The following is a 72,089-nucleotide window of genomic DNA, read 5'->3' as shown; positions in this document are numbered from 1 at the left end:
TGTCCAGGGGGCACTTCTAGCTCTTGCTCACGATTTGACAAAACCCAGATTGAAAACCCAGATACTCATTACAAAGAAATAATTAACTGAGATTAAGCATTTAGAAATAATAAAAGCTTTAGAAATAATATTTATATATGTACAGTGTGCCATACATGGCAAATGACATATGTGTACATAACATTCTACATCGTCTAAAATTTCCGGGTCGGCCCTGACTCTTATCCGGGTCAGCCTCGACTTTGATGCGGGTCCCTTGGGTTCTGACCCATTTGGAAACTGTTTCAAAGTGACAAAGAATAGGATCAACATGCACTGAATCCGAGTTAAAATACAATTTGTTTTACCACTTTCCGGATCAGCCTTTTCAGAAAGAAGCACAGAGGCCTACAGGCTGTCTGGTAATAGGAATTTTTGTAAATTTAGTCCTGGAAATAGCTCTTTTAGTGTCTTTTTAGGCATCCCCGTAAGAAATGTGGCTAAAAATGAAAGCAAATTACCTAGGGATGCCAACATTTTACCCTGTACTAAATAGGCGTATTACCGGTAGTTAAAACACCATGCATGATTATTTTGCATAGTTGTAGCAGTTGAATAGCAACATTGTCTGCCGAACAGCACCATGAAATGGTACCATTGATGGGAAGCCAAGATAAACATTTTATGAACATTGTTAATAGCCATGAAATTGCACCATAAATATACCGATAGCCTTGCTTTTAGTGCATTTAGAGATCTACAACATTGTGCAACAGATCCTTAAATTTATATGAAGGCAATTAATTAAATTGCAAGGTTAAAAAACAAAAACAGGTCAACAGGGAGAGAAAGGTAATGTATTTCATGGTTAGAGACACGCTAGCCATAGTGGAGTCTTGTGGTTGTGTTTGTCTTTGTATTTCAGAACAGTCTCTGGCCTACATGTGTTTGAAAAAGTACATAGGCCTACAGCATTGTTGTTTTTTGCTGACGGCATGCACACGGTGTGGTAATTGGCGAGCTTTCCTTGATTTGTGTACATGTAGATGCATACTTGTCAACTTTTTATTACACACATGTAGTGCTTACTTGTTGGGAAACAGCAAAACTGTGTCACAGTATTTCCATAAAGAACGTTGAATCCATCCACATTTAGCAAGTACACTGTAACAACAGCATTGAGTTGAGGGCAATATTCTTCAGGACACCATGGAAATTTAAAAAATTCACCTGCAGCTGACTTTTGAGATTTTTGTTTGTGGAGATATACTTTAAACTTTTTTTTTTTTAATAATGTGGAGCACTTCCGACGTACGAGTTTTGCAGGATGCTTACCATTGCCATCTTTATAATTAATAAGTAGGCTTTCGGATAAAAATTGCAATTGCATTAAAATTACCAAATTTGTTGTGTGGGGTCATTACCGAAGAATGACCTCGCCTTTAAGTCCTTAAATTGTTTGCCGTCAATTCCTTTAATTAAAAGATTGATCTCCACTTTGGGGAAATTAAGCCTCCAATCTCAGGCTGCCCTTTTGGGGTTAAATAGACCATGACAGTCTGGTGTGTGTGTCCAGTCCATGTAATAACACTATACAACCAATACCTTGGTGTCTCACTAAGGAATGCAGAAAATTAGAAAATGGTTTTCAAGTTACAAGCAGGGTATACTCTAGTAATTGATAAACGACCCCGCTGTACTGTCCTCATACCAAGATGTGCGATGCAAATGAAAACTGTTGTCTCAGGTTTTTTTCCTCCGTCAGTAATTTGATAACGTTTGGCTTTTCGCTGAGCGCCAAACTTGGGAGCTCTCTTCCACATCTGACCTCTTAGCAGGAGCCTAGGGGGCTTTGACTTTAATTCAATTTGGGAGATGGGCAAGATTACAGAAATATAATTTGAGGGGAAAACTGTTGCTGTGTGGGAGCTCATCTTCAATCAGTATTCTACAAACATGTTGATTAAATTGTGTTGTGTGAATGATTGGTGATAGAAAGTATGTTGGGGGAAAAGAGCCATCTGGCTTTGACCAATTAAGCCACAACCAGTAAAGCCACAGCCCACACTTGGTTTACTGTATGTGTACACATAGTGGCTGAAACACTTCTAAATGGTATAAAATGGTAATGATTAACCTACATTCACATTCCTTGTACAGTTTTGTAAGATAGACAAAATACATTAGTAATAAAATGTTCTTTGTTAGAATGGGTATTCAGTCTGGCAACCTGATCAAATTTGCCAGCATATCAATTGTGATATGTGTTGTTTTAATTCACTTGTGATCATTGCATGCAGTGAAAGACTGCAACGGTATGCACTCCATGTTATTTAAACCATTCTCTTATATTTCATTTTTTTCCCCTAAAAGTTAGTGCCTGGCATGGTCAGATGGCATTTTTCCGAGTTGGCTCTGAATAAAAATAGGAATCAAATCATGTTCTCTCTTCACCATTTGATACCTTCCATTGAGATTGAACCCTGAATACGAGGCAGGGTTTCAAAAGAGATCCCGGTCATATTACGCCAACCTCTGCCAGCCTACCCTCATTCCATTCTGGTCAACCCTTCTCCCACAGATGATGATCCAAAAACGCTTTTGTTTATTTCATTTTGTGGAGCAATCAAATTTAGCAGAATGCATCATCCAACGGACAGTTGCCCGGATCCAATTTCACCAGGTTTTTGTCTCCCTAGTTTCCCACATCCCCCAGTTTTCCTCTTCGCCAATCAGCATCCATTACTTCTCCTCAAAGCAGGTGGTTTGACCACAGGCGTTTTCACCCCCCCCCCCTCACCCTCTCTCCGCTGTTCATGCAAAATAAAACTAGCCACAACTTCAAGATTTGAAACCATCGTCCATACACTGGCTCTAATTCCATCGCCAATCCTGTGAAATAATGACCCTATTGTAGAATATAAGATTGATGGCAGTTCTTTGTTGACTCAGACGTTTTGATCCTGATTAGGTATCCTGCGCAGAAATAAATCTCAACGAAAAAAAGAGAGTATCAGATGGCCCCGAGCTTAACAGTGCTCGTGCGTTATATCAAATTTATCAGACGCAGTAGCGGTGATAACGCAGGTATCTTTTTTTCTTGTTTGTTTGGGATTTTTTTTTTGCTGAGGGAAATTAATCAGGGCATTCTGATTCATGAGATCACATTACACTTCTCCTTTTGTTATTCAGAATTTTGTGTGTGCAGATGATCATAATCTCGCAGGCTATGTGTTGAGCCATGTTTAAACTATTGTTTTCACCTTTGGCCAGGGTCCGTAATCATTGGATTTACTCTGTACAAATGTAGCCCTCCGACTAGAATATATTATTGCCCCATGAATTTCGTTGCATAGTCTGTTAAAAACTAAGTAAAATAAATCGATAATGAAGAAAGGAAATAACTATTATCGCAATATTGAAATAAAAAGTTGAGTTGGATTGTATTTATTATTTGTTTAAAGACAGTCACTGCCACAAAACTTGACATATATATTTTCAAACGTTTTTTATGTTGAATGATAAAACCAAATTATTGTTATCAACATTTTTCCGGAAAAGAGACAAAAATAAACATAATTTGCCAGGTCTAGATTGAGATAGATTCCTTATTATTTCCATGAAGAACGCTTGAATCTTCCTGGGATTTATGGACTCTAAGGTCCTTAAACACTACCGATTCCTGACTCCCTCTGCCTCATTTGTATTAGAAATTACCCGTCACACTCTATTCCCATCAAAGACTGTCGACCTTAATATAATCGTATTTCTTTCTAATATTGTAAGGACAATGAACATGAAGGAGCTGCATGGTTTGCAAATTAGATTCTAAAAAGTTCAAGTGTACAATAATGAGGGTTAAGCGCACGTTGTTTAATTTTAAAACCTGCACGGATCGGATTCTCGCTTGACTTGAGGTAGGCTCTAGTGCTGTCATGTGTCATTATTAAATTCAAATTAAGGAACGACATGGTGGCATTGCTAAACAGAATATGGCTATACTTACTTCAATTGAAGACCTTTAAAACCCTGTTTAAAATGTAGAAAACAATTATAGCTGCCATCATGTTTGTCTTGTTCCTTTTGCTCAATAGCAATTATGGATTTGGGTTTCTGTTATATCAAAAAGGGACCAGACTCTTTTACAGTGGACCCTTGGGCTGCTGATGAAACCATGTCTATATTGGTGGCTATTGCTGCAGCTTAATCAACAATATCAATAATATAATAATAATAATAATAATAATAATAAAGTCTAATAATAGTGCACGTATCTACCAACAAGGTGCTCAAGGCGCTTAGTTTATACATTTATACAGAAAGAGAGGTGATTGAAAGTTATTATGTAATTTATTAAGTAGCACCATATAAGGGTTTACAAGGTGCTACGGCGCATTTAGCAGCCACGGCCAGGAACACCGGGGCGATCTTTTTGAATAAGTGCACTGGGTTCTTTTACATGCGTTACACAACACATGGGACCTGCGGCTTTACATCCAATCCAAAGGATGAAGCAATGGTTAAGTTACTTGCTTAAGGACACAAGTGCCACGGCTGGGGATTCGAACCCACACTCTGCTGATCAGAAACACCAGAGTTTGAATTCGGTGCTCCGAATCGCTCTGCCACGACACATGAGCAAGTACATGTATTGAAGCACAGGAGGCCTATTATAGCAACAGCCATAGTCACAAAAAAAAAAAACATACGAAAACTGCACCAGAATCCAGGTCATGAACTTCCCTCATGCAGCAATTTTCCTCTGCTGAGAGGCACTTCTATACGAGGAAACTGTAAATTTGTATCGTATTGAAACCTTGCAAAGGGCACCACTGCAATTTCAGTGGGTGCCAGGGGTTAATTCAAGGCCTGAGAGGTGACAGCAAACAACAGTAGCAAGGATAAGTAGCTGTTCCGACCTACCGTCGGAACAGGTATTTTGTTTTTGGTTTTTTCCCTTGTGTTAAACATCAGTGAATTCTCCCCCGGCCCCCTTTTTTTTTTGGGGGGGGGGTGGGGGGGGGCAGTTAGGAAAGGAGCAAACTCAGAACATTGATTGATATATATTTTCAGTAAACATAAACTAATATGTAAAGAGAGAATGCAAAATCATGCTCACATGGACTTGCTCTTTTAAAGTATGAATTCATTACAGCAAAGAAAACAGTGCTGCACGTGTACTTTATCTTTCATTTAAAGTACGTGCATGATGTGAAGCGTGGTACAAGATGTTGACCTTCCTTTTAGTATGACTCAAGTTTGTCTCGGAACGGGGAGTAGTGAGGGGCTGAACGAGAGAGATGTAACCAACAGCATGCATCAGTGGCGACCGCCCATCCCTCGTGACTGAATCCTCGCATCCAGCAGGCAACAAAAAAACAAACGAGAAAAAGCAGTAGATAAAGAAACTCCTAAATAACCACTTGCATCCCGGTAACACAATAATCGAAAACGGTATTTGATCCCTCAATGCCATCATCCCAGCAGAAGAATACGAGCATCGCCACCGCCGCCGCGACCCCCTCCTCCACAAGAAAGTAATGAATTCGGAGGTGGCACAAATTTGCGGCTTTCTTTTGGGACACGTTTCCTCAGGGCACGCTGACTCACTTCTAGGGGAGTGTTGTTTTTAAAAATCTTAAGAGTTCCCGTTGCATTTTTACTCACAGGGGGATGGTCAAGATGATGAGAATTTGTTCAAGTTGCTCGCGAGATGTCTTCATATAAACCCAATCTCCTTATTGATGTTTGTGAGGCACATAAGCCCCACCTCTTATGAGACATCTTAAATTTGTTTCTCGAGCCGCGCTTCCCGGTAATTTGCCTCGTAGCGCTGATCTTTATCACTGAACATTGTTGCGCGGTTTCTCAGTCGCAACAGCCAATCCCAATGCTGTTGTTGGGTGCAATGCGTATGCCACAATTTGTTACCTTTGTTAATCAAATCATGTGTTTATCAAATATACCACTGTATATCATTCATTTAACAGATTGAGCTCTGGAATTTCAAGTTTGCAGAAGACATTTGCCTTAAATGTAAAATAATTAAGCTTTCTCGTTGAGAGCTGTAAAAGAAGTGACCATGTTTTCATTTAACCCATCACAGTTTGTCTTCAGGCTATTACACATTCAACACATGCCGCACTATTCATTACAATGGAAATAACATGTGTTCATAACATGTAATTTTATTGTTGAGTCTCACCCTGGAAATTGAAACAAAATTACTGTATCAATAGTTTTTCCACGTGTCCATGTACTTATACATGCAAGATACAGATGTATAAATTACCGTATTAGGCTTCTGCATGCAATTTCATAAGCAGATTGTCTAACAAATTTATATCCTTTAAAGCATGAATCATCATGGAACCCGAGGCTGATTTCATACAGCTGCTTAATAGCAAAGGCTGCTTAGTAGCAAAGGTTAAGCAAAAGTAAGCTGGATGCCAGTTGTAAGAGTATACCATGTATGACACTGACAGAGTTGTTGTTTTTGCCCAGTAAGCACAAATTGTTTTTAATTGTGCAAATTTGTGCTTACAGCACCTCTAAGAAATAGGTTAAACCATGGAGCGTAAAACTATACATGTAGACCTATACAATCGGTGCTATAAATGATCTCTGTTCATGCATCTGCAGCAAGTTTTTCTGCAATTATTCATAAACTTATCTTTGAATGTTCTGATGAATTTGTTTTTGAAATCTCCTTGATTATGGAAGCGTTTTGCCTATTATTGGATGTAATTCAACATATAAAAATCTCCCTGGCTTACACAATGCAAATGTTGTGTCAGACTACTGAGGCTCGTTTTTCTGTCACAGCATTTTTTTTAGTAAGGGTTTTAAAAATAGGTCTGCTCGACTGTTTGCTGAGGACTTTGTCTGCTACTATAAAGCAAAAACAGGGTTTGCCATTTTTGACTGAGTAACGAGCCAGGAATGGCATGTTTTTGTATTGTGTGAAAGAGTGCTTAGCTCTTTGAGCCAACAATACACAAATAAGTGTGGTTGGAAGGCCACAAGTCTTGGCCCGGTTCTTTAAGAAAGCAATCCACAACAAGGGACCCTGCGTACCTAAATGTGTCTCAAGTAGGGCAGCACACAAACGCAATTTTCAGGGTCGATGATGTATTTATTTGCAGTCAAGTGCTTTCTGTCTTGTACAAGATGAAGCCACACCCCTATTTCATTACAACAAGTGAAGAGAAGAATATTGAAGAGAGCATGGCCCAATTTCATGGAGTTGCTCCAGCACAATGAGGCATGCATGTGATTTCTCAGGATTGTTTTCTCTTTTCAGGATTTTCTTAAAAACTCTTTGAGACTTAAAATTTTCTTGAAAGAAATAAAATGTCACCAAAGGGAGAATAAATACATTTAATATTGTGCCGGAACCTGTAGTTGTGTAGCCCAACATGTATTTCTGGTTTGGCACAATTATAAAGAAAGATACAATAATAAGTCTTATATGAAAGTTTCACTTTAGCAGAGTATAATTTACTTGTCGAGAAAACAGCACAAACCTGTAACATTATTTTCATAAGATTGCCAAACCCATCCACACTTCATGAGGCAACAACGAATACCAACGGCATCTCTTTTCTGGCCGCAGCATTTGTGAACAGACACCAACCCTCAGAAGTCCGAGAAAGGATTCACCATGAATCTTTCTTAGTTCCAAATGTTTTGGGGTGAATAATTATCCAAACCATAATTACTTCGAAGGAAATCCTTTTCTCAAAATAGGTTATACTCACAACAGCTGTAGTGCCTCTCCCCAAGTAACTTTTCATGGTTGGTAATTTTTGGAAATTTACCAATCTGTGATCCTGCGTTTAAAGACACTGGACACTATTGGTCATTGTCAAATACCAGTCTGCTCTCTGGCGTATCTCAACATATCTCTGGGCATTGGCTCCCAGTTAAGTTTCGAACAGTTTACAAAATTCTTCTGTTAACTTTCAAGGCTCAAACATGTCAATCTCCTGCTTATTTATCTGAACTTGTTCATCATTATTCCCCTACTCGGACTTTACGATCATCTCAACAGTCATTGCTTTCTGCTACTAGAGCTTCTTCCATTTTTTATGGCCACAGATCTTTTTCTTATGCCGCACCGTTTCTTTGGAATAGTCTTCCTGTGCATATTCGCCAAGCTAATACTTTACAATGTTTTAAGACCTTGTTGAAAACTCATTTGTTTAAAGCTTCTTTTTTGTAATTTGCCTATTTGTATCTTGTATCTTTCTCTAATTGTTTATTTTATTGTTTCTTTAATGCGCTTAGAGGCTTTTGCATTAGGCGCTTTACAAATGTCTTATTATTATTATTATTAACATACAGTGTACATGTATGCATAAAATAACAAACCTGTGAAAATTTGAGCTCAATTGGTCGTTGAAGTTGCGAGAGAATAATGGAAGAAAAATTGCTCTTGTTGCACAAGTTGTGTGCTTTCAGATGCTTGATTTCGAGACCTCAAATTCTAATTCTGAGGTCTCGCAATTAAATTCAAATATTTTAGTGAGAAATTGCTTCTTTTTTAAAAACTACATTACTTAAGAGGGAGCTGTTTCTCACAATGTTTTATACTATCAACAGTTCTCCATTACTCGTTACCAAGTAAGGTTTTATGGTAATAATTATTTGAGTAATAACCAATAGTGTTCAGTGCCTTTAAGTTACAAATGAAGTCCAAGTTTTCTTGAAATAAATGACCTGTCCATAATTTGACAGGGATTGAGGACTGCTCCTTTGTGGGTGGATAGTCAGGAGGAGTCAAAGGGAACGGACAAACAAGATTTCACTGACAGACGGACAGATAAATGGTTGTCTCAGGAGACACATTATTTTCAACATTCTGCATGAAAAAATTTCCCAAGATGAAGGGGTGGGGGTTGTTAAACTCCCAAGATGCCATGGATACACATCACTGTGGTTTTTAGATGCTGACTGAAATACTAGATTATATTAATGTCAGTTTTTGTTCTCAGTTCTCAATTTGTTATCAGTTCTGAATTTAATCTGTGAAATAATTTTCTGTCGTTTCTTTTCTACTTTTGCTCCAGCTTCATTGTTCAACTCTTGGATCAATTTTATAGATCTAGGGTGGATTTCACTCTTATCTCGGGTTAGGACGAGTTACTCATCCGAGGATTAGGCTTATGTTTTGAACAGCTCTAGTTAGGACCATCTTTGTGAACTTGACCCTGCTAAGCTTAAAGAGTTTTGAATTGGCATAAACAGGTTCTGTATGATGTATCTTGTGAAGTTGTGATATGTCCCTATCTATTTGTTTACTTAGTACAAACAAATTAAATTATCATTAAGGAACACGTTGCCTTGGATCGGTCGAGTTGGTCTTTGAAAAGCGCTTGAAACCGTTTGTTGTTACAAAATGCATATGGTTAGAAAGATAACTTAAAAGTAGAACATAATGATCCACACAAACATGCCTTGGAATTTCTCAGTTTTCCTTTTACGTCGCGAAAAAAACACGGTCGGCCATTTATGGGAGTCAAAAATTTTGACTCCCGTAAATGGCCAACCGTGTTAGGCGATGAGGTAAAAGGAAAACCATGCAATTTTGAGGCATATTTGTGTAGATCATTGTATTCTACTTTTACAACATCTTTCTAACCATATGCATTTTATAACAAACGGTTACAAACGCTTTTTATATACCAACTCGTCCGATCCAAGGCAATGTGTTCCTTTAAAGCTCTGTGGTATCAAGTTAAATAGAAAAGAAACATAATCTAACTTTGAACTTTGATCTTGAATAAATCAATTTTAATATTTCATTTGATGTACATGTACATACTTACGTGTGAAGTTGTGACACATACATGACATACCTGTCTAATTTGTCAACTTAGTGTGAATAAAATACCTTATCAGTAACGAAGCTCCAGGAAATTAAGTTTAGTAGAAACTAAACTCTTGAAGTAAAACAAATTCAACTAAAACTAACTTCGAACTTTGATCTTAAAAAAAGACAACCTTTAAACAAAACCATGCCTGAGACGCCTCACTAGACTTGGACTATGATCAGGCCAGTCATGATTTCTAAGTCTATTAATAATCTCGGGGGCCAAAAGGAAATCAAAGCCAGTTTGTAAAACGCTTCCACCCAAGAAGAATGTGAACTCCATAGCCATCAGCCAATTCCCCTAAGAGTCAAAAGTGTAATATCACATATGGATAACCGATCAACGCCGGTAATGAAACCAAGTCTACCGTGGAACTCTCTCGTTCTCTCTCTCCATTTTCAGCCGAACCTGGGAGAAGAAGACCAGACCAGACCGTGTGGTGTACAGACTTTAATTTGATCATGTTATTTAGCAGGGGGAAAATATTTTTTTAATGGTGTGGATAATCAATTGGACTGAAGGAAATGTGGCCTACTGAATAGTATCTTTGAATTCCCCTGTGAGATAAACGGTTGAAGGAATTGGAATAGTATGTTTCAACATCTGTAATTAGGAACGAGAGTCTGGTGTTAGATGATTGAGATTGTTTATTTAAGAATTAGATTACGATGTTTTTGTTTCCATGGACCATTAAATATCACGATTTTAAGAAAGGTATTCCCATCAGATGTTTTTGGATCGGAGAACGTAAACAGACTTGCTGTAGCCACAACTGAAATTTGGTTAAAGTTTACAACTGCCAATTAAATGCAACCAAGCATTAAAGTAGTCTTACATTTTACTTCTTTTGTCAGGTACGAAAAGTCTGGTTTCCTTGCTGGGAACCACTGATATCCTCATTACAAATAGAGCAATCCAGTCTAATTATTTTTTTTAATTTGGGTGTCAGTTCATCTGATGGGCCCTTTTTCATGAAAGTGTTAAAACAAGAGGAAAAAGTTTCCCCAAAGCAGAGATAGCAGTAGTTAGGAACCACGTACAAACCATGCATGGTGAGAAACAGAGTACACTGTATACAGTACATGTACCGTACATTTACATGGGCGTACAGTATGCAGGCATGTAACTTTTTAGCTGATCAGGGGTGGATTTCACAAAGAGTTAAGACAAGTCTTATCTTAAGTTAGGACAAGTTACTAGCCACACGTTTTGTATATCTCCTAAACTAGGACTAGTCCTAACTCTTTGTGAAATCGACCCCAGCTTATTTCCTCTTTTTTTTCTTCAAAATAGTGCCATAGAAAACTTAAAAACACTACAGTTCAAAAGTTACGTGTGATGCTCTTTTAATAGCGGATCAGACATTTCCTTATCTTTTTGTGCTATTAATTTGAAAGTTGCGCATCTGAGTATGGGTACAGAATACCTTTGGTTCCTGTTTATTAAAATTTGTTATGGTAAGCAAATCTATTTGGCTCCCAGCATTGACATTTCCAGTGAGGTTTTATAAGGCAAGCATGTAGGGCATTATTGATGTGTGTAATCATTGAGGAAGGGTGTAATCAATGTGCTGTGGTGTGACTGATTGACACATGGATGATAAAAACCAAATAAAACATGCTGGGTGGTATTTCACTATTACTCCCACATCACTTGAATACCTGTAAGTAGGACTCACATAGGCCTGAGGTCATCTATACTAAGGTGACTGGAATACACTGTTGTCTTGATCAGGACCCCTTAAAAAGGCACTGGACACTATTGGTAATTTCTCAGAATACTTGTTGGCATAAAACCATACTTGGTAACAAGCAATGGAGAGCTACATGTATTGATAGTATAACACATTGTGAGAAGCGGCTCCCTCTGAAGTTACGTAGTTTTTGAGAAGAAGTAATATCTCACTTAAGTATTTGAATTGAACTTGAGATCTCAGCTGAGGTCGCAAATTCGAGGCATCTGAAAGCATACAACTTTTGCGACACTATTCTCTCGCAACTTCGATGACCATTTGAGTCAAACTTTTCACAGGTTTGTTATTTTGTGCATATGTTGAGATACACCAAGTGAGAAGACTGGTCTTTGACGATTACCAATAGTGTCCAGTGCCTTTGAAGTTATCCATATTATCCTGATTGGAATAATATATTGTTGTCTCAATCTGGACCCCTTCTCTCCCAAATAAGGATGGTGTTGGTTTGTCCCCACCGGGTTACCAGTTGTTATGCATCTTGCAGCTTTGAAAAATCGAATCCCGAGAGACAACTTAACCCTGTGCAGATTTTTCCATTTAAAACTAGATCAGATTGTGAGTGTGTAGACCTACATGAGCGGACATTAATGTGTTTCCCATAGGCCTGAGGTCATCTATACTAGGCTGGGTGTGATGGCCGAGTGGTTAAGAGCATTGAGTTCAAGTTCTGATGGTTAAGCCATCAAAGTGTGGGTTCAGGTCCTGGTCCTGACACATGTGTCCTTGAGCAAGATACTTTCCTATAATTGCTTCTCTTCACCCAGGGGTATAAATGGGTACCTGCAAGGGTAGAGGTTGATATTGTGTATGAAAAAGCCTTTGGAGACAAAAGGTTGCCCTGGTTGTCTACTCTCCAGGGAGCTGAGAAAGATTTAAAACCAGGGCACTAATGTGAAGCACATTGAGCTGGATATTGTGAAATGCTCTATATAAGAACTTGTTAGTATTATTATTATTATGCTGAAGAATAATAACAAACGTTTCTATGGCGCTCTACAATTAACACAGCGCCTTACAAGAAAAAAAAAATAACATAAGTAGAAAACAAAAGAAAAGAAAAATACTAGAGGCTCTCAGTGGAATAGATTGTCTCCAGCTTTTTTATAGGAGCGAGGAACAACCAAGCGTGTGACGTCAGAAGCAGAGCGGAGCCTTCTACGGTCTTCAGATTGACCAGTATTGTAGTATGACCAGTATTGGGATATAGACCAGTATTGGGATATAGAGCATACTGAGTGTTACCTCGATTGAACCTCTCTCTCAATAAGGATGCTGTTGGTTGGTACCCATTTTGGTAACCAGTTGATGGATACAGACATTCTTGTTCAGCCCCTTGCAGCTTTTCAAATCTAATCCCAAAAGACAACTTAACCTTTCTTAGATTTTCTTTCCATTTAAACTAGATCAGAAACGGGACATGAGGGAGCATTAATGTTTTTCCCATGCTGTCACCTTGTGATTCCAATCTAATCGGTCTGATTTTAATCCGTACAAATGCAGAGGTCTTCAACTTTAGGAAGTTATTCCAGATGGGTCGGGTCGAAAAACATATTTGATAATATTCCGGCGGCCACTAACCTTCAACAATAAAATCAAAAAAAATAATGTCGATCAAGACAAGCAAGGCCAAGGGTATGGCAAGTGGATGGTATTTTACATGGAACAGAAAAAGTAATACGTGCATGTAGTTGTCCCTGTCTGAAAAACCATTAAAGTCACCTGGAAGTGGTTTTTTGTCAAAATAAAGCTTTTGTCACTTAAATATGTGTTTTGATGAGTGGAAAAAATCAGTTTCCATGTTATTTACAAATTTGAAAATAAGCCCGCCCCGAGAAGGCGCTGTTCGTTCGTGACGTCAATCGAGGCGCGATGAATCGCGTGGAGTGCCAACACAAGATAGTGACGCCTGGCGAAAGCTAGAAACCTGCCCTCAAAGTTGAAACAATACCTGATTTGAAGAAAGACAAATTCAATTTCCAGGTGACTTTAATACTATTATAAAAAAATATGAATCTAGACCCACTAAGTCTCTGGCCCCTTTTTGAAACCAAGGCTCAGGCTTTGACTCAGACTTGGGCTTTGTCTGCCTGTTTGAAACCTAGCACTAAAAGCGCATGTTTTCAAAATAATCTACTGTGAGCCTAAGTCGGAGCCAAAGATGAAACCGGGGTTTCGAAAAAGCCCTCTGTTCTGGAGATCTTTCATGTTTTGTTTGTGCTTAAAGGCAAAGTATACCTCTGGTTTTCGAAACCGTTCAATAAAAAAACAAAATCCTATATAAAGTGTTGATTTATATTAAAACTACCCTGTGAAAATTTCATTTAAAAGGTTGTTTTTGAGATATCGTTGAATATCTGGAGCAGTTTGACCATGGAGGAAGAATGATCCATAATTGGAATGTATAATGGAGAAATTTGCATGAGATTACCAAATGCCATATGCTTGTTCAGGAACTTCAAAACTGTTCAAATAAAATTTTCAAAATTTCTAGCAAAATGATGACGAAAGTGGCTCTGTAACACACCATTCGTTCTGCACACGTAATCTGAAGTTTGGTGCACGTTGCTACACATTGCAGTGTTCAATAACAAGTATACAGTGTGTGTACATGTTGTATGTATGCGCAACGCATTTTGCAGTTATTACTCACTCGTATCTCCATATTTCGGCTCTAGACACCAAGAGCTTAAGTGCATCTTGAACAAGTCAGAGTTAGTCACCAATTTCAAGTCCCCACAGTCCCTTCCTACCCACCCACACTGAGCACCCCAAGCAGTGAGAACCTGGTTGAAAATGGCAATTTCATGGGCAATAAAAGTTACCCCTCAATTCAGGTTAAGCTTTGGTGAGGGTAGCCACTTCAAAAGGAAAGCGACCGTCGCATTGGCAATTCACCAGAAGTTCTTTTATTATTTGCACCATGTCGCTTCCGCTGGAGCATGAGTGCATGTGTTCATCCTCTTCGCATACTTGTGGCAATCTCCCTAGCTGAGTATGTTTCCTCTTCGTGAAGCAAAGTTTGTTTTTTAAGTATCTTGTAAGACCATTCGCACACAAGGGGAAGAATATATTTTCTCAGGGCTTCATTGTTGTTTTACAGTCGGGGGAGCTATTGCTCATTATAGACACGCCATTGTTGTCTTAGCAAGACACGTCCGTCCGTTGCACCCGGCAAGAAACCATCTCGATGGTTGCAGACTGTTTTGAGAGATTGGTTTACAAGTTGACATAGTCTCAGGTTTGTTTGTCCCCTTTGTGGACGTGTTTTGTGGCTATGTGCGGAACAACAACAAAGGAATTCCATCAGTGACTGGCACTCAATTTTCACTGAGGTCTCAATAAAGTAGTGAAATCAAAAGACATGTGATTATCTCTTTCAAGTTTATTTCTTTTCCTGTTTTTACGTTTGCTGAAGGAGTAAGTGACTGCTTTTGCCTTCGGCAACGGATTGCTATAAAAATATTTTCTGTAAAGAAACAAAAATATATACTAAATTTTACGAGAAGTTAATTACACCACTAGTAGTATCAAATGAGTGTAAATATTGGAAATTAAAGTGTATGATTATAAAATGCTTGATATCAATAAGGAATGTTGTAATGTAGACAGTGAAATGAGCTTTTTTTCATTGATTTTTTTTAAAGTTATCTTTGACTTCAGTCCTTTAGGGTTTAAAATATTGAGTTCCCATGAATTAAAGTCACTCCCTTTGGATTTTGATATAGGGTTGGGTATGACTTCATCCAGCAATTTTGAATAGTAAAATATGTTTACTAAACAGATTTTGTGCACATTGAATGCTGATATTAAATAGCAAATTGTGATTTTTTTAGTAGCAACCGACACATTTTGCTCTGCTATACAAGGGAAATCATTCACTGTAGGGTCATTTAATTTTCTGACCTATGGAGACATTCGGACGCACTTTTCTTCCAACCTTCACCTCCATCATAGCCTCATTTCCAATTCACATCTTCCGTTTCCCATCTTTCTTAAGATCCCTTGTACACCGGCCATGTAGCACATTGAGACAGCAGGCTCTAAGCCACTGAAAGCAAGCATGCGTAAAATCCTTCCAGTAGTGCATGAAATACAAGAAAGCATTCAGAATCTTCAGCGCAGGACTTCTCTCCACAGGTTCCCTTTTTTATTATGTTTGTTATGTGAAGTGAGTTAGTCTATTGGCCAAGCCTTGCTGTGCGAATAGATTTCGGGATGAATGGAGGGGGGGGGATGATTAGGCCATTTCCGAGAAATTTAAGTCAGATTTGGTGGGATGGACCATTGTGTTCTGACCATGGAGGAAATAACTGGTAATGGTGGAGCACTGATAGTTTTAAGGATATTGTTTCTTTCAAATAGTTTGAATTTTCTCTTCCATTTACAGAAGTAGTATAAATGTTTCAAAGGTAGTACATCATGTGATGTACAAGACCTGGTTTTGTTTAATTAACCTACTACATTAAGCAGGCTAAAAGGTCTTTGGTGTGATAGTTAAGACTCTTTGCCTGAAGCTCAAAACCTGCCACAAGAGGGCCTCCTTCATTAGTCCATGGATTGTCCTACACAAATGCCAGTGCACTTTCTCCCATTGTTGCTAGGTTGACAATGATAGGGTGATAACAGAATGAGTTTTCTGAGAAAGATAGACCTACTGCTACATGTATCTGTGGATATAGTGTGGCTCTATTTTGAAGGGTGTAAATTTCACACGTATAAGGGTACTAGGAAATCTTTCCTTCGACCCCCTCCGCCCCCAACATTCTCCTTCTCCCTTTCTGTTGTGAGTTTCTGAAGTATAATTTCAACGAGAAAATTTCCATTGAAACAATAAAAGACGCTATCCATCGTTGATCTTTTTTTCCAAGTTCACCATATTTGGGGATTTGATTGGAAGTTGTCATTTATCACATCCCGAGTTGTTACTTTTGTTTGTTTCTCCGGTGGCCTGGGATGAAATATAAACCGTTAGCACTCGCCCATCTGTTGCCATCATATTCTTGGTATTTTGTTTCGATGATATTTATGCAAGGGACCTACATGCCTGGGGTATAAAGTGAAGGGAAATGATTGATGGCACTTCTCTACAGTTTGTGGTCGGGAAATATTGCTCATAACTTGAGTGTATCAAGTGTAATCTTTGTGGATGGTCGTTTTTTCCTATAATATGTCTGTATTGTTGAAGGGTATTAATAGGGTATGCCGTGTCTGGGAGAATGCTTATTCAGAAGGTGCCCCGCCTCCTGCCTTTGTGGGAGGGAATGTCGGAAACACTCTCCAGTGCGGGCAGAGCACGGGGACCGGTTGAGTTTGATGAATCATAGAGCATCAACATCCTTGCACTGTGTATGAAAAACTGTGCACTGCAGGCCTGAAAATACACAAAGCACATGGCCTCTGTTGACCTGGTCTTGGTATTTGCCCTGCCTTGGTGCCCCTTCAAAAGTTTCCCATTGACTATCAAATTTTCCAATGGAAGTGCCCCTTGGAAATTGTTAATGGCCTTGCCTTCTCCAGGCCTGTTGATGTTGTGAATAGTTTTCCCTGGTATCCACACCAGTATTTGAATGTAGTACCACTGTGATTTGATTGAGTACTTTTATGCAGTGCACAATTTTGCTAAGCATGAACAGTTTCAGGTTAGCAGAATCAGTTTGCCAGCCAAGATGCGATTGCTATCAATCCCTGCTGATTCATGGTTCAGATTTCTTCAATAGACTGTGTTTGGTGCTAAGCATTTTTCAGGCCTGTATGCTTCGTTTTGAAAGGGCAAGGGCACCAAGGCCTTTTAACCTTGGTAAAGGGCACCCTATGAGGAAATTGTCAACTTCTTCCGGAGCCTGTCAAGGGCACCAAGGCAATGACCAGGGGGCATGGAGGCAATTGCTTTTGTTGCCGTCAGGCGTGATTTTTTTCTTCTTCTCAAGTTGGTACAGGGTGGACTTGTCACCACGTCCAACAGGATGGATTTTAAACTGTTCCAGCGACCGGTACCAATGTCTTTCTGGGTCAGCACCCCGATTAAAGATTTGTTGATGGCGGCTGGAGCAGCTGACATTCCGCCACCAGACGTGAAGATGAAAAATGACGATGAAAAATTACGACATGCTTGGCTTCGCGACAAGTACACAATACCAATTTCTTCATTCTTTTTTTCTTCTGCAGCTGTTTTTTTCTCTCCCTGTTTGGTAACTTAAAGGAACATTCAGCTGTCGTTACAACTTTTATGTCAAATAAGCTCGAAGATTAATCACCTTGAAGCAACCAGGAATAGTTTTTTTTTTTCAAATGTTGTGTGTGCAGCTTTTCTTTTCTTTTTTGTATGGCAAAAGTAATTGAGCAGATCTAGGCTGGGAGAGAATAAGTTTTAATGGTGCATCCTTTAAAATGGTGTAAAATGTTAAAAATAAATCACAAAATCATAAAAGATAAAACACATTCTTAAAAATAGACGTATTATGATACTTGTAGTTCTGAGCCTTTAGGAAAAATTGTTTCTGAGTGTTGTACTTCCTTATAAGTAAAAAATTGTTTTCCCTTTAAAGTCAGTGGACACTATTGGTAATTACTCAAAATAATTATTAGCATAAAACCTTACTTGGTAACGAGTAATGGGGAGAGGTTGGTAGGATAAAACATTGCGAGAAACGGCTCCCTCTGACACGGAGTAGGTTTCGAGAAAGAAGTAATTTTCCAAGAATTTGATTTCATGACCCCAGATTTAGAATTTGAAATCAAGCGTCTGAAAGCACACAACTTCGTGTGACAAGGCCGTTTTTTCTTTCATAGTTATCTCGCAACTTCAATGACCGATTGAGCTCAAATTTTCACAGGTTTGTTATTTTGTGCATATGCTGAGATGCACCAAGTGAGAAGACTGGTCTTCGACAATTACCAATAGTGTCCAGTGTCTTAAAATTGGAAATGTGGTAAAGTTATTCTGTCATAATAACCCCCTACAGCTGTTTATTTTGGGACTCGGACTATTTATTAGTTTAGTGATTTTTATCCTTAATCACTCAGACTCTCCATGTTGCCTCCAGCGTAGCTTCTTTGTTCTAATGGGATTTATTAATATTCATCAGAGAGATAAGAAGGAATTTTTCCCATATGATAACTCTCTTAATGAAAAAGAGTGAAAAATCACTCGTTTTGACCGCCATACCAATCTTGCAAAGAGCAATATGGCGTACAACTCTTTTGGGGGTGAAAGACGGGTATTTTCAACTCGATTTAGAGTGAAATTTGTTCCAACATCCTTCAAAAACAGTGACAAAGATTGACTTTCACTGTCAAAAACGTGGAACAGACACCACTCGGACAACTTTCACACTTTTACATTAAGAGAGTATGTCATAACTGTAGAATAAAAATCAGAAACCAAAAGCTTGAAGATGGGTGGGAAAGGAAAAGTATAGAAAAAAAGGCGCTGGTTACTTGGGTGGGATTCGAAACTGCAGCATTGATAGTGATAGTTTACTATGTCTAAGATGTATTTATGCAAGATATTGAAGTTTCCAAACACTAACAATTCCAACTAATTCCACCTAACCTTGCCAGTGAAGCTTTTACTATGATACACCAAAGAAACTAAGAAAATGTCTTGGATATAGATGGCATTTTTCCCCCTAAACATTAAAAATTGGTAATACATTATGATTGTGTTATCAAATTACATGCACACAGATGTAATCTTAAAACAACAAAATTTAATCACAGCTTTCCTCAAGCATATTTTAATAAAAACATTTTTCATGACCTTTGATCGTCTCTATTTATTTATTTTTTTTTTTTACATTGAAAGCATCCCAGGTTGTTGTTGTTGTTAATTGTTGTTGATTGGTGCGGAGAAACTGCTGTATACTATAAAACAGGGTTACTATGTTTGGTCTGAGGCGACAACTTCAACAGAATCAATGAATGAGCCTTGAGGTTTCGTCACCCTCTCAGTCCTGGTCATAAATCTCCCCCTCCCCCCATATTATTTTGTTGTGTTTAAAATATCAGAGTAAATATTTCCAAACATTTGGTATTATTACAAGGATGGTAACATCTTAGGAATTGGTCATAAAAGAAGTATATGACTGCGGTCTGTTGGTCCTTGTTATGGGTGGAGCCCTATGAAATTGCCCAGCAGAAATTTCTTGTAGAAACACCCATTTCTATAATGGAGTGTAAATATTTTGGGGTTGGATAAACTTATTTGAGACTCTTGAACAAAGGAAGACTTAAAAAAAAAATTTGTGGTTACTGTTGGTATTGGTTTTATAGAACGTAGACTATGGTTTTGTGAGGTAGTTGTGCTGGGTCAGTTTCTTGTTTTGCAGTCGATATGCCTTGGGCAGAACAGCTTGCTCTTGACTGTTGGCCTGTGGGCATCTTCTGGTCTCAAGTACACAATACAATCCTTACTTTGACCTCAGTTTGCTCTCGCTGTTTTTTCTCGCTTTAGTGTTCATTCTGTACTTAATTTTGTTAAAATTTTTTTCTATTTTGCAAAACACCTGGAGATCATTTCCTTGTTTCTGTGAAATACTCTGTATGAATGTTTTACCATTTTGAAAGTGTAAATATTGATTTCAAAAAGTGACTGTAAGACACCAGTGCCCAATTTCATGGCTTTGCTTACTGTAAGTACAGAATCGACGCTTATGGAAGCAGGGAATTCTGTGCTTACCCCAAGCTGATTAACAGGTTAGCGGGGACTTTTGGCTTGTGCGCATGCATACTCCACAATACTAAGCATTCTACGCTTACACAACAGCTAGCGCAGTAATTCGGCGCTTGCACATAAGGGAAAAATGGTGATCGTAAGCGCAGAATCCGACGGTAAGCAAAGCCATGAAATTTGGCCCTGTAGTTCGGTGACAAATTGTACAACTCCATGTCTGAAACCATATCTGAAACAGATTCTCTGATTCTTGGAATTAGATCCACGTCTACAAATTGAAACTGAATTTTTTAGTTTACAGTGAATTAAATTTTCCTTCATTTGGATGTCAATCTGCAGCTAAACGGATGTCGAAAATAATTACAATCTTGTTCTCATCTGTGCATAGGTTTGCTTTGTGGTTAGAATGAATTATTCAACTTACAAAAGCTAACAGTAGGGAGAAGCTGAACAGTCACAGATTCTAATTAATTCCTACAAGTTTGTCAAGGCAAACATTCTGCGATGATAAACCAATTCCAACTGAGTCTCTAGACGGATTTCTGTTTTGGCTTAACTTCTCTACTTTTTAAACATACATATTGATGATTGCAACATGCAAAGATGTTTGTCTGATCTCCAGAAAACCTAATTGGAAAATGACAGCTTTATTTGCATAATTGCAATCTAGTGGGAGTTGAGTGTTTACTGTTAAATTAAGATGGCTACTTAGTTGAGAAATTAATTTAAAAAATAAAGACATGCATTATTCAAACTGGATCTGTTATTTGCTACATGGATGTGCGTTTGTTATTTTAATACCTAATTTTCTGCCACTCTTTTTTTTACTCCCCGCTTTCCCAAACCAGAAACACCTTTGACGATACAAAGGCATGTACCCTATAGTCTCATCTAAAAATCTGTCTGGGTATTTATTTAATTCTGATACTGCATTCATCAATCTCTTTATTCGATATACATCATGTATTACAAACCAATGTTATCTGTCAGAAAATCCCCCATAAATTTCATTCATTCAACATATCTGAGACTATGCATTCTTGTACGCAATCAGCACATAGCATAATATTTCCACGCAGCACATGTGTGCACTTTGATGTTTGCCAAGTGCCATCCGAGAGTCACTTATCAAATCATTTTTAGAGATGGCTTGACCTGGAATGACCTCAATATGGACGTTGAACCTTTTGACGACGTATCTTGGCCACATGTATTAGTTCAATTGTAGTATAGTTGTTTTCATAACCTTTGTTAAAATTTTAAAAACATACCAAATGAAACTGAATTAAATAACAATTGAATGAAGTAGTATTACAACTGAATGTTTAAACAGTACTGACAGCAATGGTATACATGTGCAGGCCTGATACTTCACGGAGGCAACGGAGGCGATTGCCTCCGTTGCCCCTTGCCATTGCCTCAGTGCCCTTGAAATGCTCCAGTAGAAATTTATAATTTCCTCATAGGGTGCCCTTTGCCAAATAGAAAATGCCTTGGTGCCCTTGCCCTTTCAAAAACGAAGCATACAGCCCTGCATGTGCAACTTTGATAGTACATATTTTACATAACAACTCTTCAGTCATTTCTCAGAAGTACACCATACATGTGCTCAACTTCTAAAAGAGTTTGTGTGAATACTTTTTGAGAATCCCAGTCTGCTTAAATTCTCAAGTTAATTTTGAAGAAGCCTGTTTAAAATTGTCCAGTAGTAGGACTATCCTAATCAGGAAAGCTGGGTCATGTTCGGACAAGGATGAAATTCTAGGATGATGGGATGGACTGGTATTTTTGTGAACAAATTTTTTACTGACGGTGCGTCAGAAAATACTTTAAAGGAACACGTTGCCTTGGATCGGACGAGTTGGTCTATAAAAAGCGTTTGTAACCGTTTGTTATAAAAATGCATATGATTCGAAAGATGTTGTAAAAGTAGAATACAATTAACACACAAGTTTCACTCAAAATTGCACGGGTTTCATTTCACGTCGCGAACTAACACGGTCGGCCATTTATGGGAGTCAAATGTTTGACTCCCATAAATGGCCGACCGTGTTAGTCGACGAGGTAAAACGAAAACCACGCAATTTCGTGGCATATTTGTGTAGATCATTGTATTCTATTTTTACAACATCTTTCTAACCATATCGATTTTATAACAAACTGTTACAGAACGCTTTTCACTGACCAACTCGACTGATCCAAGACAACGTGTTCCTTTAAGATTGTGACCCAAAAATGGTAACCAATTGCATTGGAGACTGTATACCTGCTGGTTGCTGCATTCATGGTTATCAAAACATGGATACCTTTAGGTCACACCAGATCTCCTTTGTCCCCTTTTATCATCTTAACCCACTTTAGTTTTATAATAATATAAATATTTATAATGCGTTGGTATTCATTAAAAAAAAAATCATCGCGCAGTAAACTGTGAAAAAAATCAAATTAAGGAAACAACAACTATCTTAGAGAAAACAGAACATTACTTTATGGGCTATACTCTTGAGTGAACTACACTGTTTGAGAGTTTCCTTAAAACTACTCACAGAAGATATGTTGGGGATATTTTAAGGAAGTTTATTCCAAAGATGAAATCCAGCATTAGAGAATGATCGACCCCAAGGTATTGTGAGTGAGAGAGACAACAAGCAAGGACAAATTTGAAGATCTAAGGCTCTTATAACACGCTTGCAGGTCTGGAGTTTGATCGTTGAAAGGACAAGGCCATTTTCCTTTTTCAAAGGGCACTTCCATTGGAAAATCTTAAAGTCTTTTGAAGGGGCACCAAGGCCAAGACCAGGGGCAGCGGAGGCCTTGGCGCTCGTGGCCTGTGTGTATTTCCAGGCTTGGGCTTGAACTTAATTCGAACACATGCTTTTTGTAGTCTAAAAATGAAAAAGATTAATAATTTGAAAATTTTGTAAACAGAGTCGTCTGATTTACAAGGGCTGCGGAATGAAATTGTTATCTCTGTCTCTGACTGTGGAATTCATAATGAGTTGATAAAGTTTATCTGGATGTGGTTGTTTACTGTCAATCAATGTGACCTCCTAAAGCCTTGTTAATGTGTTTGTCTATTCCACCCAAAATGGGATTCCCTTTGAAGCTTGTTTGCACTAGCCTGTCAGTCTAGAGTGTCTAAAAGCAAACAATGGAGTGATGTACATGAGTTGATGATCCAGGAGGTCCAATTTCATTCCACCTTTTTAAAAGGATTTGGGTATTTTTTGTAGGACATAAAACAAAATGTCAACAAATTGAAGTTAAACTTATATGGTTGGAAGATAATGATAATAGAAAGCTTACCTTAAAATATAACTTGCTGAGGTGCTGTAGTTTTTGAAACATGAGTAGAACCATGTCACGATAGTAACTGGTAAATATGTTTTTACATGCTAAAAAATTGTTCTTCTCACTGAGACAAAAAAACGTTTTCGTGACTTGTTTTGTTTTACATATTTTTCAAAAACTTCAGCACCTCAGCAGGTTATATTTTAAAGGAAGCTTTCTACCATCATTATCTTCAAACTTATATCGAGTAAAATATTCTCGAAATTGCTTTATACTATCAAAAACTGCTGTAGGCTTCTAGCCAAAAGTTTGTATTGCCATTAATTTTAAGAGTGATTACCAAGGTATACATTTCCTTTACAGTCACCTGGAAATAGATGGGTTTTTTTTTCAAACATTAGAGTACATGTTAATGAACAATAAAATAATTTATTGAGTAATTTTTTGTAACAATTTATATGTTTAAAAAATAGATAAAGTTGTTTTGGGGGTGACTCCGCCTACCCCTTTTGTGACGTCAATCGAGGCAGACTTTGGCTCAATCGAACATCGAACACACGTACGTGCAAGTACATGCAAGTCCTAGTCGTGAGTTTGTACGTTTCGAAAAAAAGGTTTATTTCTTGCATTTTTCTGGCAATGTCGACCAGGTGTATTGCTGCTTGTGTATTGCTGCTGGAGGCAGCAAAACAACTTAAAGTGGGGTCAGTTTGCAAAGTAGTGCGGTCCGACGTCTTTTCCAGCGCTGTGCAGCAAACACTTCGAGCTGTCAAATATTGCGCCTCGATTGACGAACAGCGCCCTCTCGGGTCGGGCCTACTTTTAAATTTGTTAATAAAATGGAAACTAAATTTTTAGTTAACTGTTTATTCATATTCTACTCATCAAAACACATACTACAGTGACAAAAGCTTTATTTTGACAAACACCACTTCCAGGTGACTTTAAGCTAAAAGAGAGTTGCTATTCAGTTTGAAATTAAGCACAAACTTGTAAATGCTGTAGTGTTGGTTGCCATTTGCATGGTCTGACCTTTTGAAGTACATTCGCACAACATTAAGCATCCAACAAACCAATATTTCCATTGACATTGCTTCTTTAATACATACTTGGGAGAAATGTTGATGGGAAAAGCTGATTGAAAATCCATCACCAATAAGTCAAGTATGGTCTCTAGTGTAAGATTTTGTAAATGGCGCTCTATCCAGGGAAATTTCAGCGGGGAAATTGTGAACATTCATCATGCTTCTACATTCAGCGACACATTGTCTGATATGTAGGCTGGGTAATTGTTTACAACCTCGTATTGTAATAACCTGCTTTTCGTATGAGTAGAATGTTTTGTATGAAATATGGTGCGTATGAAGTAATCAGGTTAGATGGAGAGGCTAGATTTCATTTTTTAAAGGATCTTGAGCGAAATGGCCTATTGATACATACAAGTATAAAAGTTTTTTGTTATTATCATGTGTTGGGGATATATTGCCCCCGTGCGTGCCCCAGGCGATTGTGCCTTGGTGCCATTTGATATTTTGCAGTACACATTTCTAATTCACTTTTACCTGATGGAGCAGCTGCCCCAAGTTGCAATGGAAAAACCAGGCCTGATACTTGACCGAGGAAATGAAGGCATTGCCTCCATGCTATGGTGCCCTTAAAATGCTCTAACAGCAGAATGTAGATTTCTTATAGGGTGCCCTTTCCCAAGAATAAAATGCCTTGGTGCCCTTGCCCTTTCAAAAGCATACAGGTCTGGAAAAACAGTCTTGCCCCTATAATAGAAGTATCAAGCTACATTGTAGGTGCACATACATGATCACCTCTAACCACCACAAGAGGGTGCTCTTAAGAAAAACACTACACCTGGTCAACCAGCATCTTAGTCTCTACACTACTACAGTCAATATCTTTTGTCAGCTTGGCTAATTTGGATGTAAAGCTGATTCAGTCCATAGAATCAGTGGTCCTTTCAGGGGGGGGGGAGGGTACTCCAACACAGTTCATCTTGACGACCTCCATTGTCTTGGTCTCACTAAGAGCCATTCCAGGCTCCGTTAAATCCGTCTTTGGGCTTGTTGCAAAGGAAAGCCCACAATCCACACTCTCCTTTCATTACAAGTCAAGGGCTCGGACACCTGCAACAAAAAAAGCTACTCTCAAAGTTCATTGTCACTTGAACCTTCCCACTGATTGCTCCGATCTTTTCACCAGAGCACGTTCTGTTTGCTTGTGCCGTCCCTCTCTGAACGGTAGACAGGAAGTTCGTACAAAAGCCTAACGTCCTCAGTCATTTCGCTCGCTCTGCAGTGTCAACTTCTGAGTACAAAGATCAGTTTTTGGGGATGTGTCACTCAATGGGTCATGGTTGCAGAACGTGTTATTTTGTCTGTGTCACAGCAAAATTTATTGCCCTATGATTGCTAGACAAATTTACTCCTGTAAAGTGTGTGTATATGGTTTAAGGGGGGGGGGGGTAATTTAACACAAGTGTTTTGAAACATACAGTACATGTGCACTCAGTTCGAGTCAACAGACTGTATAGGATAGGCCTTCACATGTATCTTTCGAAGTGACCACATTGTTTGAAACCCACTCCCATCTGTGGTATCCTTTTTAAAAAAAAGTTTTTTGAAATAGTGTTTTCTTTAAAGATATGTAAACAAAAAAAAAGCGGCCGCCTACCTTTGTAATCTTTTGGTTCCAGTCCAACCACAAAATCTCGTCCAAAATGAGAAATGCATTTCTTTAGTTCAATGCATTTCTTTAATTCAATGCAAATTTAGGAAATGGACCATCCATTTGCTTAGCAACGGTCAGTATGCCATGACCAACACGGGACAAGTTGTCTGCAGATTTTTCACCCGAGTCAATTTGCGGTGACCCCGCGGTTTTCCCTCACCTAGAAACCCAAAAATTGTTTCCTGTTCAGGATAAAAGTGCTGAGGGTGCCCCATTAGTTGCCGCTTCTGAGCACGGACAGCCGTGGGCCTCTCGGCTAAAAATTGACTGCAACAACAATATTTGCTGTACTTCCCGGCGGGTTTAATACAATGTACATAATGATAAAAACGGGGGTTGGAGATTGTCAGATGGCGTAGTTTTATCAAAATAATAGAAAAAGGCAATGTGGAGTATTATGATAGGATTCGTTGAATTCACCATGTGGATTTGACTTCAAGGACTCATATATTTTTGACTCTACATTGGGGATTTCAAAACGGCAAAATCTGAAGAGAGTTTTAGCTCTCTGAATAAATCTGCTGCAGATAGAGTTTGTATTTTCCTCAGACAACATACTGGCGCTGCAAGGGCTTATTGATCTACCCTTTTAACATGACTTGAAGCAAAAGTCAAAGGGCAGGCACAACATTGTAAGATTGAAAATACAAATGTGCACAGAGTTGCACACAACTTGGTATAAAGATGTTCATGGTGGAAAACATCGCTTGAAATATGTTTTCCTGGATGCAATAGTTTTTGAGGGATGAGTACAACATCCATGGTGTATGTATAAAGGGTGTTTGACAGATTGACGACCAAAAAACAAAGAAGATTTTGAGTTACAGAGTCTTTTCAAATGTATTTGTAAAACATATTTAGTGGTGAGGTTTACATCAACAGATAAACAGTGTTACTTTGACATATAATAAATACTCAGGAAAACAATTGGGATGGGGGGGGGGGTAAATCATCAAAACCATTAAAGATGTTTAAACGCCTGTTTTGTTTGAACCACAGCTTGTTTTCTAGATTTGAATTGATGCAGACTAGTTGCAAAATATAGGTTGAGGTTTATGAAGTAAAGTAGAGGTTTGTTGGATACAGCCTTGGGTAAAGTGCCAGACTGAAGAATGCAACAACATTTACGCTTCTTCAATCGTGTCTTGAAGACGGAGTACCTGCCGACTTAAATTGATGCGCAAGCAATTAGACTGCAAGACACGCGTTTGCGTACATGTAGCGAGGGGAAAAATCTATCAATTAACGGAAGCTGGAGGCAGATCTACATCACGATTTGGCTGTTGTCCAAACTAGGTCAGAGTGATTTCACGAAGCTCTTCTCTACCCCATCTCCCAAGTGGTCGTCATCCATTTTCAGACGACTCGCTCGTTCGGGCACAAAGTCCGTCACTCTGTGATGCGATGCGTAGATTTATGTAGTAGTAGTAGGGCCAGGGAGAGAGTCCGTGGCTTGACAGCGCAGATGTCTTCTTTAGTGAGCTGATCTGGTTTTCATAATGTGCAACTTTCTCTCTCTCCGTTATGAATGGGTGTGGGGCATAATGTGTCAGCCTCATTTTTAAGGTTCTGAAGATGTATCTTCATCACGTTCTACATGTACTAGTAGCTTTCAAACATACTGTCCTGCTATTTTGTTGGCAGAAAAACGCCCCACTATGGGAAATTATATAATGAACATGGAATGATAGTTACTTTACTGAATCCTTTAAAGGCAGTGGACACTATTGGTAATTACTCAAAATAATTATTAGCATAAAACCTTTCTTGGTGATAAGTAATGGGGAGAAGTTGATAGTATAAAACATTGTGAGAAACGGCTTCCTCTGAAGTGCCATAGTTTTCGAGAAAGAAGTAATTTTCCACGAATTTGATTTTGAGACCTCAGATTTAGAACTTGAGGTCTCGAAATCAACCATCTAAACGCACACAACTTTGTGTTACAAGGGTGTTTTTTCTTTCATTATTATCTCGCAGCTTCGATGACCGATTGAGCTCAAATTTTCACAAGTTTGTTATTTTATGCATATGTTGAGATACACCAACTGTGAAGGCTAGTCTTTGACAATTACCTATAGTACAATTACCGATAGTGTCCACTGCCTTTAATGGGTTAAAAATCCTTGTTAAAATATGCAAAAACACGTAGCCTACTGTAGGTAACTGTAGGGAAAGGCATTGAATGTACATGAATGGACAACCATCAACTACATGTAATGCCCTATACATATTTCATTATACTATTTATTTCTTGACCAGATCTTGACTGTCTTTGACTTACATGTTTGTGATTCCCCTTTTTTACCAGCATGGAAATAAATGTAAAAATAAATCATAATATTCAAAAATAAGATCCACAAATGTGATCATTAAAGCAATGAAGAAAAAGGAATAGAAATATTCTCGATATTGTATATGCAATGAAACTGTCTAGATCTTCTGGCATGATGAGTCATATTGGCTTGCAACCGACTTTACTTTTCACCTTTTAACTTTTACTTACAATCAGACAATTAATGGCAGTGGACACTATTGGTAATTACTCAAAATAATTATTAGCGTAAAACCTTACTTGGTGACGAGTAATGGGGAGACGTTGATAGTATAAAACATTGTGAGAAACGGCTACCTCTGAAGTGACGTAGTTTTCGAGAAAGAAGTAATTCTTCCACAAATTTGATTTTGAGACCTCAGATTTAAAATTTGAGGTCTTGAAATCAACCATCAGAAAGCACACAACTTCATGTGACAAGGGTGTTTTTCCTTTCATTATTATCTCGCAACTTCGACGACCACCACTAAGGCTCAAATTTTCGCAGGTTTGTTATTTTATGCATTTGTTGAGATACACCAATCTAGAAGGCTGGCCTTTGACAATTACCAGTAGTGTCCAGTGTCTTTAAGGATACTTACACGTACATAGTAATATGTACATGTCATTTTTTATCTTTGAAGAGGCAATGACTGAAAACCAGCTTTATTCAACTACTCATTTGTGAATGTGCAATTGGCATGGAATGGGATTTATTGAGGTGACCTATAGAATGAAGTGAAAAGGAGAGAATTACGTTATTGTGAGTGGGTCAGGACATCGATTTTCTCCGACATTCCCGTCAGACAAACAACTGATCTCATTACGCTGTGTTTCGTCCTGGTAAAAAGAAAAAAAGAAGGAAATTGGGAAAAGGGAATTAAATTGTTCTGAGTAAGGTGAATGATGATGGTGCCTTGGGTTGGGGGGGGGGGGCTGAGAGTGGAATGGTGTGCATGATGTCACGGTTTTCATCAGGGTCCAATGTCATAAAGCCTATAAGCAAAAAAACATGCTAAGCACAGAAAAGAACAGAAACTTACAAGCCAAAATTGCATCAAGATTACTTGGTTGTGACTTGAGCCACACTCAATATTTACCTTCTTAAAAATGTGAGAGTTAACATTTTTGGTTTATTAGTTTTTCACTTCGAGCGTGGATGCGCTGCGTGAGTAGATCCTCTCCCTTTAACACAGATTTAACTGAAATCAAACAGCCGGTGCCTAGTCTCTCCCTCAATGTGTGAGGTGTTTAGGGAATGTGTGAGATTCAGAGCCTTAAAATGCATGGAAGCGAAAAGTTGTGATATGTTGTCGCCGTGGCGTGGAGGTCTCTTAGGCGCCATTTACAATTTCACTGATGCGTGTGGGCTGGCTCCAACTTTAATTGTTGCAAAGCCAAAAAAAACTTGGCCCATTTTGCTTTGCTTTCCCTCCATTTGTGTGGTTGTGTTCAGGCTTGCATTTTTCAGCTGATCGGCTGATTTCCTCTTTTTCTTTTCAAAACAGTGCCATAGAAAACTGAAAAACACTGTACAAAAGTATTGTGATCAGCCGTTTCCTTTTTACAATTAGAAATTTGCATGTCTGTGTGTTTGAGTGGTTTGATTAACAGGTTTTCGCATTCATTAAGATCCAGTTAACCTAGAAATGAATTCCATGTAAGCACAATTCCTCCTTCACAATTGATATGCATTTGTATCATGACCTACATACGAAAGGTTAATTTCTAATTCATCAGAAGTTCCGGATCTACCAAAGATTGATTCAATTAGTCGGTTTGCGTGTTCTGAGAACCCATATTTCTGAGCGTGTTATAACTATTCAAATCTCTTTATCTGTAAAGTAATAGACTTTGAGAAATGCAAATTTGGGAAAAGATGTTTGGAAAAGTAACTGGACTGGAACTGGAAGGGATAATCTTATTTTAAAATGACAAACCAATTTTTTTTTTTACAGATTTCTATTCAGGCAAGAGAAACTTCCGACTTTTTCTTATCTGCATGATTATAGACTTGATCTGATTTTATGTCGGCATTTTGAATGAAATCTTTGTTTGTTTCTTTTGATGGTATCTTATTGATCTACTTCACTAAATCACGGAAGACTTTGTTCTAAACTTTATGTTCATTTGACCATATTTCTGCATCTCAAAGAGTTAGGATCAACATTACAACCTCTTTCCCAAATGTAGTGTCTGTAGCCAGCCTATACATGTACGACTTTTCTACATCATTGGTGTATGTGCCATTATACATATAAACAGTATGTATAAATTATGGGAAAAGGAAATCAGACATTGAACATTTTTACATTTTTTATTTGTTGATAATGTAAAAAGTGTAGTTCGTAATAATGTGGCCAATTTTGCTATACCTGTGATACGATTTTGCGTTTAAATGCTTTGAAAACCATGGGTAAATGTAGAATGGTAGACCATGCACATCCATAGAGTGATCTCACAAACTAGTCTCACAGTTTTTTGTTTTTTTTTGGTTTTTTTTTTTAATCATGAAAAACAACCTTTTAAGCTGATATTTTTTTTAAAATGTACAGGTTTGAAACGATGTTTAAAGAAGGTTTTCATTCATGTTGGCAAAGCAAGAACAATTCTTCAAATATTTACTTGGGCTACACTGTGCAATAGTTGTTTGAAAAAGTTTACAGAAAATGTCATCTAGGAGTTAAATTTGTTTGGCAAAACTATTGAAAACATCAAAAACACACAAACCCTCTGTTTTATAGTGATTTTGATGATTTTTTTTATTCTTGATTTCATATTTGGCATGTAAAAAAAAAAAAAAAAAAGAAACCTCACTCCCTCCCCCCTCCGACAAAAAAAAGGACGATCAACAATTTTTTTTGTTTTTGTGACCATTTTAAAAAGAAGAAGAAAAGCAGCAAAAATGTGTTAAAGTTATCTGAAATGGATCACCAGCTGGTGATTTTGTTTTGGCAGGCTAGCATTTCAGAAAGAAGTCCATGTACTTCTATGACTAATTGCTGCCATTGATATCTTTCATCGTAACAAGGTTTACATGCTTTTACGTTGATAATTCACAAAACAGCTTCTGGGTGTTGACTGGTTTACCCATTGGGAACGGTTTTCCTTTTAGTTATTAGAGCAAGCTTTTGCATAATTTTTGGAGACTGCAAATACTGTACATAATTTTTACAAACATACAGCACAAAGGTACCAGGGTTTGCTCATCTGATAGGATTTCTAACGAAGAAGCTTGCCCCCAAAAACCCAACCAATAGGAGACTTTCCAATGCTAGGTGGCAGCAGACATACCGGGTAAATTTCCATTGTTTACGTAGTTCTGAACATGCGCATAATTCTGAGAACAATGGATTTACTCGGTAAGTCTGCTGCCCTCTATCGTCCCAGAAAGTCTCCCATTGACAACGCAACTGCCTGACCTGTTTCTGTGGTCTGCAGATTCAATTTGAAGCAGTCACTTCTGACAGTATTCAAATCCAACTCGCGCATGTGACTTGCATGATGTATATTGGACACTATTTTGGTTGCTGCGATCTGAAAAACTGTTTGAGAAAAAGTACCCCCCCCCCCACTTGTATTCCATGTGGTGGGATATCAAAAGGATTACTTGATAGTTTGTAATGAGGTGTTCAACCAGGGTTCCTGCACTTGTACATGTACTTGTACATGTATGATGTTTCCATTATGTTCATGCTAGATTAAATTCGACAAGCAGTCAACTGTCCTTAGATAAACAATAGTTTTCAAATTCTCTCATTGATTTTCTTTTCTCTAAACCCTTTAACCTGCACTTAAAAATGGTCCAGTTTTGAGCGTACACAATTGTTTCAACCACAGTTGTGTTTTGTACCCCTAGGTGCATCAGGTGGTATATGAGGTCTTGTTTGGATAACCAGTCAGTAGAATGTCCCTTGACATGTTATGAACCTTTATATAGCTCTAGTTATATAGCTTAATGTCAGTTTTGAAGATGTCATGGCTGCGTTCATAAAGCAGCAATCATGATTGGATGACCCTTCACCTTGTTAAAATACTGACAGTCTGGTTGGGTTAAAGCCATAGGACCCTTTCGGTACAGAAAAAAAAGAAGAAAAAAAACCCCCAAAAACTTTCAGGGTTTACAGAAGGTAATGGTGAAAGACTTCTCTTGAAATATTATTCCATGAAATGCTTTACTTTTTGAGAAAACAGTAAAACAATATTATTTATTGATATCGAGAATTACGGATTTATTTTAAACACAGTTGTCATGACACGGCGAAACGTGGGGAAACAAGGGTGGGTTTTCCCGTTAATTTCCCGATGACCGATTGAGCCTAAATTTTCACAGGTTTGTTAATTTATACAGAAGTGTGGGTCTTGGACAATACTGTTTACCGAAAGGGTCTAATGGCTTTGAAAGCACTGGACACCTTTGGTAGCTGTCAAAGACCAGTCTCTCAACATATGCATAAAATAACAAACTTGTGAAAATTTGGACTCAAATGGTCATCGAAGTTGCAAGAGAATAATGGAAGAAGAAACACTCTTGTCGCACAAGTTGTGTGCTTTTACTCAGATGTTGAAAAGCACTCTTATGTATTTCATTTGAAACATGGACAAGTGAACAAGCTGATGCACAAGCTCTGGTATTGCTGGGAAGTCACTAAAGTTACTTAAGATTTTACCTTTCTCTGACTTCGGTAAATCCTTATTGTAACCTTTTTCCCTAAGTGTTTGTTTATTTACCTTGGAGATTTCTGCTAGTGTTGAAGAATAGGCTGACTGACATGAGCGATTTAGTCGTAGCTGTAGCCAAAGTCGCCATTTTGGCACGGCCTTAATTCCAAACTGCCCCTGACTCTTTCCAGACATTGATATTTGTTTTGTTTGAGTTAAGATCTTGGAATGTACATAAAATTATATGGTTGTTTCATGGAGAACTATAACAGTGGAAGTTACTGTAAAGACTACATACATACTTGTAGGTCTGCTTCTGTACATTTATGTGAATCTTTCAAGGTATTTGAAAAGGCCCTACTGACATTTTATCGACCATTTGTTCAACACATGGTTTTTTATGGCCTGGATTTTCAGCCGACAGCCCCATGTTTCTGGCGCTCCGATCTTCCCTAACCTACATGTGGATAAAAATAATAGCAACCCTGATGTTACTCAAAACAAGAACCCTGGGTCCTTGACTTGGTTAACCTTTAAAACATTCACAGACTGCAATTTTCTTTTTCTTTCTCCAGCTACTATTTTTTGTTGCTTCTCCAGCTTCGATTTTTCCTTCAGGTGTGGGGAATATAGAAAATTTATACAGATAGCCTCGGAGATGCTTCGGTTTGCTCGCGGGTTGTTCACATTCCAGAGACCGTTTGGTTTCGGGAGTGAAGGAAAGAGGGGGAGGCATTTGACAACCAATTAGATTCCAACCGGAGGTTGGATTTTTAGCGGAGAGGGACGCAGTAGTTTGTGTGTACGTGCTGTTACATCATTGCCTGGAGGTAGAACTGTGCAAATGCGCCCTTTTTCCCCTTCTTTTTTAAAGGGTACACATGTAACTTCACCACCGGCTATGTATTTGATTTTGTGTTTATTTTACTATTATTTTGTCTTTAGGGGGAAGGGGTTTTCTTTCAGAAAGCTTTAAATAACTCTGAACAAAAGATGAATACTGTACCCAAATATGGGTTAAAAATAGCTCCATCTGTGTTTTTCATGATTATTATTATTATTATTTTGTGTTTTTAACCAAAGGGTCTCAATGCAAAATGCAACCATACTGCAAAAAGTGTTTTGCAACTTTATATTAAAAGGTTCACTCACATAGACTTCCATCTAGTGTAATGTATTTCAGGGCTGTAGTTTGGAATCCTTAAATCGGTAGCTTATTTTTGTTTGGTTGCTGTGTGTACTTAGGTGATTGGCAAATTACATAAACCATAATACAGAGATTAACCTGCATTTTGGAAGATAAAGTAGAGGAGGAGGAGTTGAATTTTTAAGAACTAAAATGTCAGCATCAATCGATGGAGCCAGATGTTTGAGGTGTGAGGATGGAAAAAGCCCCGAGGCATATTTCACTCTTGGGAAATTTTCGCGAAATCATGTTCATCTTTGTAAGTGCACAATTTTTGCAAGAGCATTAAGTATTGACGGAATTCAAATTTGAAAATGAAAGAGGCAGTCAGACTACATGTATGCTATAAAAAATAAATTGCCCCAAGCAGTCTTGCCGTAGCTCCTCTGCTTTATCACGAGGGAGTTGTTGGTGTTCTTGTTTTTCCCTTTTCGGTCGCAAACTCAGGGTATTTTTCCAACCGCGTTCAACGTACCAGTCAACTGGAAACTGCCCTTTAATTTCCTTTAAGGGATCTGAGCGAGATATAATTATAAATGAACGAGACCCGAGGTCTTAGTGGAAGGGAAAGCTGTGCTCCTCACTACCGTCTTATAAATCCAAGAGCTTGACTGCAGAGAGGCTCGTTACAAAACCTCCATGGTGATGTGGATAAATTTTGACAACGTTCCCGGAGCTACAAGTTGTTTTTTGCTTTGGCCTGCTGTCTCTTGTTTCATTTCCCAGGTGGGTTGGGACACTGAAGCGTGTGATACCTGAAGAGTGTTTGGGCGTCATTTCTTGGTCTGGCGGAGATCAATTTCAACTCTCCCGTATACTCACTGACTGGGTGCTATAAATACTCTATTTTGTAAAAGAAACTTTGATTATAAGTAAAGTAGGATTTGCAGTCAGCAAATTGTAAAAACAAAATTCCATGAAACTCATGACAAATGATAAGTTGCATTGATATCAGTGAATGGAAATTGTTAGAAGCTTTTGGATGTAAAGAAGAGTACAGTTTCTGACATAATTTATTATTTTTTAAGTTGCAGTTCTCTCAGTTTATTAATGTATACATGTACATAAAAGACTTTTTTTGTGAAAACGGTCATTTTACAAATATTATTTTAGTGTCATGAGAAATGATAAGTGGCATTGATATCAGTGAATGGAAAGTATTTTAAAGCTTTCTTGAGGTGAAGTATCCAGAGTAAAGTTTCTGAAATTTGAATTCCTTTCAGTTTATTTATGTTAAAACTTCTTGAAGTGCCTGATTGTGATCACGACCTTTGTGAGTCACAACAAAAAATGACAGCGTGTCAGAAAGCATAAACCACTCCATTTTTGGGTCCATTTTTGTCCCTATCATTAACTGGGACGTGTTTGGCGTATGTGTAATTTTATTGCAGGTTTGATATCTTATCGTGATGTCAAAATCATTGGTCAAGGATGTCTATGATTCTTAATAACTGATCGTTGGGTGCAATAATAAGCTACTGTAGAATAGGGCAGACCCTATTGCTTCATTTTTGAAAGGGCAAAGGCACTAAGGCATATTCTCCTCGATAACTGTGTTCAAGGGCAACAAGGAAATGACCAGGGGGCATGGAGGCAATTGCCCTTTTTGCGTCTGTGAAGTACATGTTTTAGGCCTATTCTTATAATGGACGGTGGATGGAGGTACGTGAGTTAATTGTCAAAATCTTTCCAGAAGTACAGCCATTACTTTATTTTAAAAAAATTGTCAGGTACACGTACAGTGTAGATGACACTGGAACAACTAAAATTTCATTTTCAAACCATCAAAGGCATTCTGCCTGTGTCCATATCTGTTGCAGTCTTATTGTCAAATTGCTTTGAGATTTGTAATTTCAGCTTTGCATGTGGGAGCCGTTATTTCAACAAAATCATATTGTCCTCTTCCCTTATTAGGACAGCGGAAGTTTGGGGAGAGGGAATTGAAAAGATGAATTTGGGTTTCATTGGTTAGTTGAGGCTGTTTTATTATCTATTTTTATTCATTACTTTGGTGAGATATCATGCAGTCCCAGTTCTTAGTTGATTTGGTAAACCATAAATTAATTAGGCTTTTATTTTCATTCCCCCCCATTTCGTGCATAGAGCTTGGCCCAATTTCATAGAGGTGCTTAAGCACACAGAGTAAATAAGCACAACAAATTTATGCTTACCAGATTAAGGTTACCAGCCAAAATACAGTGTCACATGTACAATTTGTGACTGGTATCCTGCTCATTTCTGCTTAGCAGATGAAGTCTACTCCATTCTCATGATTCAAGCGGTTCAAGAGACTTTCCGACTGGAAAAAGAAGCTCTTTGTTAGCATTGCTTGACTTAATTGACTTCCTTTATTAACAACCAAAACAAACCAGTGGGCAGGAAATACCGAGGAATAAATGGTATTTAGACCTCATGCATTCCCAAGGCCAAAGTTGTTTTCTTAATGCATATGTATCGACTTAATAGGTTTCTCCTGACTGTGGGTCTTGAACTCCAGTAATACATGCTTCATTTATTTATTGGTTTATTTATTGAATTGAGGAAGTGCAAGATTTTTTTTTTTAATATTTGATTTGTGCAGTTTGAGAGAATTTGTGAATTTGTTGTAAATTGGAAAATATGGTCTCCAAATTTGCAAACAATAAAATGGTGCTACATGTACATTGTATGTATAAGGAGTAGGTCTCATAAAGCCCGGTTCATACTTTCTGCGAATGCGAATGCGTAGCGAATTTGACGTGAATTTGACGTCACACCCTCCTTTCGCAGCGATTATTCGCAAGGGAGTAGAGCAGAGTTTAACTGCTGCGAATTGTTCTTTGCGAATTTGTGACGTCAAGATTCGCTTCGCATTCGCAGGAAGTATGAACCGGGCTTAACTCAAGAGTCCACCATACCTTGCAGGAAATACTGAATGTTGAAGCGCCCTGAGCATTACTGAGTGACGGATATGCCCGCTATATAAGAAGCCACTTTTATTGTATGAAGAGGAGGAACTTTGCTTTTACTTAGGTTTTCTTTTTATGTATGGCTGAACATCACATCTTGTCTCAGTAACGTCTCAGTCTGTATTAATCATCCATTCATATATGAGACAGATGTGGCATTGATCTTGATGAGATTGCCATGATGCATCAAGTCAAACACATTCCAACGCAATTGCATATTAGCAGCGAGTGACATTTATAAAACATGGATAATCAGTCTGTGGAAGTAACTGTGTAGGCTGCATGTGTTATGTTTGGCAATCTGAAGCTATGTCATGGTGAGGTAGCAATTGAAGTCATTCAAGTTACAGACAATGGACACTATTGGTAATTGTCAAAGACTAGTCTTCTCACTTGGTGTATCTCAACATATGCATAAAACAACAAACCTGTAAAAATTTGAGCTCAATCAGTCGTCGAAGTTGCGAGATATTAAAGAAAGAAAACAAAACACCCTTGTCACACGAAGTTGTGTGCTTTCAGATGCTTGATTTCGAGACCTCAAATTCTAAATCTGAGGTCTCGGAATCAAATTCGGGGAAAATTACTTCTTTCTTGAAAACTACTTCACTTCAGAGGGAGCCGTTTCTCACAATGTTTTATACTATCAACCTCTCCCCATTACTCGTCACCAAGAGAGGTTTCATGATAATAATTATTTTGAGTAATTACCAATAGTGTCCACTGCCTTTAAGTACAGCATCCTTTGGAGGCTAAGCTAGATTGCAAGATATTTGCACTATGATGTAAAGCAGTGCAAGCTTCAAGTAAGGCCAGACACTTAAATGAGCCAACAAAGGAAATTGCCAATATGCCTCTGGTCATTGCCTTGGTGCCCTTTGAAAAGGTAACAAGAAACATTGCCCTACCCTATAAAATAAGAATGATAATGGTGAAATTTGCTACCATTGAGGTTTGAGATTGAAACTCACCAAATGTTATTCATATTAATTTTATTTTTAAGTAAGTTTTTCTATGTTTTTAAAAACCAACCCTGTGCAAGAATCGCCTTGAAATTGGTTGTGGGTGTTCTAAAAAAAGAAAAAGCAATCCCATTGGTCACAGTAACTCAATACTTGAGACTGATATGAGCATACACTGATCTCTATATTTTGTACTTGATAGCAAAGTGTTCAACCCTAATGAGGCAACCACAGACAGTGAAACTGGGTTATTATACAAGCCCTCCCACCATGAAACAACTCCCTGATCCATCAATTTCAACAAAGTCATTGCTCTTTTCGGGTGTCATAATATGATCCCTGGGAAAGCCTGGGAAAGTGCATGTTCCAAACAAAGAATTGGCAGATACTATATTATAAGTTATCACACAAGCGCGAGTGGAATACAGAAAAATATAGCGTTTCTGCGTCCCATATCCAACGAGGCCGAAGGCCGAGTTGGATATGGGACGCAGACGCGCTATATTTGTCGTATTTCCACGAGCGTGCGTGTGATAACGTATTTATCTTCAAGCACACTTAGCGCGTGACATAGAACACACAATACACATGGTAGTGATATTAGCCGTGCAATATAGGTTTTTATCACCACTCCATTCTGCCAATCTGATTGGAGGATTAGCACGTACTTGAAGATAAAGGGATTTATCACAGCAAGAATGGTTGCCAAGGTATTTTGCAAATACTTATTACAAGTTGTTACAGGCATGATATTCTTCTGCCTCTAGCTACCGGGCAACCTCGGTAGTCTAGTTGGTAAGACACTGCTCTAGAATTGGGTCGTGGGTTCGAATCCCACCCGCGTAACATGCCTGTGATATTTTTTCACAGGACTCGGGGAAAGTACTGAGTATACAGTGCTAACACACATCGGTGTATGGGTAGATACCAAAAATTAATACATGATATTCTTTCTAAGTCTGATTTCCGATTTGTTGGCCCTTTGAAAAAACAGAAAAATTGTGATTAAATTGAGGTCTATTGAAGCCTTGTACCCTTGTACTGGATAAAAGATTCCTACTTTTTGTCCAAAGAGCAATATCATGTGTGTTAATACTTCAGACTCTGTGTATCATTGAATTTAATGTGAACCTGAGCCCAAATCTGTTATGGTCCTGTTTTGATGTAACAAGTTTTTCTGTTTTCTTGCCCCAAGTTTAATATTCTATCTTTGTGTGTTTTTCTTTTGTCCAGATGCTGCCGGCCAGGTTACAATAACAACAAGCACTGAAATGCTAATGAGGTAAAACTAAGCTCTCTTTAACAATGTTGTCTTCCATGTTTTTCCTGAACATTTTCCTTTTACTGAGGATGTTATACATTGCTTAAAAAATTTTTACCTTTTCAAAACAAAGGAAGAAATTGCTTGGCAAAAAAAAAGTTTTCTTCAAAGAAAAACATTCATTGGTGGATTTTGATATACATTTTATTGTAGTTTATGCATTGTTTTTCTTCTAGTCACATCCATACGAATATAAAAATTGCAATAAACAACTTTATAGCACTGAGCCAGTAATTACACAAAAAGTTGTTCTCGTATTTTTAATGTATTTTAAGATCTGCAAACTTTGTCTGTTTACATACGTATTTGTACAGATATTTCTACCACGCTATATTTAGGAAGATAGTTTTCAGTTTAGAAAAACAAATTTGATTAAAAAGTGCACAATAGTCATTCATCCAAATTAATTTCACAATATAATGGACATTTTAACAATATAATGGATGCACTTTGAAGCTGTTCAACTACGCAATTCTTTCAGATGCCTCAGGACTCATTGATTGAATATCTTTACAGTTTACTAAGCTTAAATTTGTTCAGCAAAGTCAGGTTTCGAGCTTGGGATTCTGATCAAATACATTCCGCACGGAGCTCGGGACTTTGTCAGAATTTGTTCAGAGAGATTTTATTTAAACAGAGTCTAGTTATTGAACTAGAGTGTTTGTTGACAAACATGGTGGGTTATGGATGAATTAGTTCCCCATTAGCGGACATCTTAAATGCTCATAAATCCAGAGGGGGCCGACTTGTCACACAGCACGATTGTAAATTGAATATTTGTACTAGATATGTGTATGTATTGGAATGATGATAAGCAAGTCGGTGTATTTGTATTATTTATCAAGTGCGTGTGGCCAAAAACCCTGAATGGAATATGTATTGACTTTTGGGAATACGTAAAATGATTAAGAGATGATAGTGACTTGCTTGTACCGGAGCACTTTGTCTGAGCTGACAGTGTTTCCGCTAAATAATGAATTGAACGAGGTGGTAAAAAATTCAAATTGATGATTGAAGCGAAATTGAAGCAGTCTGACAAACTGAGAAGAATGCAACGCTCACACAAATTGAGAAGCGTTTCCATCTTACACGTCAGAGTCCTTGATCAATGAGGTCAAGGAAAAAGCTCTTAAAGGGTTTGGTTACTTTTTGTAACACAACACACAATGTCCAATTTAGTAAAACATTTAATAAGTCACAAATTTTAGCATGTAAAACGTATTTTCGTGACATTGTGTTACTCGTTCCTAAAAAACTACAGCACCTCAGCAAGTAATATTTTCAGGGAAGCTTTCTACTATCGTTTTCTTCAAACTGTAAATTTAATGCAAATCTGTGGACATTGTGTTTTGTGTGACAAAAAGTACCCCAATCCTTTAAAGGAAACGTATACATGTACCTCTGGTGTTTGGAACTGTTTCATTGTTTTAATCCCATGTAAATGAAGATATATACATGTATACAATAAAACTAATCTGTGAAATTTCATTTCATTTTGAAATTTCTCTTAAAAAATCACAAAAGAAGCATAATCTGTAATTGGACAACTTGAGAAATACTTTTGACTGACACTAACAGTAACGTTTCTCAGGTTCAAATTTTTGGGGATGGAAACGGATAGCCTATATTTTTTCCGTAACCACTTTACTTTGAAGTGTTAAAACGATTCTCAAAATGCTGTATACTGTTGAAAGCTGCTGTATCGTAACAAAGTAAGTTTTTATTGGCATTAATTTATACATGTACATGTACCTCTGGTGTTTGGAACGGTTTGATTGTTTTAATCCCATGTAAATGAAGATATATATACAATAAAACTAATCTGTGAAAAAAGCACATTTTGAGATATCTCTGAAAATCACAAAGGAAGTATAATCTGAAGTTTAATTGGAATACACAATTTGAGAAATGCTTCTGGCAGTAATGTTTCGCAGATTCAACATTTTTGGGGGATGGAAACGGATAGCCTATACTTTTCCATAACCACTTTACTTTGAAGTGAAACGGTTCTCAAAATGCTGTATACTATCGAAAGCTGCTGTAACGAAGTAAGTTTTCAAACAGGCAGTGGTGCCCAAGCTGAGCCATGGCTTATGTTTAGGGCACCATGGCATTTTCTCCTTGGTAAAGGGCACCTTATGAGGAAATTGTAAAATTCTACTGGAGCATTTCAAGGGCACCAAGGCAATGACCAAGGGGCACGAAAGCAATTGCCATCGATGCCCCTGTGAAGAATCAGGCCTGATGTTTACTGTCAATGCCTTTAAAAAAAAAAAAACACACAAATGAATCAACCTTGATCTCAAAAATTAAAACACCGAAAATACACAAATTCTGAATCCCGGTAAGTCCACCCCATTATGTATCATCTTTCATTTTTCATAGGAAGGCCAACATACAATGTAACCCTTGACCCTAGCAATCATCCATCAGCATCCATCCTATCTGTGTCCCAGATGTTATATGTTTACTTTTCCAATCAAATCAATTCACTGGTATGAATAAGATTGCTCTTGTGTCAACACGACGGATGGCGATAATTCCTATCTATCATTTTTTTCCTCTATGGGAGGAAATGTGGATGACACTTTGCTCCCATCAGCGGATATAATAAACTGGTAATGAATGGTTTGGTGAGTTCTATGCTCCTCCCTGCGACATGGACTTGTGACCTGCGTGCACTGAAGGGGATTATGGCTCTGATTTCTGAGATGGGGGATAGGTTTTTTATTTTTTGTGAGGAATCAGTTCCGGTGACTCTAATTGATGTGATTATAGATTGCCTTTTAGGATGAGGGTTGTGGTTTAGCTGTGGAATTATTAACAAGAATATTGGAGAGTTGTGTCAAGAGATTCTTTTAGTTATTATCCGGCTGGATTGCTGAGTTGGCTGCCTCATTTGCTGCTAGACTTTTCACTGTCACTATAATCGTAGGCCTGTAATCTTCCTCTCAAATGACTTATTATTAGGCCATGGTGAATACCACCGGGTTTCCCTTTCAGGCCTCAGATTGATACTGGATTTGGAGTTTTTAGGGCATGTGAACATTCTGTGCGTGAACTGTGGTTTTAGTTGAATCTGTGGGAAGCAAAGAAGCGGCCAGCTGGCCCCCTTGGACAGAATTGCCACTGTTCCTCAGATGTTGTAACCAGCTTGTGGCCAGCGGGATGGACTGAGATTTTTGAGTATAATGAGGGGGGAGTTCCTGTGACCTGACCTCAACGTAAATGTGGGTTTTGGGATGTGATTTTGAGATGTGGTTAGTGAGTTTTGTGTACAGATGCAGTCTAAGGCACGGCAAGTTTTTTTTTTTTGTGGTGAGGAGGGGGGTGTGTAAGTTGATGATGTGCCGACTACCACCACTTGATGGACTACGTCTATTTTTTTAAACATATTTTTATATATAATAATTTTAAAAACAGCTGCCTAGTACGGAGCCCCCATTAAACTGGTTTTTGCAAATTAAGAACAAATCACTCAAAATTACTTGATTTATGTCTGGATGCCCTCGTTCGTGCTACTTGATTTAGTACTTGAATCATTTGCCATCTGAGTTTGCTGAATCTCAAAATAAAGACTTTGCCAAATTATTGGGGGTTGGTGTTTGGTGGTCGAGCCATCTAGTGGAGCGGAATCAAGCTCTGGTGTTTCTGATCAGCAGAGTGTGGATTCGAGTACTGGTTATGACACTATCCTTTGGATAGGATAAGAGCAGTACTTGTAGGTCCTGCTTATGTATTGTGCCTGCCTGTATAAGAACCCAGTACACTTATTGTGAAGAGACGGGGGTTTCCCCGCAGCATTTCCTGGCACAGTTGGCTCCATAAAAGATCATTACGCCACAGCACCATGTCAAACTTAGCAAGGTACAATGAATTCATAATTGGACATACTTGTATCTGTCGTAAAAACAATGAGCCAATATCATCCTACATGGGAGCCATTGATGGATTGATACTTGCACTTTATAAGAGGTCATTTATTATCATCAAAATAACCTCCTCCCCCACCCACGCATCACTGGTCACTCTACCCTGGCAGGCCTTGCTCTTAAGCTTTTTGTTAAGTAGCCAAACTGGGCTAACAATAAACTCTAGGTTTAACCCCCCCCCCCCCCCCCCCCAAGAGTTAGTAGCCCTGATTTTAAACAATTGTCATAAATGTATCTTTCTGATGCATTAGTGAATTCTGAGTTAAAAACGTATTATTCACCTCTGAATGGAAGATATATGAGCATGTTAAAGGAACACGTTGCCTTGGATCGGTCGAGTTGGTCTTTGAAAAGCGTTTTGTGACCGTTTATTATAAAATGCATATGGTTAGAAAGATGATGTAAAAGTAGAATACAATGATCTACACAAATATGCCTCGAAATTGCGTGGTTTTCTTTTTACCTCGTCCAATAACACGGCCGACCATTTATGGGAGTCAAAATTTTGACTCCCATAAATGGCCGACCGTGATAGTTCGCGACGTAAAAAGAAAACCGTGCAATTTTGAGAGATAGTTGTGTGGATCATTATATTCTACTTTTAAAACATCTTTCTAACCATATACATTTCATAACAAACGGTTTCATATGCTTTTTATAGACCAACTCGTCTGATCCAGGGCAACGTGTTCCAGAAGAAGGTTGCACAGCTTTAAGTATCCAGCGTGGAGAGGTGGTGTTTACTAGCCTGTAGCAGTTTTCACTAATGTACTCCAGGCTAGTGTTAGGGGCAAGCCCTGTCTGGCTTAGCTAGGTCAATGAAGGGCAACAGTCAATTATTATAATCAATTACAGTTCTGATATTCCACATCTGTAAGATGAGCATAAAAAAGTTTGACATTTTAAGAGCAACCAATGTTGAACCATCCTGACCAAATGATCCCAATATTTATCAGCAGATCACACCCACTGCCGATTTACTTTGAGATCCCCATCCAAGTACCACAATTTAATTGAGATGATGACAAAACAAGGAGGAGAGGGGGGGGGGGTAACCTCTCTGACAGGACTTTGTGGGTTTCTTTTTGTTTATTTGTGCAGCACAAACTGCTGACTTTGAATGCTCCTTGAGTCATCATGACATCTCACTGTCAAAGCATTCCTGTGGGTAGACAACCTGTTTACAAATTGACGTCTCATTTTGATGGATTATTAATGGCTTCTCTTGACACATGGTGTTTGAAATTGTTTTAAGGGTTGACGGAGGACTTGTTTAATGGTCTTTGTGTGGATTAGTCCAAATCTCGCTGCACTGAGGAAAATGTGTTCTTGCCCTCTGTAACTTGATCGTTACTTATCTGTGTATAACAACTGCTATAAAAATAGTTGGCCCAGGTCGTTGATTACATAGAAATGAAAATGTTTTGAGTGAATCATTCATCTTATTGCTGTAATGAAATGAAAGATTTAGAGTTTACCGTAATAAAATATTGTCTCAAATAATCTGCAATGTGCGTGTTAACGACATGCTGTTTGTCAGTTCAACTTTTTATTGTGTCGATCTGTAATTGGCCATTGAATGGGGTGGGGGGGGGGGGGGGAGTGGTGATGGCATATTGTCATTAATTGTCTGCAACTCCTCCCATCACTCTCCTACATGTACCAAACCCTAACCCTAGTCAACTGGCTAGAAAGCTAAGTTTTGTGTGTGTGTGTGTTGAGCAGAAGTTTGTCTTCACCCGCCGCCCTCTCGGCGAAACTCCAATTGGCGTCTTCCGGTCAAGCGTCTTCCGGTCCAGCGTCAGTGATATAAGTTCAGTTGCCTTGTTGTGTTGCGTCCTTCTTCAGCTGATCTACGAATGTTAGTCTCCTCCTGCTCTTGCTCATGTTTTCATCGATGGGTTACCAAAGAACTAACCAAGGCTAGACTTGACTTGACCTGTTATCTTAACTTTAAAAAATCAAACTGTAATCTGATGTTGAGTGATTTTGATTTTGAAAGTAGACAGTTAATTTTGATAAATGTGAGATAATATACTTATTTGATGTCAGATGATAATGAAAATATAACAGTACCTGGTCGTTTCCACTCGTTCAAATTGCAAAGTGATTTTAAATAGTGAAGTCAGTGAAGAATCTCTCCCCTCAAACCGCTTTAGTTTTTTGGGGTAGATTTTCTTTGTTAAATTTTATGTTGTGCAAATTTTTCCAGCTCGACCACAGTGTGGACAGAAGAGTTGCAATCAAGTGCATGTTTTTGTACTGGGGTCAGCTGAAGTATGGCATTGCAATGTTGTGTCAAGTCAACTCGTTTACTTTTGCTGTCAAAAAGAATTAAAAATAAGCTAACAATCCACGCCTTCGTGAAGATAGACACTGTAAACAGAAAAAAGGTTTGATGCAGAGTGGGGGGGGGGGGGGGGGTCAAGTAGCATGCTATTTGCATACTCATTGCGAGTATTTAGCACATGTTGGAGTGGATCATAAGCGTAGTTGGAGTCGTGAGTGGGCGTCGTGTTAGTTATAGAAGTGAGACAAGAGCCGTTGGTTGGCAATAATGGCTGCTGTGCCGGCTGGATCGCGGCGGTATCTACGCAGCTCTCGACGGCAGACTTGTCTTCTCATTCTGATACTTCTCGGCAACCTGCAGAGGTTAGTTTTTGCATTACCATTCTGGTTGTCTGTCATTGTCGTAGCGATTCTTTTTAAGTTGTAAACTTTTATCTGTATGGTCAGGTAGCGTCACTTATGATTAGACATCAAGAATATTGAGGGGTTGTCGGCAGACATGTCTTCTTATTCTGGATACTTCTCTGCACCTCCAGAGGTTTGTTTTTTGCGTTACCATTCTGTTTGTCTGTCATGGTCGTAGCGGTTCTTTTCAAATTGTAAACTTTTATCTATATGGTCAGATAGCATCATTTATGAGTAGACATCAAAATAATTGTCTTTAGTTTTTAGGAAAGCCAAGGATAGCTTTTCTGTGAAAGTCAATATCACTTTCCGTTAGATCTTTCTTTCTTTTTTGCCGACTGTGAACTCAAGACAGATGAAGAGCTTATTGTCTGTCTTTTCCGTTTCAATCAAAGAGCTTTTATGTTCCAATCGAAACCCATCTTGCGGCTTAGATTCCTGAAATATTCTGTCAATATGTGAAGCAAACATAGAATCAGAATTGATACCAGTAAGTCATCTAGATAAACCTGATATGCCGACTGAAGGTTCCAATAAGTCCACGTCTGAACTGGTCAGTTATGCTCTTCAAGGGACGCTTAAAAACGATAGTCTTTTGAGCTAATCTTTCCTTTCATCATGTTGAAATCAGAGACCTTGTTCTGATATGGAAGATGATATCCGTCCTAGGGTAATTATTAGTTGAAACTCTGAAATTGTTTTTTGTTGGATGCTGATATCGTTTTGGATAATTGATACTTTGTATTGGATTGGTTTTGTCCTAATGCATTGTGAATGTACAAGTTGAGTGACGGTTGCAGTCTATCATTGGGCTACGAGACTATCAAGTAGGGTTTGTGTTACTACTACTACTAATAATAATAATAAAGGGTTCGTGTAGCGCTTTATCACACTTGTGGGTGTAACAAAGTGCTCAGTATTTTGCAAGGTATGCGGAGCTACGTTTTGAAGTATGAGACCTATTCCTTTATAGCACCATGTAATGGTTTACAAGGTGCTGAGGTGCAATATGCTGCCGATCGGACCAGGAACACTGGGGCACACCCCCCCCCTTCTCTTTACCATTAGTGTACTGGGATCTTTTATGTGCATTACAACACGTATCCAAATGAAGGACACAGCAATATTAGTTATGTGTCTTGCTTGTAAAAAGGACACAAGTGTCACGACTTACGCCTGGGTTCTCGAACCCTCACTCTGACGATCAGAAACATCAGAGCCAATGTTTGAGTCAGGTGTTCTTATCTGCTCAGCCAAGAAAATGAATTGCAATGTGTGCCCGAGAAACCCGCCACCCACCTCAACTTTTTAATGAGAATTTCTTGAATTGGAAGGATGTTTAAAAAAAATAAAGGTAGCAAGAACAGTAAGTGTTCAAAATGGCTGCCATTGCCTGTTATTTTAAGCTTATCTTTTCAAAGGATAATCTGTAAGCCAAATAATTTGCCAGTGGCATGCATACTATTGAAAAGAAAACCTGAAAATGCGAACCACTGAAGAAGTTTCCTGTCACCTTAAAGGCAGTGTACACTATTGGTAATTACTAAAAATAATTATTAGCATAAAACCTTACTTGGTGACAAGTAATGGGGAGAGGTTGATAATATAAAACATTGTGATAAATGGCTCCCTCTGAAGTTACATAGTTTTCAAGAAAGAATTAATTTTCCACGAATTTGATTTCAAGACCTCAGATTTAGAATTTGAGGTCTCAAAATCAAGCATCTGAAAGCACACAACTTCCTGTGACAAGGGTGTTTTTTCTTTCATTATTATCTCCCAACCTCGATGACCAATTGAGCTCAAATTTTCACAGGTTTGTTATTTTATGTATATGTTGAGAAACACACCAAGTGAGAAGACTGGTCTTTGACAATTACCAATAGTGTCCAGTGTCTTTAATCGACAAACTAGTCCTGATGGCTAGTCACTGAAAGGAGGAAAGGGCCAACCATTGTTATTTTCCAATGAACATCAGTAAAATGACATAAAAATCAATGTCCCTTTTTCTCCTCTTTGACTTATAGGACAGCGCCAGCAGATGGAATCCCAGAAATCAAGATCGATGAACCAATGAACAATGAGACGGTCTCCGTCGGCGACAAAGTAACATTACTATGTCGTATCCGGGGCTTCCCACAACCAGAGTACTGGTGGTACCATAAAGATGCTTACATGAAAGACGACGTTGGTCGTGTGACGATACGGAAGTACCCGTGGGGGTCGAAACTCATGATCAAAAATGTGGACACGTTGGACGCGGGATTTTATAAGTGCATTGCACAGAACGACGCGGGATCCAAAACGACAACTGGTCTCATAACGATATTACCAGGTGAGTTGGTTTATTAGATCAAGGTAATCATTTTATTAAATTCAATTCAATGAGATCATTATTAAGCCTGGGCGGCTCTCTCAACTACATGTACTTGGTTAACCGTGCCGCAACTTCTACTACAAAAATAGTCCTGACTTCTTGCTTGGTGAACCAATTGTCTCGTTAATGACTATTCACATAAACATAATTTACTTACAAAACACAAATAGACATCAGTGACATTATCGTTCAATCCTTTCAGCGTGAATTTTAATATATAAAGCGCCTCTGGCAAACATTTCGCCTCTGGCAAAAATTAGTCACGACTAGTGCAGGCCTGGACTAGTGTCAAAGTCGCTGCTATTAGAGGTACAACTAGTCGAGTAGTAAATTTCACTAGTGGCCTAGGCGTAATATAACATATTACTAATTATATTACGAAGGGCGCTTTAAACAACTTACTGTAAGTACAATTAAGTACACACAGTCGACCCTCTGATCTACATGTAGCTAATCACTGTTCAATAGATGACTTTCCCATAGGGAATTCAACGAACTCCCACACATATAAACACCAAGCTGGCAACAGCCAATCTCTCTCTTACATTGTACATTGGCGTTATTATGAATTGTACAAATCAAGGAATTGTGATTTAGTAACTAGAAAACTAGAACTAGAATGCTTATTCTTGTCATTGAAAAATCAGGGGTTAGCTTGGGAGGATTCAAACCTTCAACCTTGTAAATGCAAGTCAAGTAGTCTAACCACTGGTGCCATGAAATGGACCCATGTGCTGACGGGTCTCTTGAGTTTTAAAAATCATTCAAATTGTTTTGAATATAATTGATATCAATATCGTGTGACTGTACAATCTATTGGTATTCAGGCCTGATACGCCCCCTGGTCATTGCCTTTGTGTCCTACAGCAGAAGTTTACAATGTCCTCATAGGTTGCCTCTTTAAGAGATAATGCCTTTGAGTCCTTGCCCTTTCAAAAACATAGCATACAGGCCTGGGGTAATTCTGAGCACAGTTCCTGCAACATTCACACAACAAGAGGTTTTGAATGTTCAGTCAACTAAGAGGAGGTTGGACTGTGCATGAATTGTGCATAATCGGAATCGGCACACACCAAAAAGAAATCTCAAGAAATGCGATGTTCTCCCAAAATAGCAGGCCTGATGCTTCACGGAGGCAATGAAGGCTATTGCCTCCATGCCCCCTGGTCAGTGCCTTGATTTCCTTAAAATGCCCTGTAGAAATTTAAAATGTCCTCATACTCATACAGGAGGTAGCCTTTTACCAAGGAGAAAATGCCTCCATGCCCCCTGGTCAGTGCCTTGATTTCCTTAAAATGCCCTGTAGAAATTTACAATGTCCTCATACTCATACAGGAGGTAGCCCTTTACCAAGGAGAAAATGCCTTGGTGCCCCTGCCCCTTCAAAAACAAAGGCTTAGAAAAGATTGTGTGCTGTGCTTGGGCGGATTCATCTTATATTGCAATCTGCAATCTGCCTGTCTGAATCTTTCAATCCAACCTGTGATTTTTTAGGCTGGTTGATTCCAATTTGCATCTATCTGCTTAGAGTTCTTGCCTGTTATCTGTACACCTCAAAACAGGGCCCAATTTTGCGCTTGAGAAAGTCTCAAATCAAATAAGCATAATTTCCCTGATTAGTTGGGAAATGTTGACATGTGTGCATTTGTAAGCATTTTATTCTGACAAAGCTAACACAGAAGTTTGGTGTTAAGCCAGAAGCTAAAGAGGTAATAAGACCATACCAAACAGATTACTTAAATACAAGGTTTAAAAAACAAACATTTTAATAGAGGTCAGAAACTTATTTAAAAAAAAATTCCATTTTGATAAAGACTCTACCTATTGGAAAATAAGTTAGCTTAGGTAAGGATATTTTAAAGGTTTTGAAAGATAACCTGCAAACTATGAAAACTTACATTATTTGGAAACTTACATCGAGGAAGGGGAATAAATTTGTGTCAAAATAAGATACACAGAAAACCCCCAGACACCACTTAGGCTAGTATTAATACCCCTTCCTTTCTGTAATAACTCAGTTTACAATAATCTATCCCTAGTCTGGGCTTTCATTCTCTCATGCTCGGCTGCTGCTGAGGGAAAATTGCAAAACCAGCCATTGGAAGATTATTACCTTTCCATAATAAGAATATGTGGCAAAAGGTACCCAAGGAGAAGCGACTTGTCAGCGAAGCCTTTAGACGGCGGGCGTAGAACTAATCACCCTGTGTGCGGTCCGTGCTTTTTCTCACCGCTGCACCAGCAATGGCCTTGGACGTATTGAGCGGAAGAGCGCACAGAAATTATCTACGAGGGACCTCGGCGTACATATTGTGCACAGAGAAAAATTGCTTGTGGAACGGTACTCATGGGGAAATTGGCTTCCTCTATAGTTGGCATTGTGTCATCTCAGATGTTGCACCTCCAACGCCAGAATAACAAGAACGCGGCGACGGGCCACTCAGGGGCGACAATGAACGGCGCACTGGTGAAAGCTGTGACAGCAAGAACGCAATTTGCTGCCTTCAGAGGAACTATTTTGACAGGGAGAGAGTGCGATTAAAAACAATCTCTCGCTCATATAAGTCTACACTTGGGTTTCAGGCATGATTTGTTGTCTTGAGAAACATCACATACATGTAAATCCAGCTCTGAGACTTTCATATGCCTGAAATGTTCTGAGAAATTTTAAATGATGAGGAATGAATATGCTGCTTCTAACAGAATGTTTACAAAGAACATAAAAATGGCTTTAAAAAAAGCCATTTGTTTATTCAAATATGTGTATATTGAATTTGTTTAATTTGTAGTTTTTTAATAAGGTCACTTGGCCAAAGGGGGGGGGGAGCACTGCAAACACAAATATAAAACAATTTATAGGTAGAAAGAGAACTCTCAAATCAGAATTTTGTCCCAAGATTTATTTTTCATGAGAACCAAAGGATTTGATAAAAACAAATTCTTCCCAAAACCAATATTGTATCATCTTTTGACCACGCCAATGAATACATCATAACTTAAGGTTTGAATGGTTAATGTAATCAGAAACAAAACGTTGGCTGAAAATTATGTGCGTAACTCAAAAAGAGCATTAAAATTTCACAAACTTAAGTGACATGGTTATGACCTGTCCAATATATGTTGTTTTCCTTTCATTTTGTTTTCTCCGTTTATTTGACATCTGAGCGACAACTGTGTAGTCAATCCAACGCCTACTCTTTGTTTATTGGGCTAACCCTGTGCAGGTTTGTCAAAAAAATGAAATAATCTTTTACCGTCAACAAAAACGTTAGGTGAAGAGAGTCAGTTTGCCCCGGCCGTCCGAAGAAAATCTTGTGAAAATAAACACAAAAATACAGGCTCTGCATTAAGTTGAGTGATGAGAATAATCAAGAAATTCTTTTGTTTTTCACTGAATTCGCGGATGGACTGTTAAGTACGATTAACCCTCCTCTAAAGCCGGGTCGACGCTCATGGCTTCAGCAGTTGCAGCCACAGCCATAGCCAAAGTGGCTTGAATTGGCTGTGGCTTGCATTGTACACTTTATTATGGGGCAGCCGTTGACTCCAATTTCCTGGCTCTGCTTACCACGGAATTGCTTGCTTACGGAGCTCTGTAAAGCTCATCATTCTATGGGACGGAAGGTCAAATTGTAAGCAGAGCCATGCAATTGGGCCTCCATTTTACAGGTATGCAACTTTACAGCTGCGGGGTTTGAAGTTGACACTGGACTACAAGCCTGGGGCCAGTGATTTCAGTTTCAGGCCAGTAAACTCAACGACAGGATAAGTCCGGCTGTCCTATGTTTGTCATTTGAGTAATAATAGCCCACTGTTACATTGCAGAAAAAATACCAAAGCATGTCAAGCTTGCCTAGTATTTACTTTTGTTCCCAGGTCAAAATTCCAGTTGAACCCAGTTAACTGGGGTCAACTGGTTCAACTGGATAGTGACCAAAGTCATCCATTTTCCTTATTAACCAACTGGTTTGGACTAGGTTTAACTGTTTTTCATCTAGGTTTAAATTATAAACCAGTTGGTGTCTGTCCATTTTCCATATTAAACCAACTGGTTTTAACTGTGTTTAACTAGTTTATCAACTGGTTTTCAACTAGTTCCAGTTAAACCCAGTTTAACTAGGTTCAACTAGAATTTCGACCTGGGTTCTCATTAATCACTTGTTAGCGCTATGGGGTGTTACCTGGGCCCAATTTTATAGGGCTGCTTAAGCAGCAATAAGTGCTTAACATTTTTCTGCTTAGCAGAATTTGGCAAAGTACCAAACACAAATTGCACTTGTGACATGGTACATGTTGTCCGGCTGGTAACCTTATTCGAGTAGCGTAATCTTTGTGTGCTTAGCTATTTTCTGTGGTTAAAGGCAGTGGACACTATTGGTAATTACTCAAAATAATTATTACCATAAAACCTTTCTTGGTGAAGAGTAATGGGGAGAGGTTGATGGTATAAAACATCGTGAGGAACGGCTCCCTCTGAAGTGCCATAGTTTTTGAGAAATTAGTAATTTTCCACGAATTTGATTTCGAGACCTCAGATTTAGAACTTGAGGTCTCAAAATCAACCATCTAAACGCACACAACTTCGTGTGACCAGGGTGTTTTTTCCTTTCGTTATTATCTCGCAACTTCGATGACTGATTGAGCTCAAATTTTCACAGGTTTGTTTTTTTATGCATATGTTGAGATACACCAACTGTGCAGTCCAGTCTTTGACAATTACCAATAGTGTCCACTGCCTTTAAAACCAATTTTAGTATTTTAGGTACCTTTACATGTAAATCATCAGCCAACAGTTGCATACGAGTGGACAAAACCCTCCTACAGGAAAGCCTCTTGAGATAGAAATGTAAAACCATTTTTGAATCTCCATGTCCCAGAAATGCCTAAACAAAGGAGTTATCATAACTCCCAGCAAAACAAACAAAATCACCAAGATGACAAAACTGCCTTTTGAAATTACTGCAGAAATTTTCCTGCAGCTGGTTTCAGATTCAGGGATGAAAATTCTTGTTTTTTTTATATATTTTTTATATATATAGATGTTTTATAACTAGGATCAAATTTGTAAGAAAATGAAGCTAAAACCATACGGAACAACCCAGTTTGCAGAGTAGGGCTTTCAAAACCAAAGTTAGAATGTATGTGTATTGTAATCAAGCGTTCATGCTTTGTGCTCGGACATGTAGTTCAGGTTTTTTCCGAACAGTCGTTCACATTCCTGAAGATAGGATTATCTCACAGAACTAGTCTACCACATAATGGTTTCCTGATCAAGTTTGCTGAGAACATTACATTTGCCAGGCAATATTTTGTTTGCCTGATAGCTCTAAGATATTAGGCCTAGCGTTTGTGACCAGGTCCTGTCAAAATCACCAGGGCTTCCGAAAAAACATCCACACTTCCACTAATTGGAGGCAAAACAGCAGAGCTGATCTCAAAACATGCCACAAGCATCAAACGTCTTGAAGATGCGTGTCTTGAGTCGCTCAAAAAGAAAAAAGTTGTCCTCTCGGATTTAATCAATTAAGAAGTATGTCTGCTCTACCTGATATCAAAATATGTTTTTTGGGTTCGTTCCCCGAGGGGGAAACTTGGATTCCTCCTTAGTGGAACCATCTTAGGAATTGTAAGAAAAAAATGTCATCCATTCTATAATCAGGGAATCCATACATCATCACCTGTACCGGAGAAACACAGCTGAGAGAAAGTCGGAAGAACTCACAGAATTCATGTAAAGTTTTTTTCCCTGAGCAAAATGTCCCATGGGGAAAATAAAATTCTGAAATGGCTGGAACTGTTCCCCATAAATTTAAATTGTAAGAGATAGATCATTCCTCTCCTTTTGTTTCTTCTCTTCAAATCTTTCCTTCGGAATTTTAAAATTCAAAGAGGATGATTTGCTGAAAGTGTAGAGCAGGAAATGAAGAGTAATGAGTTTTTTTTTAAATCTCTGTGAGAAAGAAAAAGTGCAAAGTTAATCATTTTGTTCACATCTTTTTCAGGGTTGTCCATTGATACCATGCCGACCTACTAACCGTATATGGTATTTGTTTAAATAAGGGAATCAATATGTGGTGAAGAGATTTTCAACTAGTGGTTTAATCCCAACAAGGCCTGGGGTGGATTTCACAAAGGTAGTCCTAACTTAGGACTAGTCCTAGGCAATGCTAAGAGATAGGACCAGTCCTAAGTTAGGATGAGTTACTGGTCCTAACTTAGGACTGGTCCTATCTCTTAGCATTGCCTAGGACTAGTCCTAAGTTAGGACTACCTTTGTGAAATCCACCCCTGGTTCTTGATAATTTTACCGAGAATCAGGCCTCGTTGGGATTAAACCACGAGTTGAAAACCTCTTCACCACACATTGATTCCCTTACTAAGTTGGCAATATATTATTCTGAACTCCTTTAGAAATTAAGAGAGCCCTTGCCCATGAGAGTTTGAGTTCTTAAGCTCCCTAGAGCATTTTTTTTACTTGTATTTTCAGAGCTTACACAAATTGCTTAAAATTAACACATTTTTCTCTCCTTTTCTGTTCATCCCTGCAGGTCCTTTCAGCGAAGGAAGTGACAGGTAATTAAAATAAGCCATAAATCATCTGCCTTTAAGAAAAGCTTTTATATATTTTTTTTCTTCAAAATATAACTCTACTCCATATGGGAAGGGGGGTGCTATATCCACACCCACCCATTCCTCTATGATTTATTGCACCCCTCAATTTACTGGGTGATAAAAGTGGTTGTAAACCTATCAGCGGGTGAAATTTAAGCTTAGTGTCCCAGTTTTCGCACCAAAAGGTAAAAATTTAAGATGATGTTAAGAATGAACCCCAAATCATTTTCTAATGGGTTTGCAACATTGATAATATTGAAAATATAAATCTTTACACTTCACTTAAAACGAAAAGCATGGTATAAAGAATGGCATGGTGGAAAACTTGCCTACAAACATTCTACAATGTATATTTTTTGAGAAATGAGTTATAAATAAACAATTTTCCTGATCAAACTGTGATGTTTAAAAAAGTTCAACTCCTAAGATCTCTTTTAAAAAAGAGAAAAATGTCACCACTATTTTTGTGTTAACTCCGATGACTGATTGAGCTCAACCTTTTACAGGTTTATAACTTCATGAATGCCTACATGTACATGTATGTACTTTGGGTTAAATTGAGTGTGAATACTGTTCGTTGACAATTATTGATGATGGCAGCGTGCTTTAAAGGGAAACAAACGTCCTCTTTCTGCCCCCCCCCTTACAATGCTGCTCTAATGGGAGACTTTTAGACAGTCCTTTTTCACAGTAGTTTGCGTGCTCAGACCTACGCTCGCAATACTGAGCATGCGTGCGCACGCTCAGAGCCCCCAAAAATGGACCAGTATGTCTGCTGCCTCAGCGTCTTACAAGTCTCCTATTGAGCGACTATGCCAAAGAGTCAACTTGTTAATGAACCTTGCATCACAATTGGTAAACAGTGCTTACCTGATTGCATGCATCACATGATGCGCTTTGCAACACTTTTGCTGAAAGAAAAAGTATGGGCCAGGTTTAAGGCATCTGATATGCTTACGTGCAAGACTGTAGAATGTGACTGAAAGAAGTGTTAGGGTATACACCCCATGGCAAACTCTATGGATGTCAGATTGAGTAAGGTAGGCAGGACTGCCTCTCCTGAGAATCGTCAAGAGAGACGCTGCTCTAGATTCTTGATTTTAAGTATGGATGCTCTTTCCCAAAGGTGTACATGTACATCTCTTTAAAAGGTATCCCACTAAAGCTTCTCATCTGTATTGAAAAATACAAAAAATAAAACTCTGCCTATAAATTGCAACGTTGTTGGCTTTTATGATATGAATTTATGTGACGTGATTTTTTATGAAGCTCTTCCTGTGTAAGATGTAATGAGGGTATGTCAAAAGTAGTTGTGCTCGATCGTAAATTCAGCGCAAAGAAACTCTCTCCCAGGAGTTGTGTGTGCGTGCAATCATCCGTCTATGATATCAGAGGTTTTTTTTTCTTTCGTCTCTCTCTTTTTTTCTTTTTTTTTTGGCTTGAAGAATTAATTGATTGAGGCGAAAGCTGATGGGGATCGCTACTCGAAAGTTCGCTCGTTGAACTTGCTCCGGAAAATAAAAAGCATTGCGCTCTTCATGAGCCTTAAGAGTTTATACACTTACACGTTTTAGTGTATGTACATTTTGGAAATTTCCAGCCGAGGCACTTGTCAGGTTATGACAGCAATAAGGAGTGTCACATTTAGGTTACTATGAAGCCCTCGATGGTAACTAGGTAACAATAATGGCCGCAGAGTGCAGCAAAAATCACTTTGACCCTCTCTTACTTGGCTGGCTTTTTGTCACCAGGCAATGTCGGTACGTTTTGCAAGTGTCAAATTGAGTTATTGTTATGAGTCTTTTATGTTGCATTTGTTCAATCTTGTTAGTTTTAATGTTTTTTATTTAAAGCCTCTGGACACTTTCGGAACAGAAACAAATTTAAAGTTCACAGATTTACAAATAACTTACAGGGTTTACAGAAGGTAATGGTGAAAGACTTCTTTTGAAATATTATTCCATGAAATGCTTTGAGAAAACATTAAAACAATATCAATTCTTGATATCGAGAACTACGGATTTATTTTAAACACATGTCATGACACGGCGAATTGTGCGGAAACAAGGGTGGGTTTTCCCGTTATTTTCTCCCGACTCCGATGACCAATTGAGCCTAAATTTTCACAGGTTTGTTATTTTATACATAAGTGTGGGCCCTGGACATTACTGTTTACCGAAAGTGTCCAATGGCTTTAACATGTTTCCAAAGTTATAACAGTTGTTTTTGCTTTTTGTTCATTTTATATAGTTTTTGTAATACTCCTATTTTTATTCATTATTTGTTTACTTATTTTTTTTATGATTATAATATTTTTTAGGGAGGGAATATTTTGCTCCTTTTTTCCTATCCTGTAGAAAATTACAATGTCACTTGTTTGTTCTGTAATTTTGGATCATTTGAAAGAGCATTCAGAATAACCTGGTTCAGTTTATCTAATCTGATTGGTCAAGAGGAAGCCACGTAAAAAACAAATGGGATGGAAACTTGTGAGGTCTGTTTAAACAGAGGAAGTTTAGTCAAAAGAGGGCGCTTTTAGGTGATTGCATGTAAGTGCACAAATTTCACAGCCCCATTTGAGTTGGTAGGTCACATATTTCATTTGGACGCTGAGCTCACGTGCATGTTTTTACATAAAGAATAGCTATTGTTCAATCATTTTCCTCCTTTGGCCCCAGTGAGGGGGCTTGTTGAGCTTGTGAAGTCATGCAAGGGGTCTATTCATTTGAAGATGATTCCCTGTAGGTGTCTGCCAAATGTTTATGAGAATCAGTGTTTAGCATTTTGTTTTGTTTTTGTCCCTCTCATTATAGTGACTACAGTCCTAATGTAGATAATGCACGATGCGAACCATACAGGGGCGCGGTGTGTCGACGCCACATCAGCAGCAGTAGCGTGTACATGAGGGCAGACACCACTCAAGAGGAAATAGAACAAGAGGTCCAAGCTGCCTTAACCCGCCTTGCATCCATCGTAAGCTTGTCCGAACCCTGTAGCATGTTCATCACACCGTCCATCTGCCTGACGGCGTTCCCGCTGTGCAGGGAGAGCCCCGACCTCTCCATCCATCAGCTGTGCCGGGACGAGTGCCAGTTGCTTGAGACGGACGTCTGCGCATCGTTGTACGATCACGTAGACTCGCAGGTGGAGTTGGACTTGGTGGGGGTGTTACCAGTCTGCTCGGATCTGCCTCGTCTTGGAAGCCAAGCCAGTGAGATGTGTTTCAGACTTGGCATGTCCAACTCAGGAGGTAAAGATTTCGGTTTAGTGTGTATTTGTTTGTTTCTTTGGTGTGATGAAGTTTTATTTTATTTTCTAGAGTCAAATTTTTAAATCGTCCATTATTTGCTGCCATGGTACTCTTCCTACTTTAGTCTGATTTCCGATTTGTTTTGCCATTGGGAAAAACCAGAAAAACTGTGATTCAACTCAAAAGGTTATACCCTGTGCATATCTTTCAAAAAAACTGTTTTTATATCTTACTCTTTAAGCATGTTTTATTTTGTAAACCATTCCTTGGGGCGATTTCTCAAAGCAATAAAATTCATAGCAAGACAAATTTATAGTATCACCATAGTGATTTGTATTGTGACGTCACACTTTAGTTAGCAACTACGATTATTTTGCAGTTACGATCAATCTTACATCTTTGTGAGTTCGGCCCCTGCACATCAGCCGATCGCGCCAAACAATTTCTGTACCATCGGCCGATCGCGCAAAACCATTCCTGCACAATCGGCTAATCGCGCCGAGCCTTTCCCCCACGATCGGTTGATGCGCATGTTTGTTGCCGAATGTTACGCGATGGACCGAATGCTGCGCGACCAATAGATATTTCAATAGCGCAACGCGATCGGCCGATAGCGCAGCGCGATCGGTTGATCGCGCAGATTGACCGATAGACTCAACCCCTTTAATGCAAGCAAAGTTGCATCTTCTCAGTTATGGTGGAATATCCTTTTTGAAAAGAGCCTACATTGAATTGAATAATATAATGCAAAATGGTGTCTCTATAAAATGGTTTTTAAGAGTCTTCCTCCAATACACAGTTTACTCGATGTTGAAATAATTTGTTTGTGAAAATCTTTTAACTCTGCAGATGCAACAGTATCACCCTGGCAAAGACCAACGTAAGTTACATTTAATATAATAATCAGACAACCATTTTCTGTTTTTACAATATTTTTATATTATAAATATATTTTATATGAAATATTATTTGATTGATTCCAAATAATTTAGTGATTTTTTTCAATTTGCTTTAACCAGTGGTGACTACATCAGTCTTGAGAGACCAATGAACAATGAAACAAAGCTGGTAACCGGCGACAGGGCTATTCTTCGCTGTCGGATCACCGGTAACCCTGAGCCTCGATACACCTGGTTCAAGAATGACGTTCAAATATCAGAGAGGGGAAATCGACGCATCACAATCAGGTTTGAGCGAGAAGAAGAACAATAACTAGTTCTTATTTTAGCGCATTTTACAATAACTGTATCAATGCGCTTTACATTAGTGCCTCGGTCATAGGGCCAGTAATATTCCTTTAATCTTTCTCAGCTCCATATGGGGAGTATACAGCCTGAGCTGCCGTGGCGCTAAGAAGGATTTTTTCACAAACAATATCAACCTCTACCCTCGCAGGTACCCATTTATACTCCTGGGTGAAGAGAAGCAATAATAGTAAAGCATCTTGCTCAAGGACACCTGTGTCACGACTGAGATTCAAGCCCACTCCTACATGTATGACTTAACAACCAGAACTTGAATTTGATGCTCTTAACCGCTCGGCCATGACACCTTAAAAGAATTCAAAACATTTTTGTTACCATTTACTTTTTGAGTACTTCAGATGAATACGCTGGTTATATAGGCCAAACTCCTCAACTGAGAACTTCAGATGAATACGCTGGTTATAATATAGGCCAAACTCCTCAACACAAGACTTCATCCTTGAGAGCCAGGGAAAAGATTTGGCTCACTACTCTAGTTTCTTTATTTGTGTCGATGACAACGGTCTGTAAATCTGTGAAATGTAATACCCAAGACTCTGGCCCACGAAGTCTCATCTTCTAGATTGAGGAAAGATGCAGGGAGTGTTTTTCTTGGATCAATTTTGAATCACAGCCCGCCGCTGCTCTCCAATCTTTAAATTCAGGGATTTTTCCTGAAGATGAAATTGTCGCGTCAGTGCGAAAACATATTTACTGAAGTTTATTTTATCTCAAACAATGGAGGCTCTGTGCAAAAGATCCTATTCCTGAATGATTGTGTTTGTGTGCAATGCATATCCGAGATACAACATCGGGGCGCAATTATGCATGTGTGCTTTCTGAAGGCTGTTTTTGATGATACAAGATTAAATAGAAAACAAGAACTACTTCAATATAAGAAGGGTTACGCCATGTAATGATAATCTCTGAATGACTATGGGTGGTTCTGAAAAAGAACCGTTGGTTCCATTCAAACGTTTCGATCAGTATGCTCTGATCGTCTACTGGAGAAAGTTGAACTCTAAGAGCTACTTCATCTATACTACTTCATGCATAGCGCATTTTTAAAAACTTTTTCCTTTAAAGGGAAGGTGTACATTCGGTGAATAACTTTTTAAACAAATGGCAATCAAACTTTTTGGTTAGAAGCCTACAGCTCCTTTCAACAGTGTAAGGTATTTTGATTTTTTGTCTACTTCGACGCGCTTCTCAGATTGTGTATACCTTTAGGGGATTACTCATCCTGTGTGGACATCTTTTGACATGATCTACTTTCGTGTAGGATTAAAATAATCGAACTGTTCCAGAAGCCCAATGTACCCTTTGACTTTAATAGACCGATCCATTAAGCTCCGCCCCATTGCGTATTGACCAATCACAACGCAACGTAGGTCCGACACTAAGGTCCGACATGCGTGCGCGTATGCTTGGCGCGCGCGGCAGAGTTGTGCAGAAAGGCATTGGAGAGCCCCACGTGTTCTTGCTCACACGTGCGTTGTGGGCGGAGCCTACTGGATCGGTCTATTTAACCTAAAGTTTGAATCATGCAAGTAAACATCATTTAAGCAGAACAAGAAATTGTTAAAGTGATTGAAAATGTATTAACTTTTTTTCTTTGTTTTTTCTTACAGGACATATGACTGGGGATCCAAGTTATCAATTCGGAATGTGGATACAACAGACACAGGGTATTATCTATGTGAAGCTGATAACAAAGCTGGGATTCGGTCAACTACAGGGATATTACTAGCAAAGCTTGACAGTAAGACATAACTTTGATTTTCAAGCCTTAACCCCGGTTCATACTTCCTGCAAACGTGAATTTGACGTCACAACTCGTGTTTTCGCAGCGATATTCGTAAGAGAGTTGAACACAACTCAACTGCTGCTTTGGGAATATGTGACGTCACCATTTGTATCGCAGTCGCATTCGCAGGAAGAATGAACCCGGCTTTATCTGTATATGCCCCTCGCATTGGCAGCCATTGTTTATATGTGCACAGGTGTGAAAGGCTATTTAAGCAAGCCAATAAGAACATTGATAGATAATATCTTATTGAGTAACTCTAAGACTTTGCCCTGTCTTTGAATTTCTTATATTTCTCTATTCTGAGCAATGTTGTGTTAAATGAGTTACTATTTGAAATTTACTTATTTCTTTACAGCTGCTCCGCCATCACCACCACAGCCCGGTGAATCTATGTAAGTTTCCTTGTCCTAAGTATTTGTAATAACCCATATTATTTTAGAGGCACTGGACACTATCGGTTATTACTCAAAATAATTGTGAGCATAAAAACTTACTTGGTAACGAGCAATGGAGAGATGTTGATAGTATGAAACATTGTGAGAAACGGCACCCTTTGAAGTAACAGAGTTTTTGAGAAAGAAGTAATTTTCCACTTAAATATTTTAATTTGGTTTTAAGACCTCAGAGTTAGATTTTGAGGTCCCGAAATCAAGCATCTAAAAGCACACAACTTTGTGTGACAATGATGTTTTTTCTTCCATTATTATCTCGCAACTTCGAGGACCAGTTGAGTTCAAATTTTCACAGGTTTGTTATTTTGTGCATAATACACCAAGTGAGAAGACTGGTCTTTGACATATACGAAAGGTGTCCAGTGTCTTGAAATAAAGCAGCTTTTATAAAGTTGGCTTGCTTAAATTGTTTTAAATGAGATGGACACAAATTGCTTTCGCGACTACACTTAATAGTGTCGGTACTGCAACACGCTGATTTACTAATTATTATTAATCCTTTTCTTTTTTAAAAACGTCTTTCTATATACATTGTCGAGTGACATTTGAAAAAATTAAACTATATCTGTATACTTTGTTGTTAAATTCAGTATACTTGTAAATCATTCCAGGCCAACAAAAGGATACTGTCAGCCATACCGGGGCATGACCTGCGCTAATTTCATCGGTAACAACAGCATCTATGTAACAGACTACCAGGCACAGGGAGAGGTTGAAGAGAAACTCACTAGTGCCTTCCTGGTCATCATGCACGACCTGAGTGACCAGTGCCAGGAGTTTGCCATCCCGTCCCTCTGCTATTTTGCGTTTCCGTTCTGCGACTCAGACGCAGCTGACCCGCTTGGGCGTGAGCTCTGTCGAGACGAGTGCGAGATACTGGAGTTGGATATGTGCCAGCAGGAGTACGCCATCGCCAAGGAGTATCCGGGGGTGACGCTGCCTGATTGCCAGAGACTGCCGCAGATTGGGACCAAGGAAAGCGAGAACTGTATTCGGATTGGTATTCCATCAGTTAAGGCTGTTACAGGTAAAACACAAAATGTATTTGGTTAACTCTTTGGTCAGTCTCCTGACGGTGACTAGAGCAAGCTAATAATAGTTATAATAATAATAAGACTTGTAATGCGCACATATTCACCCTGCTGGGTGTTCAAGGCGCAGTAAAACCAAAAACAAAACAAAGAAAAACAGACTCAACAAAATTAGTCCTTGAAAACCTGTGACATAAGATAAGTTTTGAGAAGAGATTTGAATTTTGTGGTATAAAGACAAGATCAAAGATTAAATGTTAGAGATTTCCTAATCGAAACATTGAGACCAATTTAGAACTTACTCCGTGGCAGTGAAGTTTTCATTTCATTTCATTCAAGACATTGGTTTCCATTTCAACAGAGAATCGAAATATGGAAACAGAAAGTTTTTGCACTTAAAAAATAGAAAAGGAATCAAAATAATAATAACAATTAACAGTAGAAGGAGAATTGGAAATGGGGGCACAACCAGAAAAGCCAAAGCTTGAAGGTATGCCCAGACAAGCAAAAACATAAATGGACTATTAAAGGGAAGGTACACGTTTGGTAACTGTCAAAGACCAGTCTTCTCACTTGGTGTATCCCATCTTAAGCATAAAATAACATGCCTGTGAAAAGTTTAGCTAAATTGGTCTTCAAAGTTGCGAGAAATTGATGAGAGAAAAAACACCCTTGTTGGACGAATGTGTGTGCTTTCAGATAAGAATAAAAGACTTCTAGCTAGAAGTCTTCTATTATTTTAGTGAGAAACTACCTCTTTCTCAAAAACTATGGGAGTCGTTTCTCACAATGTTTTATACTATCAACAGCTCTCTAATGCTAGTTATCCAGTCAGTTTTTAATTTGATATTTGTTTTGAGTAATTACCAAACATGTACCTTCCCTTTAACATAAACAAGTATAGTAAGTTAATAAAAGAAGTCCTCTCGATCCACTAAGTGAAAGTAGTAATACCTGCCTATATTATACCTTCCGCCTAGGCAGTTAATAAGCAGGACAGTTTTTTTTTCAGAAGTGAGTTGTCTCCCAAATTCTGTAATCTACTCCTCGGCAGTGAAATATTTCCAATATTGTTGTGTCAGGGTAAAACCTTTTCTTCTTAAAATAGCATCTTTATTACTCATGAGTTTAAAAGTGTCAAATTGTCATATTAAGATGCAAGATACACACACAAATTGAATAAGCGCAGAGTTATAAAACTTTTCCACTGGGTATTTTCTCACAAGATGTGACGTTATTACAAAATTGAGATATGCTTTTATTTCGCTGACAAAATGATATATTAACACAACATTTTTAACGTTCTTGATAGTAACTTCCTTTGTTTTGTCTTTAATAGATGTGAAATGTTACAATGGAACAGGGATCCACTACAGAGGCAAAGTGAACCACACCAAGTCTGGCTATGAATGTCAACCATGGGATAGTCAACAGGTACGCATTGCTTGTGATTAATCATTACGTACATGCACAGTGTAGACCTCTAGTAGCGAAGATGCCTCCAGATTAAGGGCGTGGGTAATTATTATGGGCCTGTGGAAACCTTACAGAAAGGGTATACTTTTTGTAATTACTCAACAAATTAAAGACCAACAAATCTTTCTTGGTAAGAAGCACTGCAGCTGCTAAAAAAAAAAAAACCATTTTGAGAAACAATTCCCTTTCAAGGAATGTGGTTATAGAGAATGGTTGACATTCATGCAGAATCGTTTCTCAGATTGTATATTCCAATTGCGGATTAGTCTTCCTGCATGGACATAATCGTTCCAGATTTTCATAGATGTATTGTATGTACATGTAGGATTTGACTGCGAATCTCCATGTGAAATGAATGTGAGGTCAAAGGTGATTATGGATGGGGATTGACGTAGGCTCAAGGCAGATCTCTGGCGTTGTTCACAAGCCTTGAAGTGTGACGTCAGATGTTCACACTTACTCTGGTAGGGCACAATGTGAGAGGCTTGCAATGACAGCGACAGCGCCCTCTATCAACAATGTTCAGAGCAAACAGGCATACATTCTTTAACAATGTAAAGTATTACATACTGACTTAAATCTGTTCGTTCTTTGCAGCCTCACGGACATTACCTCATGCCGGCGACCTACCCAGAGCTTGCTGGGGGCCATAATTACTGCCGTAACCCTGACAACGCCCTGGATAAACCCTGGTGTTTCACAATGAATCCCAACATACGAGCAGAGAAGTGCGACATCAGCAAATGTGGTAAGACCCAACATTCGGGGAGTGTTGTGATTCTCATAATTACTGGATGAGAAGACGACTTTTGCTAATCACTGATGCAAAGCCAGATCTATCTGGGCCCAATTTCATGAAGCTGCTTAAGCACAAAAAGTAGCTCAGCACAGCAAAACTATGCTTACCAGATAAAAGTTACCAGCCAAACAACAACGTCACATGTACAATTTTTGGCTGGTATCCTGCTCATTTCTGCTGAGTAGAAATTTGTTAAGCAATTTACTGCTGTTTGGGCCCTGCTGTCAGACTTGACATGTGTTTTGTTTTGGAGCTATCTGACATAGCCCAGTACAAACTATGGATAATTTTTTAATTTTGTTGGGGAAGAATCTGTTTTGTAGTAGGGGACGTTAAATTGCCTCAAAATGTCAAGACCAGAAGGTTTAAATCCGTAACCTTTAGATGATTTGGTCTCTGATTAGATTGGTCTGCCGGACCTAGTGGTATTTATAGATGAATTTTAGTTTCTGTGAATAACGTTTAATCAGAAGGTTGTTGTGTCTAATCATCTTTCAGACGACCCATTCGCAGAACCAGCCAATAAGCTAGAGGTCTTGTACATCGTCGTCCCAGCCATCGCAGTGCTGTTGGTCATAGCGGTCATCATGGGCTGCGTCTGCATGTGCTGGCGCCAGCAGAGGGCCCAACGCTTTGAGAGTCACAAAGGCCTGAACAACAGACCGGCAGAAATGGTTGCCCTGCAACAGAAACCTCAGGTAAGGGGGTGATTTTCCTTCAAAAATAATTTTTTTTTGCAGCACTCTTATTTGCTTGCTTTAATAATGAAATGAAATGAAACATTATTTTCTAGAAGATTGGGTTCATTTCATTCCACAATTCCACGTCTTAGACTGACCTGTGAGGGAATGCTATCAAAGTAAATGCTCGTTAGCGTGACCTGGCCCCAGGGGTCAATCAGGCGCACTGGACTCAAGCTTTTTTTGTACTTTTTCTTTTTCTGTTTTTTTTTCTGACTTGCTGAGTGTGGGTTTGAGTCCTATTCATGGCACTTGTGTCCTTGAGCAAGACACTTGACCATAATGGTGCATATGGCTGTTTGACCTGTGTGTTGTGTACTGCACGTAAATTAACCAAGTACACTTATCGTGAAGAGAAGGGGTTTGCCCAGGTGTTTCAGGCATGGTCTGGCACAACCTCACCTTAAATCCCTTTTAATGATTATTAAAATTATTATTGATTTGTTTGCTAGATGTGTCACAATTTTATGACGTACCTGGCACCTGGCACCTGACACTAATATTGTTATCATTATTGAAAACATAAAATATTGGTAACATATTTTGTAAGTGTAACATGCACTGAGAAAATTGTCCTTCCATGTTAAACCCTAGATCTAAACTTGCACAAAATTCATGACAAAAGTAGAGCTGAAAACTTTTCACAATGTTATCAGAATAAAGACATTTCTGTGTATGCCTGTTGAAAAAATAGCTGTTGATTCTCTTCTATAGCACTTGGGATATTGTTCCTAGAAGCTCCTTGCTATTTATAACACCAGGGGTTATCAAAGGTGGAGCGCCATGAATTCAACATACATGTACCTCCAAAATTTCTTATCTTAGTGTCTGAAATTTTTTCAACAATAACTCTCACTCCGTAACAAATGTTTGATTGCCCCCCCCCCCCCCCCCCGATGAACTCACTATGTTTACTTAATGTTCACATTATCTGTTGGATGACGTGTTTATTTAAAAATGAGGGAATTGTTAAGTTATTGCAAGTAAATCCCTTTCATTTATGCTGTATTTATACAAGTCTGATAGCTTTAAGGGCCACGCTACTTAAGGCAACCAGTTCCAGACAATCTCTCAAAAAAGTAAGAATCCATATATTAAAGCAATTGGACACTTTCTGAACAGAACAAAAATTACAAGTTCACAGATTTACAAGTCACTAACAGGGTTTACAGAAGGTAATGGTGAAAGACTTCCCTTGAAATATTATTCCATGAAATGCTTTACTCTTTGAGAAAACATTAAAACAATTATCAATTCTCGATATCGAGAATAACAGATTTATTTTAAACACATATCATGACACGGCGAACATGCGGAAACAAAGGGTGGGTTTTCCCGTTATTTTCTATTTTCTCCTGACTTCGATGACCGATTGAGCCTAAATTTTCACAGGTTTGTTATTTTATATATAAGTTGTGATACACGAAGTGTGGGCCTTCGAACAATACTGTTTACCGATGTTGTGCGATTGCTTTAATGCTCACATAATTTTCTGTGGATAGTAGAACACTTTAAGACAAAATTTCCCTTGGCCTTGTGCTTCTGGAGTGTTCCTTTTGCATGCAGTTGAGTTGGTTACCTCATAATTGCATTTCAAAATTGTCTCATGTCACAAGGTCTTAAACATAGGTGTACATTTTTTTTACAATGATTCCATCATCACATAAAATGCCTGGTTTGCCTTTATTCTTTTTCTTTCTGTGCATTTTTCCGCATGCTTTGTTGACATGATCTTAGTGATTTCAAGTGAAGGCAGTGTAGCCTTGACAGGTTTCATCCGTCTGTCCATCGTTTATTTTCCAAGTTTTGTTTTTGTCAAACATTCCATGAGGATTTGATTTCAAATGAAAATTACAAAGTTACTTTTGTATTACTATTAACTGAAAAATTGTTTAGTTTCATTTTAAATTTGTTTAAAATCATTTGAAGACAAAGAAGTGTAACTTTGTTCTCAATAACAACATAAAGACAAATTTTTGTGGATTATGACTGGAACTATTGAAAATCAACTATAACGAGATGAAGATATGGCTCAAAAACTCAAAGAATCACAAATAATTTTACTGGATAACAACCCCCAAAACGTGAGAAATATTTGTCTTCATTTGTACTTCTGATTACCTTAAAGTCTCAGCATCAAATGTTCATGTTTCTTACTCTAAATCTAAAAGTTAATATAGTAGGGATAAACTGTTTGGGAGAAAACACAAAACACCATCACCATACTTGGTCTATCACAATTTTTCTGACCAGAGGCTAAAAAAAGTGGTCTCCCAACAACAGCCAATTAGATATTTCAAAAGAAGTAAGATAAGCAATATAAGTTCAAGTAATTATTGCATTGGGATGATGGACATGTGTTTTTATACATCCATGTATATAGGGCAAGCCTAATTAAAGACCCTGGACACTATTGGTAAATGTCAAAGACCAGTCTTCTCACTTGGCGTATCTCAACATATGCATTAAATAACAAATCTGTGAAAATTTGAGCTCGAGTGGTCGTCAGAGTTGCGAGATAACTATGAAAGAAAAAACACCCTTGTCACACGAACTTGTGTGCTATAGATGCTTGATTTCGAGACCTCAAATTCTAAACTTGAGGTCTCAAAATCAAATTCGTTGAAAATTACTTCTTTCTCTAAAACTACGTCACTTCAGAGGGAGCCGTTTCTCCCAATGTTTTATACTACCAACCTCTCCCCATTACTCGTCACCAAGTAAGGTTTTATGCTAATAATTATTTTGAGTAATTACCAATAGTGTCCACTGCCTTTAATGTTGTTTCAGTATTAGTTGTTTGAATCACAGACCATTACTTTTCATCTTCACACCCATGCTTTACTACTAACCATCGTTTTGTGTTGCTCTGTTTTCATGGCATGCAGGTTCGAGACTTCCCATTGGCCGCCATCAAGTTCCAAGAAGTCCTTGGGGAGGGTACATTTGGCAAAGTTTACAAGGGGGAGCTCATGGGGTTAGAGCACCAGTACAGCGTCAATCAGGTCACTATCAAAACTCTGAAGGAAAACTCAGCCACCAAGATGGAGCAAGACTTCAATCGGGAGGCTGAAGTGATGGCGTCCCTCCGTCACCCTAATATCATTTCACTGCTTGGTGTGTGCACGAAGGAGCAGCCCATGTGTATGTTGTTTGAGTTCATGCCTCACGGGGACTTGCATGAGTTCCTCGTCAGACACTCCCCAAACTCAGATGTCGGGTTCGGTAGCGGAGATGACGAGACGCAATCCTCTTTAGACCAGTCGGACTTTCTGTCCATAGCCATACAGATTGCATCAGGCATGGAGTACCTATCAAGTCGGCTATTCGTGCATCGTGATCTTGCTGCACGCAATTGCATGGTTGGCGATAACCTCCAGATAAAGATTGCCGACTTTGGTCTGTCAAGAGACATATACTCAGCGGACTATTATCACATGCAAGCACAGGTTTTACTTCCCATTCGCTGGATGGCCCCGGAGGCTGTTATGTTTGGTCGATTTTCAGTAGAGAGTGACATTTGGTCATATGGGGTGGTAGTTTGGGAGATATACTCCTATGGTCTGCAGCCATTTTATGGCTACAACAACCAAGAGGTTATTGATATGATTCGCACTAGGCATATATTACCCTGCCCAAGCGGGTGCCCCCCGCACATGTACGTACTCATGACAGAATGCTGGAATGAAGCCCCAAATCTCAGGCCGCACTTTAAGGCCATCAATGCCCGCTTACGCTCATGGGAAGCATTGCCCGCCACTAACCACCAAAATGGTAACCTGTACACTAATCCTACTGTAAATTTCAGCCCCATGTACGGCCCGACTTCGCCAACGCAAACCCACAGCAGTTCCGGTGTCAAAAGCCAGTTGTCTTCACATCACAGTCGCTCCACCCACAGCAACAGCAAGGGTTCCCACGGTGACCGGATCGTGGGCGGTTCATCAGACAAAGCAATGTCGGAGAGCTCAGCGACAACAGGGGGCACACAGTCAACAAAAAGCAAGAAGGATAGAGTTGAACAAACAGCTGTTTGAAAGTGTAATCCATGTTGTGTCAGTATCTGAGATTCTGTTCAGGCAAACAGACCTTTTGCATATGGCATCACAAGCTCAGAAAGCATTCTCATCGTGATGAAATGATAACGCATCAGTAGTTGAAAGTTGTGCTTGGCACATAGAGATGCCCACATTTGCTTTGTGTGGCCTCAGCTATGGTGACATATGCAATGGGTCTTTGCAGTTGGTTGCATACAATGAATATTAATGCTGTTGGTGAAATATTGTCTTCACACAGCACAACTTTAATTGTCTATTACAATGCGCTATGAACAGAAGATCATTATTCCCTCTTTTGTAGCTCCGTTTTCCTGGGCCAGCCGTGAAGAAAAAAAAAAATCTTTATTTTTTTGCCTCAAACCGAAACACCCTTGGGACTGATCCGCTTGCCTTGAGTTTTGTGGAGTATTTTTAAGCCTTGCATATCTGACACAAGATGTAAATTCTTTACTATTTATTATTTATGTTAAGATGGCAGGTAAATCGCTTTACAACTTTGGTAAAAAATATTGAAAATAATATAAATGTTGGCAGATTTGCACATAATTGACATGGTATTATGATGGTCAGGGCAGAAAATCCCCCTGAAATATTTACTTTTGATCTCTCGAGTCTATAACCTGGCGTTTGAAAAAGGTGAAACATGTATGTTTTGTTTTTACTTTTTTTGTGACTCCAATGACTGATTGAGCTTCAACTTTCTCAGGTCTAGTTTTCGAAGATTTTGTTGGGTCACATTTAGTGTGGATACTGGTCTTTGACAATTGCCAATGTTGTCTGCATGCTTAAAGAAAAGCATTCACACAAAATGCAAGTACTGTTTTCTTACTAAACGTTAAAGGCACTGGACACTATTGGTAATTACTCAAAATAATTATTAGCACAAAACCTTACTTAGTAACGAGTAATGGAGAGCTGTTAATAGTATAAAACATTGTGAGAAACGGCTGCCTCTGAAGTAACATGTTTTTTGAGAAAGCAGTAATTTCTCACTAAAAAATGTGAATTTGATTTCGAGACCTCGGAATTAGATTTTGAGGTTTTGAAATCAAGCATCTGAAAGCACACAACTTGTGCAACAAGGGCGTTTTTTCTTGTATTATTCTTAAGTGGGAAGACTTGTCTTTGACAATTACCAATAGTGTTCAGTGTCTTTAAGCAGAAAAGGGTGATTTCTAATTTGATTTGTCATACGAAAATTAGCAGGACACCACTATCAAGCAGCATTGTTGTACCTCTGTACAAATTGTCAAGTTTGATTGGTCGAGAACCAAGTACGTGCCGTGCAACAAATACGCATGTTACATGGCTCAAATGGCCGGGTAACATGAAAAGTGATGTACACCGGTGTACATCACCTTGATCGTTCCCAGCGTTGGTCGATTTCCAGCGCTCTGTACGAAACAACCGCGGGTTCGAGGGAATTGTTTCTTGTTCGTCTGCTTATTAAAGGCAATGGACACTATTGGTAGTTACTCAAAATAATTATTAGTATAAAACCTTACTTGGTAATGAGTAATGGGGAGCTGTTAATAGTATAAAACATTGTGAAAAACGGCTCCCTCTGAAGTAACGTACATGTAGTTTTCAAGAAAGAAGTAATTTTCCACGAATTTGATTTTGAGACCTCAAGTTTAGAATTTGAGGTCGCGAAATCAAGCATCTGAAAGCACACAACTTCGTGTGACAGGGGTGTTTTTTTCTTTCATTAATATCTCGCAACTTCGACGACCTATTGAGCTCAAATTTTCACAGGTGTGTTATTTTATGCATATGTTGAGTGAAGACTAGTCTTTGACAATTACCAATACTGTCCAGTGTCTTTAAACAATGAATAGTTCGTCGTAATAATGTTTGAAGATAACAACAGAACTTTGAGAAGAGGAATAACAATTAAACAAAGGTATAACAAAACA

At 38.6% G+C, this 72,089-nt stretch overlaps 1 protein-coding gene across 1 annotated transcript; it reads left to right on the top strand.

The window, feature by feature from the left end:
• The first annotated feature begins 39,615 nt into the window (after positions 1-39,615).
• LOC117297919 (inactive tyrosine-protein kinase transmembrane receptor ROR1-like) lies at positions 39,616-71,073 on the top strand. Its single transcript, XM_033781104.1, has 13 exons — positions 39,616-39,659; positions 48,352-48,659; positions 55,250-55,274; positions 58,127-58,563; positions 59,413-59,443; positions 59,583-59,750; positions 61,439-61,569; positions 61,973-62,009; positions 62,681-63,096; positions 64,440-64,534; positions 65,174-65,324; positions 65,874-66,073; positions 69,004-71,073. Exons 1-13 carry the CDS (start codon positions 39,649-39,651, stop codon positions 70,150-70,152), a joined length of 3,159 nt encoding a protein of 1,052 aa, XP_033636995.1. The 5' UTR covers positions 39,616-39,648; the 3' UTR covers positions 70,153-71,073.
• The last annotated feature ends 1,016 nt before the right edge of the window (positions 71,074-72,089 follow it).

Source organism: Asterias rubens, chromosome 12 (assembly GCF_902459465.1).
Source record: "Asterias rubens chromosome 12, eAstRub1.3, whole genome shotgun sequence".
Taxonomy (NCBI): Eukaryota; Metazoa; Echinodermata; class Asteroidea; order Forcipulatida; family Asteriidae; genus Asterias; species Asterias rubens.
Note: the sequence above shows the minus strand (reverse complement) of the source record. Positions and strands in the feature narration are given on the sequence as shown.

What these genes read in the sequence shown, in the direction of transcription:
- LOC117297919 (XM_033781104.1), top strand. An exon ending in TTCAGCGAAGGAAGTGACAG is followed by an intron (nt 55,275 to 58,126) that starts GTAATTAAAATA and finishes CTCTCATTATAG; the next exon opens with TGACTACAGTCCTAATGTAG. An exon ending in ATTACTAGCAAAGCTTGACA is followed by an intron (nt 61,570 to 61,972) that starts GTAAGACATAAC and finishes ATTTCTTTACAG; the next exon opens with CTGCTCCGCCATCACCACCA.